Raw genomic sequence first — 72,089 nt, 5'->3', positions numbered from 1 at the left:
AATAAAAAATAATAATAATGTAAATTTTGGCGTTCTTAATGACTACATTTCGTACCAAAGGCCTCAAGCCCACGGCGCTGTATTTTAGCTCACACCCCTCCAGCCGTGACTATCGGTGCCAGCGCACTCTCTAGAAATCCCAGAAACTTGTGCACACCAGTCTGATACGAACAACAAGCGAGCATAGATCGCCAGTAGTTTGGTTCGGCCGTCGCCCCTACTTGTTACCGGAACGATCGCGGCAGAATCTATCTGGTGACGCGACTTTCGCGGGGGCGTGGCCGCAGACGCACGGAACTTTGAAATACTGGGGATTGGCTTCGTTTGCGATCGCAGGGCCGCACCGAGCAGAAACAAGGTGGCTCGTTGTGAAAAGTTGCCCGAGGCGTATCGGTAGGGAGTGGAAGGGGGGTGGGGGGGAGTGCGGGGAGAGAGCAAGAGGCGCAGCCAAGTTCGCCGAAGAGGACAATATCTGCTCCAGCCGTGTCCACCCTCGCTCGCCGTCTTGCCAATCTCTTCCGCCGCAAAACTGCGGTAAGAAAGAAACATGTTTCTCCGCCACTACAAAGGACCGACTAATCTCTCACGTCCGCTTTTGTTTTCCTTCTTAAAAACTTCGAAACATTTTCATACTTACTGGTTTTAACTTCTTCGCTTCCTACCGGAGAAACTAATTGATATCCACACTGTCAAAAAAAAAAAAAAAAAAAAAAAAAAAAAAAAAAAAAAAAAAAAAAAAAAAAAAATTGAGAAGAGGACTTTCTCCGGGAAGAAAAAAAATTTCTTTCGTCAAATTATTTGACACCATCAAAGATGTTTCCTAGTCGTGTCCACACAGTTGATAAGAACAACATCTCGATTATTACATGTATACGTACGTTGTTATTGGGTACAAACATACGTTATGCGGTAGTGGCACAGGTAACGGCAAGTAATCAATTGGTCTACCGTCACAAACCTGCGAGGTGCAGTTACGTGATACTATGCGGAGCCTCAGCGATGCAGACTGCATAATCAGCAATCGCTTTCTCCACTCCCTGTCACGGTCGCCATTCGCCAAGTACTAAAATATGTTTCTTTTCCATTCTGTTGTTTAACATTAAACTCCCAAATTATTTTACATTTTTGTATTCTAGTGGCATAAAACTACTTCATTTAATAGGCTAATGAATATATCTACGCTACTTCTCACAGTTTCTAATATTCGTATCAAGTCAACATCGGGTTTGAAACTCTTTTGTATACTCTTTCTTTATTTTTTCAGCGCCACATTTTTTTTCAGGTTGCACGTTTCAATATTTTTAATAACATAGATCATACAATACTGATAATTGTACACCTACATCCTGAGGAAAAAGTGCATTTGCAGATGAGAAATATCCGTACTCAAGATCTACTGAGTGACATGTAAGCGCTCTACACTTTCTGAGTTAAGTGGGAAAGGCAAACAGATACAGAACTGTAGTAGGCAACAGACTGTCTTTCCAATACCTTTATTTGAAAAATCTGATGGCGTAATTCTCTAAAAATCGAACTGCAATCTAGCCAAGGCCAATACATTTACTGAAAAAAATGAGTACGTTTTAGTTCAATCGTAGATCACCAGCGTGTAAAGAAGCAGCTAAGAGCGACGCTAATTTCGGCAGCAGTGACAGGGTGGTATTCGTCTCCAGCTTCAAACTCAGTATCATTTTCTGATAGCTGCAGTGTACTTTGGGAACTGATTTTCTGATGAGTCAGCCGTAGAAATGATTGAGAACAATTTTTTAGCTAACTAGACTGGAGCTATTATTACCTTGCACTAACTGAATGACCGAACGCCTTTGAGATTACCAGAAATTTTTTAAAAAAAGAGATAAGTAGCATTATACGTACGTAAGACTAGACGTAGGTGACTAACATTACTTTGTGGGGGCCGTGACAAGCTGAGATTCATCTAAAATCGAGTGCATGTTTTGTGGCTGTGCTGCATTTTGGAAAGTCTCAAATAATTTATCTTTCTAAAAAGTTAGCCGTTGAAATTCTGGGCAATTGGTTTTTAGTTAACACGAAGGTAACTGCCATGTTGCATGAACGTAATGTATGATTGGGTTTGCCAGAAAGAAATTATTAATTAAGCTACTCCATAACCGCTGAAAACGATCTTAAATTCTTCACCGTGACGAGAGAGTATACTGTTTCTTGTATAGTGTCAGAACTTCGGCCAGTAAAGTGGAACAGGGAACAGTCGGCCTTTGGCGACCGTGACGAGATTAAGTCAAACTGACGTTTCCTGGGAGATGCGACATACATTACGAAGTGACAGGTAACATGACTCAGATGACGAATCAGATACCCAGGATACTGGGTATACGGATGTCAGTGCATGTCGACTTACCAAATTGTTTCCCACTGCGTGCAGCGTGATGTCAGCGGCGGCTGCCTCAGAGTGTGGGTGGCAGCCCGAGGCCGAGGGCTCGCCGATCGGCGACCGCAGTAAACAAGGAATCTGCCGCAACTCGACGCCCTCTCCCTCCCTCCCTCCTTCCCTCCCTCCCTCCCTGACTCAATCAGCGGCCAATAGAGCGACTGGCCGCGGGCACTCCACATAACATACAGCACGCAGTCTGCCCCGCGGCCAATAAACCTCTGATGGATACGAGACGCCCACAGATAAGGGAGACGCCGGGCGTCTCTTTAATGCCGCCGACATCCATTGTCTCCCGGCGGATATCCTTTGCGAGGAGACTCCGAAATTGATAGTTTCATCAGGAAAGAGCGTGGGCGATATCTCAATAAACCGTAGATTACACGTTGGAGTATTAGTGACAACAGCGACCACACAAATATCGGGAAAAGCGAAATAACAGACAGGTCCGCTAAATTGTGGTGACAGTAACACAGCCGAAAAGAATGCAATACTGCAAAGGACAAGGTTATTTTATCAGCAAGCGATGAGGCAGGGGCTTCGTCATTGTAGGATACGCATGATAACGAATTCAGACTAAATGGAGAGTGCCCAGACAGTCGCCTGAGTACACTTCCCTTTGGCAGCGTGTGTTCTCGTGGGCAATCATAATGGTGCCAACGCATCCTGCGGTACACTTATCGAAGCATCTTGCATCGCGATTCGGAAAACTTGCAGGCTCTGGAGAATGAGTAAGTTCCTACACCGCCATTTCCGATACGTGTTCAATTGGCGAGAGGTCTGGTGGTCTTGCTGGCAGGTTCAGTTGCTGTACATCACGGAGAGCAGATGTATGTGGATGTGCGTTGTCGTGTTGAAAAAGCCCATCACCTTTCTCAGTTTTAATGTTTAGTGGTTTGATCGACTCCTGGGGCAAAGATAACTCTGTACTCCCATGTTAAAATGACTCGCTTTCTTCTGGAGTTAGGTTTTCTATGATTCTTCTGAAAAGAACACACATGATTTTCTTCTCTAGCCGTCACCTGACCCAAGCTTGAGCAATGTCCTTAATCACCTCATCACTGATGGGAAATTAAACACTAATCTTTCTCCCTCCCTCCCTCCCTTCTTCTTCGTTGTTTCATCCCATATTTTGGTATTTCATTTGTGCATATATGGGGTATGTTGACAGACTGGCGACCATGCCAGGCTAGAAACATAGAGCAATACACTCTGCTTACCCTTTCCTTTTCTTGTTCTTCAGTTTTTCTTCTGCATTTCCTTCTCAAGGATTGCCTCCATAGCCGAGTATTTAGTTTCGCTGATTTCGATGCAGAAAGGCATATGTTCGATTCCAGTTACCTCCTCAAACATTTTTTAAAGGTATGGTGGTGTGAGACAAGGCCCACTCAGCCTTGTAAGGCCAAATAAAGAGTTACTTTAACACAGAAGCAGCAGCGCCAAAGGAGTCATCTACTGGCAATAACGGTTGGAGGGATCAATGACATGCTGATTATTTTATGTCCCACATGAATAGATTACGCTCCATACTGCCTTGTAGGCAGGAGTCAGCCTGTCGGGAAAGATCTAAGGCATAACTTATGAGGAGTGTCTATGTTATGTTTATTTCCGTATTTAACATGTCGTATTCTATATCCTTCGTACACTCCACTCATTTCAATTGGATTCTGCGAGTTTGTTCATTTTATCAATAACTTTCCTTTCTCGCCTTGAGTGTTAGACTGATTCCCGCATTCCTCTAACAGCCTATTTTCATCGTCACTATTTTTCCAATTTTTCAGTAATACCGACTAAGTCACTTACGAGGGACCGTTCACGAAATTCACAGAAAATGTCAATTTTCAATTTATCTTTTATTTATTAGTAGATATCACGGAAAATAAGTTCGTAGTGTTTCAATTATAGAATTGTATCCGAAGTGACTGAAAAATCATTAAATGTGTGAAGCTACTTTCCTGCTATGCCCACCTGTTGAAGCAACACTTCAATACTAGCTCAGTGAATAGCGTTTCAGTGGATTACATGAACAAAGTGAGGCTTTCAGATTGAATCTTGGGTGTTGGCAGGCCCTCTTACAGGTTTCTAGCCGATTCTGAAATTCTAAAAAATACGCTCATGGCAAAATAATATTTAAAATGAGTCTCTAAATTCAATCATATGGAAATGATACCCTAAAACCACTTTTTAATCTGCTGTAGTTGTCAGAACTGCAACTCGTGATGCACTTCTCGTGTTTAATGATTGGAACGTAGGTAGGGAGGATCGAGGTATTAGGGAGAATGGACTTTAAGATGGGAAATTTCACTCAAGACATCTTGAGAAAAACAGATTTACAGCGCCTATCTGTAGCTGAAAAGTCAGTTGAAGACCTGGCAAAGGAAAGGAGACAGAAAACAAGAAACCAGAAGAGATGTTTTGAATGGAAAGGAGACCATGAGTACAAGTCTGGGGCTTTCTGAAGAGGTGACATAAGAAAAAAGCTTAGGCTGAATATAAATTTTGATTTTCTGAAACTTATGTTTTTTAAAGTTTATGTACCTTTCTTCTCAGTATCTATGAAGGCTATAATTACGAAATTTTGTCACTTATTCCCACAAACCGAATAAATGTTGTCTCAAGAGTAAATTTTGAAGTACTGGGTGTAAGCTGAGATATGGGGCAAAGTGGTTCGGATTTTGCATGAACTTTATGTTATACTTACAAATTATAAACATGACATTATTAAAAGTCCCCTATTCGATATATTCAGAAAATGTTACTGTATGAAAAGAAATTAAACACAGAAAATTTTGCAGACGTTTCTCGAGCAGTTTATGATGAAGGTATTTGAAAATAAATTTTTTTAATTCCATAAAAAACTTAAATATATACGTAATCCAAGGAACTTAACACAAAATGTTTTAATTTCTTGTAAATCACGGTACAGGATTTCATTGCTGTGTCTTCAAAATGGTTGATTTTTGTACATCTTTTAAATAGCATGTGTTTTTCATGAATGTCCCCCATTAAATGTTTTTTATCAACTTTATTGTAAAATGTTTCGACTGCCATCATTATCACATGCAATACTTAGAACTCCTTAAATAAAATATTAGAAGTTGCAGAAGAACGAGATGTTATCATTATTAGGAGTATATCGAAACGTGGCAATTGACAATTTTGGCGACCATGCCAGGACGCAAGCAACCGTGTAGAGCAATGCTGGGAATTAATCTGACTGCTGCTCTAACGGAGGCTGTGCAGATGGAGGGGCAAGGCGGACCATCTCGTGGCCGGAATTTACCGCCGCTGTCGGGGTAACGACCGCCGCTGGCGCCTCGCCGCCGATTGGGGTCCGAATTAGGGGTCGCGACCTGGCGGAGCGCCACAACGCCGCTGCCACCCTGCCCCCCAAATCCCGCTCTCCAGGACAGCCTGGGAGCGTCTAATAGGCGCGTGGAGCGCTGAATCATTTGCAGCCCTTACCGAAATCGACAATTGTCAGTAAAATAACAGCTTCCTACAGCTGGGCGCGACATTACGATTGTACTGATGACGACAAGCACTAAACACATCGGGGTGATGATTTTAATGGACTGTACTCGCTTGTCACTCACAGATGTTAGTTAGTCGCAAAATTTTAGTAAAGTAACAGACCAAAAATGCTTAAGTGACTGTTGCAGTAAGCGCGTAAACAACTTTCCCACTAGAGCGCGCCTCGCTAAGCGCAACAGCGCAGGCGCAGCGCTCGTCCGTCTCCGCACTACGAGATGGCGCTGTCTTAGAGGTGGACCAAATTCTGCTTCCGCCGATCCGCGTATTAATATGGAACGCAGCAAATGAGATTGCTGCTAATGTAGAACCTTTTCTCCTTGCGGATCACACTCGCGCAGTGATACATGGCTGCGCGAGGTATTATAACGAGTCTAAAGACCTCCGATTAGTCAGTCTGCATTGGTCTGCATTTCTCTGCAACAGTCTGTACGACTTCTACATTTGTCTGTACCAGTCTATAGTCAAGTTTCAGTCTGTGCCTAATAAGATTACCATATTCCTGTACATAGCCGTGAAGATAAATGTATAGACACTTTCGTCAAGTATCAGAGATATATGTGAGAATAAGATTAACGTACCAGTACCAAAGGAACTTCAGATTGTCAATTGTAAGTAGCATCCAGAACCAAGTTACGCAATTTTTATGCTTGTTATTATTTTAATAAATGTGTGTGAAAATTAATCAAGTTCTGTTTAAAGTTGGTCACTGTCAATCTGCTACTCTAAGCGTGCAAGTGGCATTTCTATCGTCTGACCTAACGGCAGAAGATAAACATGCCACGATAAGGCCACGAGACATATTGCTGACACTCACCTACTTCGTGTGTACCGAAGGACTTACAGCATGCACACCACAGTGACCTAATTGGTATTATTAAAAATGGAAAAATTGTAAGAGTGAAAATAGGCTGATAAAGAAGCACAAGAACGGATGTAGCAATGAAGGGGAGGAAGGAAAGTTAATGATGAAATAATGAACTGGTAAAATCCAACGGAAATGAATGGAATGTAGGAAGAGCATAGAATGCGAAAAGTTAGATAGAGAAATAAACGTAATAGCTTATTCCATGAAGTGAAGATGATGATGATGACAGTACTCATTACCCTGATAGACTTTTGGAACTATGGTTGAAGTGTTTCCACATTATTTTACAATACAATGCAGTGTATAGAGCAGTAGAATTTTATAGAAACTGACTCCTGCCGTGAAACTTGCTACTCTCTGTCCCAGACAAATTTGGCGACCCTGCCAGGACACAAGCACCTGTGTAACGCATTAGAGGGAGTTAATCTCAGCGCCAAAAGGCTGGCCGCTCTAACGGAGTCTGACGAGCGGCGGAGCAGATGGGACACAGTGGAGCCCTCGTCATCTCACGGATGTATGGAGCTTCCCAGTTACCGATTCAGCTTGCAAGTGTCGACCGTGATATCACGCCAGGTGGGGCCGGCCCGCGCCGCTGGAAATGAGCTTCTGTTCGCGCGGGGGAAGAAGAGGGGGGGGGGGGGAGGGGACGGGAAAAAAAGGTGCGTGTATGCGAGTGCGTGACTTGCGTAGGGCGCGGCGGGGTGCGTGGCCCCACGGCGGCGACGCCGGGCGCTGCTTTCGGCGCTTTTCATTAGCCGCCTCGCCTCGCCACGTCGCGACGCCGAGCGGCGCCCGGCCGCCTGTTTTGTTTACGCACACGTCCCCTGTACGTCCGCGCGCGGCGCGTGTGTCTGCGTGCGGGCGTTGTCTATGCGTGGCTGCGCCGTATCGCCGTCGCAGTCGCCATTGTGGACGCGCTAATTCGCCGCGACGGCGTCTAATCAGCAGCGGACGCACAAAGACGCCCGGCCGAACGCCGCCCACGCACTTGCTATTGCGACACACACACACACGCACGCACACACACACGGTGAGGGCTGTTTGTTTCTTGCTGTGCCCGCGCGCTCCGTACAGAAATGAAAACAATGGCCACGCCAGCCTGGGCCGGTCGCTTTCCATCCCGGCTCTCGTCGCAAATGTTTAATATTTTTCCTCCAGCCCACCTTCTCCCCCTCCCTTACCCACCCTGCCGTCGCCCCTCTCTCCTCTGTTCCACCGAGATTGGAACTTGATCGCTGAAGGCTGTCTCCGCCGCCAACCTCTCCCCGTACCGCTGCACGCGAGTGCTCGAGACAAAAATGTCGGCTTTCCCGCGTATTGTCCACTTCCCGGACGCCTTTTCACCTTTCGCAACCCATTGTCTCCCGGCGAGCCGTCAACATTCGAGAAGGACCCGCCAGCGCTTGAAAAGCGGGCTCACGATTGACGTATTGGCAGCCGCAGCCATCAGCCGTCTCTCCACAGCAGGTGTCAGCGATCGGCGCCCGTTTCAATTACCTGCCGCTCTGTCTTTTGTTTACCGCCATCTTTCACCCGCTCCCTTCCTCCTCAAACAGTCCCCGGCAAATACTGTTTGTCATGTCGCATCGGAACTCACCATTGTTTCTCGCCGGACGTCATCTAATGCTCCACATACACACACAGACACACACACACAGACACACACACACACACACACACACATTGTCACTTCTGCTTCCAAAGTTTGGCAGTAATCAGTAGCTTCAGACCTACAACAGATGCGCAGGGGACCCCTCACTTGGTGCATAAATTGCTACACGTCACTATCTCACCATACTGTTGATTAACTGCTGTTTACGAATCTTTTGTCCGCACTGCAGATAGGCCGTTACAAACCTCCGTGATTCGCAGTAGAGACTGTTCATACCCGTAACGAGGTCGGGGATTATTTTCGTGACTCGCTAAATAAAAAGCGCAGCACCACCATAAGCAGCAATTCCTCATTACTTCCTCCTCCATGCAAGTGCACTTACATCTGTACACTGTGTGAAACATTACGGTGCGTAGCGGAGAGTTTATGCTATTTCTTATCGTCCCTTCCCCATACGTCTCCCTCACATTTGCAAATTATATATCCTCCCATTTGAGAAGTACTCGTATACTCGTATATTATTTGCGAACTGTATATACTGCACCGATCCATGTTATTGTTTCTGTTTTAGCTGCACTGCGGATTTCGTAGGATTCCACAATACGTCAAGTTAATCTGATTGGTTTCATTCTTTTAATATGCCCATTCGTACCTTCCACTTTTGATACGAATAAAGATTGGTTACTTTTATATTTTATTTATTTTTCTTTACATTGTATGTTTCTTCTTACGTTTAATTTGAACCAGGGCTTTTGTATTTATCTTGTAATCCCCTCCCCTAATTTTCCTCTCTCATTTGTGAATGGTACGTGTTATACAGACTCCATATATATTCCTTGCTGTGACATGACTGCCAGTCAGTGACGAGCACTCGGTAGTCTGTCTGGTAAGCGGGCACGTCTGGGTGTGTGTCGTTAGGGACCCAGAATTACGAACAGTATTTGAGAATCGGTAGAGAGACCGTTTCTAAGCCACTTTCTTCGTGAGGGAATTACTTTCCCTAACATTTCCTCAATATACCCTGCCCGCTTTCCCTGGAACACGTCTAATGTGGCTGTTCCACTTTAGGTAGTTCTGGATTGTAGTCGAAAGACATTTTAGGGTTGTTGCAGTTTTCAGTGAAACATAAAGGGTGCCCAGAAACAGTCTGAAAATTTGTAAGCGTGCTGCAGGGCAGGCTGTGCTGAGAAATAATTGTAAAGAAAAAAAAATTATACGTTGCGCCATTTCCGAGTTAATTAGCATTGAAGTTAGCCAACGTGACTGTTGCCCGTGCAAATTCAAGCGGCCAGCCAGATAAAATTAGTGGTAGTTATTCTCATAGCGTAGATGAAAGCGCACAGGACCGCTCTGTCTTTGGCTCGGGTTCGATCCTTGCTACCGTCCCATGTTCAATTTTTGTATCGCTCTCTTGTTCGGTTTTAGGAAACCAAACGTGAAGCGCATTTGGCGACACCGACTCTGGTGGGCCGGTAGAATTTGCGTTGCGCAACAGCCTGATTGCATAACTTCGATGCTGAGTAACTCGGAAAAGGCGCCACGCATCGAATTTTCTTCTTAACACTCATTCTCAGCACAACCCACCGTGAAACGTCGCTACAACCTTTTCAGATTGTTGCTCACCACCCTGTATAACTATAGCGGAACCGAACGCTAGTAGACCTTTCCACATATCGATTAGCAAACGTTGCGTTCGTCTATGTTGAGGGCCAGCTGCAAATCCTTGCACCAAGCACAGGCCGTCAGCAGGTCTTGATGATTTTCTTACACTGCACTTCTGTTAATTGGTGAGTCTCAAATACGAAATACAATGTACATGTATCAACTCCAACCAGAAGAAATAAAGGTAGATTATAATGTTTTTTTTATCTCTGGTTTTTGGATGTTTCCTACTGCTACAGCACAAGTGACTTCTCGTGGTAAGAAAACGATTTAAGGAAGAAGTAAGTCACAGATTTGCCCGACGTTAACTATTGTCCGTCCTTACTTCATAAAGCTGGTGCATTTCGAGAGACACCGACATGCGAAGGACCGTGTGCAAGGAACTGGATAGTACAAACTCTTCAGTAAGGTCAAAAATGAGCGGGCGTGAAAAATTCTTTCGCAGAAAAAAATGTTTCGCTTTTAACTCCGTATTGAGGACAACGCTTTGTAAATATTTCGTCTGGAGAAATAATTACGGGGATTCCAAAGATGTTTCTTTTGATGTTTCACAGCGTGCGGGTGGAGAATATGAAAGAGAGGCACATATTAACGAGTTCTTTTCCTCACCTTCCGACTACAAAACCGAACCACGGACAAAGTAAGGGCTGTGGCATGCAGACTTTAATTAACACTAGAGTGTCATTGCAAGGTACAACTTTTTTCAGAACCCAGCTGTTCTATATTATTTTCAGATATATTGTTTGGTGTCAGAAATCAAACAGTACTCTACAGTAAAGACGCCGAAAATTTTTCTTGTAGCAAACACACCTCAGCAAAATTTTTTGAAGAATCTCGTAATGAGCTCGAGAGGTTGAGACAGACAAATTAAAACTGAACTCTTCCAGCTGCTATTGATTTTGAATGGGAAATATGGTTACTGACTATGTGCAGTAATTGGAGACGAGAGACAACAACCTTTAAGAACAATGTCTGCCCACTTTACGACAACGTACAGAATTCGAACCACAAATTCAGAGCCATGCTCAGTATTACAGCAAAGGAATACCACCATTACTTCTGACGAAACATCTTTCTGCTAATTCCACGGCGAATGTTTAGTTAGTGGATTAAACTTCTGTGTCGCACATTGTCAGGCATTATAGTCAAATCGGAAAATTACCACGTTGAACAAAGTCCAACATTTGAGCGGAAATGGTTAAGGACAGCTAGAGTTATACGACCCGTTGATACCGAAGCTATTAGAAGCGTGCGTAGATACGTTCAGATAATTAGCAATGTTGGCGAGAACAACTTAACCTGGTAGGTTTGCTAACCCGCCGAACAGTACTGGCAGCTGGGATGCCGTCCTGCAGGGACACGGCCGAGCCGTGACATTTGCTGCTCCCCTCCTAAGCCTTTCTTATCCAGTGACCTATTTGCTCGTGGTCTTCGACGGAAGTTGGCAACACTGACCAGTATCGATACCTTGCTATACTTCCTAAACGGAATCAACGGGAAACCGAAAGGTGAAAAGGAAATGTCTGTGGCCGCAAAAGAGATTGTGGCTTCTGTATTATTCACTTCTTATTACGTTTAGAACAAGAGGTTAAAATAATTCTGGTACATTTAATAGTTATGAATCAGAGTTCAAAACTACGCCAGATTTTATTATGATATTGAGAGAATTACGAAAGGCGTAACTTTCCTGTAAGAAGTGCTACAGTAATGAAATGTCACCAGCCAGTATGGCTATATCCATTGTGTACAATCATTTATCATGAAACTGTAATCAGGAAAACGAAACAGGAAATGTGGTAACTTCAAATGACGACATCGTAAACTATTAAGGTATGTATATACCGCTAGCTGCCAAAGACGGCATTGCCAGGTATTCATTTTGCCAAATCTGTAATAAAATTTAAAATAAAAAATGAGGTGTGTTTGTAGTGTAATACACTGGACAGTGCCTGTATGCTGCCCGCAGCAGCTTCGTGTGTCTGCAACGCGATTTTGTACACGTCTCTGTGGCAACGTCTCTATGGCAACGTCTCTTCATAGCTCTATAGATCGCGATTGTCAACGCTTACGGCCGTTTACGCTTCGCACTTCAAAGCTGTCAAAAGCGCTGCCACGTGTCAGGAATCTCCTTAAATTGTCTCGACTGTAGAGGTAAGTAGTAAGAAAAAGAGGTATGAAAACTTCATGCGTGTTCATGCATTTTTCGCGCATCTCTGTGTTTATGACGTATCTTCTGAAGTATGTGCTGTACCATGATATAACAGTGTAGCTGCATTTCGATGTATTTGTGGATACTCTCTGCGAAATTTATTGCGAATATAGTTAGTAGCACAGAAGAATTTAAACATTGTATACGATACGGCAGTTTTTCAGGCATCTCCTTGTTTATGTGGTCGTATCTCCTGAACCATGATATCAGGCAGGATTGTTATCAGGCAGTAAGGGATATGGTTACCAGTTTTGCTTGAAATCGGTCATTTGGTTTAGAACGAGACGTGAAACGACACACACACACACACATTTTTATAATATGTGTAGCTATTACTAAGAATGGGTAGCAGATACGAGACTGATGTTTGTAGACAAATTTCAATTGAAGAACTGATTATTCTCCATCGACGCCATAGTCTTTGGAGACCGCACGGCTTTTACCCGCCTTTTCCTATTGCTTACTCGTGATTTCCCGAAAATGTCGAACATCTTTCACCTTTTTACTTCTTCGAAGGATTTTTCTAGGTCGACAAATTTGAAGAAGTACTCATACTTCCTAAGTATTGCAGCCATTACCAAATGAAACTTCAGAAATGCCTCTGGTGCCTTTACGTACTCTAAAGCCAAACCGATCGTTGTCTAACAGATTCTCAGTTTTTTCTTCTATCCCTTCTTCCTTGGCCTACACAAATCCGACAGTCTGCTCCGTCTCAAATGACCTAGCCGTCGACAGTACGTTAAAGCGTAATCTTCATTACTTCGTCTCCTTTTGCCACATAATCCTGTATACACGAAATGTCTGCCCATAATCCCGTACACACGACATATCTGCCGGTGAAGCAGATCACTTTGGGCTGAATACAGTCTTCCCCAGAAACGTTGTCTCACAGCACTTGTGAAAGATGAGTTTGTGTCAGATAACCAACTACGCACGCCTGTCCATCCGAAGGTGAAAATGTGACAAAAGCGTGCGAGCCTCCATGGGGAAGGAGGAAAGAGCGCGTGGAGGACAAGAAAAAGAATGAGGGGGCGCAGGGAGAAGATGGGTAACAGAGTGGACGAGGTAGTTATTAATTCGCGGATGGCGAGGCGGTAACTCATTTAGACCGAGTGGAAGAGAGGGGTTGGTCTGTGTCCAGAAGAGTGGGAGGGGGGTGGGGGTGGGTACAGTGCTGGGGGTGGAGGTGCATCTGCGTCATGCCCGCCTGGGGCCGTGCGACGGCCACTCCACGTGGCGAGCACTGATTGACAATCGCCTGTCTCCATCCATTATCATCGGCTGCCCCTGCCCCGTCAACTGCGTCTCCAGACAAGGCACCCCCTGCCACTCACCCTCCTCCCGCTCCCTCCCGGCAGTTTTTTAAATTGAGCTCCAGCAGCGCTCGTTTATTTCCACTTTTCTCTGAGGCGGGAGCAGTCTCATGCGGCCATAGAGACTTACTTTACTCTTTTTGTGTGGACAATATCCGTCGGGATTAAATTAAATGAAGGTATCGCCAGAGGGTTAAAGAATTTTCCTTAGAATGATGATAATTTAAAAAAAAGATAGAGAGCCGGAGTTTTCCTTAAATATTTCGTATCCTCATTAGCAAAATTTGATCCTGTTATTCACATTTTGCAGTTCTTTGTTGTCATACAACAGCTACTAAATTAATGTATTTCCTGCTCGTGTCTTTTGACTGACTTGATGTTGCCCGGCACAAATTCCTCTCCTGTGCCAACCTCTTCATCTCTGACCAATGCCTATGCCCGATATTTATTATATGGCTGTACAATGCAAGAGGTGTCTTTTCCTACAGTTCTTATATTCTACAGCCCCCTCTTGTAGGCTCCAGTGGAATTTATTTCTTGCTGTATTAACATTTATTCTGTCATTCCTTTCATCTTGCCCTTTCTCGTTGTTCACGTTTTGCACGTGTTCCTCACCTCACCGATTTATGGGGAAAGCTCCATTAAACGTCGGTTCTACTGGTCTAGCTGTAATGCCTGGGTACCGAAAGGTCGCGGGATCGGTCGGATTCCGGTTGGACCACAGACATTCTCAGCGTGCGTTAAGTGTAGGCTTTACCTCTCAACGATGTGAGGAGTCAGCAGGAGGGACGACTCGTGGCTCGGATTCCTCGTTAAACTGTAGGCCCCCTTTCTCCGATTAGACAACGGGACTAGGATAGGGACAAGCAAGAGGTCCATACAAAGACTTGTACTCTGCCACAGACCCACACGAAATCGTTATTATTATTAATCCGTTATTAATTTCCGTTGTCTTTCTGTATCACCAGATCTCAAATGCTTCGATTATCTTCGCTTCCACTTTCCACAGACACCATGAATCACTTCCATACAGTAGTGTACTCCAGAAGTAGTTAACAGAATTCCGATAGAACTTTTACTTTCACCATGAACTCTCTCTTACGTCCTCTTTGTCCCGTTCGTCATTCGTTATTTTGCTACCAAGGCATCAGAATTACACCATTTCGTCCACCGCAATTTTTATGTACATTTCGTCATTAACCTCATTTTCGATGCTCTTCACTACTTCCGTCTTTCTTTACTTTCAATCCGTACTGCTCTTAACCCACTCGCATATAGTTACAAAAGTTACACCCAACTATGGCCTTAGTTTCTGAGCCTCGTTTTTCAAGCGACTTCTTTTTGCATAGATTTCCTTACAAAATATTATTATTATTATTATTCTAAGCGTTTACTTTACTGGTAGTTAGTTTGAAGAAAAAGTTTCGTACCTGCTAGACAAAATAAAATTACAATCTTCTCTTCAAACACTAAGGAACTTTCCGAGTGATTGTTTTTCTGGATTTTATCAGATATGTCATGACGCAGACACGCGAGTATTTTTACCATTTGTTGGGACAATCGAGAGGGCAGTTAAATTATTCACCTTGTTTGCATTCAGAAATTGCGCGGTCCCTCACTTGAGCGGCCGATCACAACGCGAGGTCCCGTAACTCGCCTTGCATACCGATTAGCGGGGGACCATTGAGCAGTCTTCCCTCAGCGCATGTCTCGCGACGTTAAACAAAGGCCACGCCGCTTCCCTATCAAAAGCCACCCAGCAGAGAACCCAAACGACAAAGCTCTGCAGCGGCCGTAACGAGGAAGGACTCTTCCCACACCGCCTAACTAATGTCCAGTGACGACGAATGCAGAAAAAGCATAAACATTGAACTCTTAATTGGAGGGAGATCAATTCGGTTCCCGCTACGAGCAAATAAGATACATATGTCCCGTGGGATCCTCCACTTCAGAGCTATAATTTTTTGATTGTATTTCTTTGAAGGTGCTTAATCTCAAGTGCTCCCGGCTCCCACCAGACGGCAGTCACCTGACGAAGAATGACCATACCGCTCATTTTCGAAATCACAAGTCTTAACTCCTGTTTGATGCAGTCTGAACACCAAGAAAAACTTACTCAAAGATGCGGCCGCGAGAAAACTACGATGGTTTCTCCACCCTGTTAAGCAGCACAGTCATCACGACGTCTCTGCTTCTTCGAGATATATCACAAAATACTGAAGCTTGAATACTGTGAATCCCCTGAACTAACATGAGCCATACCGAAGTGAAGCTTCCAACAAATGGTACGCAGAGGGAACGCAATTTCATTATTTTTTTTATTTTTTATTTATTTTTGTCATCTTTCTGCCTGGAATTCCTCTCTTCGTCTCAGAGTAGCACTTGCGTCAAGCATCCTCAGTTATTAGTTGGATACATTCCAGTCTTGTCTTCCCAAGCCGTTTTGACCCTCTACGGATCCTTCTGGTACTATGGAAGCTATTCCCTCGTGTCTTAACAAATGTCCTAGCACCGTGCCCCTTCTTTTTGTCTGTAACTTCCGCGTTTTCCTCCACTCGCCAATTGTTAAAAGAACTTCCACTTTCTCGTCTCATCGGTCCACCTAGTTTTCAATATTGTTTCGTATCACCAGATGTCAAAAAGTCCGATTCTCTTCTTTTCCACTTTTTCCCACAGTGCATGACTGATATTGGTACATTTCAATGCTCCTAACGCTATACCCTCATAAATTTGTTCCTTAATTCTTGTATTAACCTATTGAAGCAATTATTAAAATTTTTATTGGAACTGCCTCAGCTGCAGTTAATCACACGTTTAAAAATCACGTTTAAAAATAATCTTCAGCTCTGATTAATCACGACTTGTGGAAATCAAAATTGTTTAAAAAGAATATAGCCATAAGACTTTTTAGTGAATTTCGACTTTTCACAGTACTTCTTTAAACAGATCTGGAGGTGATTCTGATCAAGTGTGACGAGTAGCAACTGAGATCATTATAATAAATATTTTAAAAAATTATACAGTTGCCGCATCTCTCATATGTAATCAGTTATAAATATTACTCCAGGTTTTGTTTTACTCGAACGATATACTTTTTGTAAAGATATCTGGAAATTCTTGAAATGTCAAGTACAGTGAAATAATACTGGTTAATTTTCACAAACGTGCCTGGTCAATGATCCGAAAAAAGTCAAAATGGCTGGAATCGGTAATTACAATGTACTCTGAGGCAAGTGATTTTCTCATGGCCTAACAGTGTGCGTAGAGAACGTATATAAACGTTACGTCTTTCGTGCACCTTCGTACGACTGTTTTGTGTTTGATGGACCTGTGTTACCATCCCCTTGAGGGCATTAGTTGCTGTACTATCGATGAGACAGCCAGTGGCTGAGGCGTTTGGACACCCCTGCCCGCAGATGCAGCCAGGCAGGGACGCAGGCGGGACACGACCTCTGTGGTCGTGATCCCCGAAGAGAAACCGTGCTCTGGGATGCGCACGCACGGCCCCGTTACATACTGTACTCTGCGGTCGCTACCGTTGCCTGGAGTCGAACAGCGGACTGCAGAGTTCGTCACTCTTTCATCTCACTGTTGCTCCATTTATTCACATTGTATAGGAGAAAGGAGTGAGGTGTTAGGGACAAGTAACGAGAGCCTTAATCCAGATACTTTCCCCACAAGCTTCTATACAGTGTATGGCGGAGGGTACTTTGTGCCAATGTCGGCATATTTGTATGTGGAGGTAGCTATATACAGTTTTATACCTTACCAGATGGAGCACTCTTTTACCTTATTCTTGTAATCGCAGCGTGCAACTGGGGCATCGTAACGGCTTGCCCAGTACCAATTAAGAAAGGAAATCGGTTTCCCGCATTAGTCTGCGACCATCGTGGATACTCAGTGATAAAAAATGTGTAGATCATTTAATACATTTCTTTATTTAAAAAGACGCATTGGATGTTGTCATCATCAGGTCAAAACTTAGAAATTGTAAAATATCGTTCATTGTAAGTGCCTATGCCTAAGATTTGAATTAGTTATAGGTATTTTTGGTACTGACACTGAGCGATGGTTTATAACTTTTAGATGACAATAGCTGTAACCGAAACGTCGTTATAAACAGTGACAGCGCTGCGTCACTGTTCATTAGGCATTCACGGCTTCCGTCATACCCGGGAACAACCAAATTTGACAGGCTGGAGCAACACATCAGCTATGCTGCAAATGACAGCCACACAAACTTCATAAAAAAAAATGGCCCTGAGCACTATGGGACTTAGCTGTTGAGGTCATTAGTCCTCTATAACTTAGAACTACTTAAACCTAACTAACCTAAGGACATCACACACATCCATGCCTGAGGCAGGATTCGAACCTGCGACCGTAGCGGTCGTGCGGTTCCACACTGTAGCGCCTAGAACCGCTCGGCCACTCCGGCCGGCCAAACTTCATCGATCCATGTTTGGACGTTAAAGAGGTATCAGTGTGTGCTCAAGACAGAACCATGTTTCAGTAATAATGTGTGTCTGTTATAGGCACAAATGAAAGGATCTTGTAGAAGACAAAGAAAAAGGAAGAAATCCTATTAAACGTCCGTGTTTTCCCCAATACAATGTATGCAGAAATGCAGTCATCCCGACAGTGTAGTACTGTTGACGTCCAAATATTTGGATTATGTTCCTTATGGTGTTGGAATGCGTATGTGGTACGTCCATGCTGCTACACATGTACACTTTCATGAGGCTGTTCGCTAATACGTAGCACGAATCTTAAACAAATAGATCGCTTGTATCTCGACAATATCATGGCCTGCCAGGTCCCCCGACCTGAAACATTTGGACTTTCTTTGTGCGGAGTTATTTGAAAGCTTTGTTGCATTCAAGGCCTCTTAAGAGTGTCGATGAACTCGGGAGATGCATTGTGTACTGTTGTTTGTGCATTCAGAGCACGGCAGGGATCTTTGAACGTGTGCGATGAGGAGACGTTCTCATGAACGGTAGCCCTACGAACACTTACTGTAATGAGTCTGTCCTCAAGTGCTTGTCTGCTGTTTGGATCCTAGGGGACTCTCTTATAAGATTTCGTTTGTAACTGTAATAGTCAAACACCCAGCAAGGCATTAGCTACACTATGTGATCAAAAGTATCCGGACACTTGGCTGAAAATGACTTACAAGGTTATGGCGCCCTCCATCGGTAATGCTGGAATTCAATACGGTGATAGCTCACCCTTACCCTTGATGACAGCTTCCACTCTCGCAGGCATATGTTCAATCAGGTGCTGGAAGATTTCTTGGGGAATGGCAGCCCATTCTTCACTGAGTGCTGCAGTGAGGAGAGTTATCGAGTCGGTCGGTGAGGCCTGGCACGAAGTCGGCGTTCCAAAACATCCCAAAAGTGTTCTATAGCATTTAGGTCGTAGCTCTGTGCAGGCCAGTCCATTACAGGGATGTTATTGTCGTGAAACCACTCCGCCACAGGCCGTGTATTATGAACAGGTACTCGATCGTGTTTAAAGATGCAGTCGCCATCCCCGAATTGCTCTTCAACAGTGGAAAGCAAGAAGGTGCTTAAAATATCAATGTAGGCCTGTGCTGTGATAGTACCAAGCAAAAACAGCAGGGTTGCAAGCCCCCTCCAAGAAAAACACGACCACAGCGTAACACGAACGCCTCCGAATTTTACTGTTGGCACTACACACGCTGGCAGACGACGTTCACCGGGCATTCGCCATACCCACACCCTTCCATCGGATCGCCACATTGCGTACCGTGATTTATCACTCCACACAACATTTTTCTATTGTTCAATCGTCCAATGTTTACACTCCTTACACCAAGCGAGGTGTCGTTTGAAGTTCACCGGCGTGATGTGTGGCTTATGAGCAGCTACTCGACTATGAAATCCAAGTTTTCTCACCTCTCGCCTAACTGTCATAGTACTTGCATGGATGCTGATGCAGTTCGGAATTCCTGTGTGATAGTCTGGATAGATGTCTGCCTATTACACTGTAACCTCCCAACAGAAAAATTAAATAATAACCTCCCAACAGTAAAAAAATATGATTATATAATTCACATTCAGCGTAACTTCCCAATAAATAAACTGCGTAACCTATCAATAATAAAATGTGACTAATCTCTTAATAAAAAAATTGTGGCTCACTTATTACAACCTTTCAATAATTGACTGTGAATTTAAACTGGTAAATTTTGGAAGTCAGCAGTGCTGCGTCATGGCCCTGAAAGATCATTCTGAATAAATAGAAAATTCTTACCTCAATAAGGTCGCCGGATAACGCGTATATATCTGCTCCTATAAGAATTTTTTCTCGCACAGCTCAGTGCAATGCTGGCCGATAGATTTGTCATGTATAAAAAGAAACAACTAATTTTTCTTTACAATAATCAGGATGACCAAGGATTGGAGCAATTAGTAAAATCTTTAAATTGAGTTGAATGATTGTCAAAAGTTAATTTTTATAAGAAAAATTATTATTGATAGATTTCTTTTTAAAAGCATTTACATGGGACTTGATATAACAATACTACACATGCGCGAGGCTGCTTTTATACTACAACGCTCAGGCAACGCCATCGCTCCCACGACCGGCCCAGCTAACTCCACACACGACTGCTAGCTACTACTACTACGACTGCTACACAGTGTTGCTCTCTGGTCTGAGATACTCTTACAGCTTACCTATCGCAGGCAGCGCTTGAGCAATCCATCGAAATTACATCTGCTCGAGTGCGCTACACATTATGACCCTCTTCAACTGTCGTCGGTCTCTATTAGTCAACAGACGAGGTCGACCTGTACGCTTTTGTGCTGTACGTGTCCCTTCTCGTTTCACTTCACTATCATATCGGAAACAGTGGATCTAGGGATAGAAGTGTGGAAATCTCGCATACAGACGTATGGCACAACTGACACCCAGTCACCTGACTACGTTCGAAGTCCGTGAGTTCCGCGGAGCGCCCAATTCTGCTCTCTCACCATAATGACTACTGAGGTCGCCGATATGGAGTACCTGGTAGTAGGTGGCAGCACAATGCACACCAAAGTGTGTTTTTTGGGGTGTCCGGATACTTTTAATCTCATAGTGTATGTGTCGTATCGGCCGCCGCACAGCAGCCGTCAACTCGGCGCGGCGTGCTACAACACGCGCGGCACACAGCGAGTACCGCTGGCGCCGCACACGATGTCAACAACTGGCGCCAGTGAACGCGTCGTCGCGGGGTTAGCGGCAGCGTACACACCACTATCGATACGGATTACCCTGGCGGCGCTGCCCTTGCCACCAGAGTGAGCAACCGTATAAGGGCGCCATCGACCAACACTCTGATTGGCCGGAACTGCGGATTTAAGCGAGCTCCCTGAACCCGTTTAACCAGTTCAATCTTCGCCGATGACTGTGTTACTACCCGGCTGCTGGAGTCACGACGACCGAGCCGTACTGTTGCCTCCCTGGCTGGAAACTTGCGACGCGTCGGTATCGACTGGTTGGCAGTGGTTTGGACTTGTATTCTCTACTAGTAACTCTGATTGCTCCTTGGCGCTACAGCCAGCGAAGTGTTGTGTAGTCGAACTTAAGTTTTGTTTCGAGTGACAGAAGGTCAAATAAATTTGGTTATCACGGAATATTTGTTGTGTTATAGTGCGGAGATACAGTATGTTAAGTAGACTGGCTTGACTTTCCATTGATTTATACTGGTGTTGGTGGCACTCGTGATGCCTGATGACGGCGTCTCCGCTACTGCCGAATCGTTGCATTGTTTCGATGGTTATGGTTCGGGCGAGAGTCCTTGCTTCCGCGCTGTATGTTGGCCGAGGCGCGAGCGTTGTAAGTGGGGCAGCTGGCCCGCAGCTGTGAAGCACACACACACACACACACACACACTCAGCGTTTTTGTCGCTGCCGAACCTCACACCCCCGGCTACCCCACACCCCTCTCCTCTCTCGCAACCCCTGCTCATTGTCCGCCCAAACGAACGCAGTTACCGCCGCTGCTGCACCCACCCCCGCAGCGGACGGCGTCTCTCGCCTACGCGCTCCCTGCGCGTACACGCACAAGCACACGCCCCACGCTGGACAATGGACCGCGCGGGCAGCTGGGAAGGTGTGGCGCGCATTGTCCGGCAAGCACGCGCGAGGTCGATAGTCCAGAGCTGGAAAAAAAAAGCTGTAAGGCACGGACCCCTTCCTCCGGAAAAACTGTCCGCTCCTAATAAGAGGAGCAGTGTTTTAAGCTTCCTTTCTTCTGGTGCCGCCTCACGGGACACGCGCCGAGGGTGGACCGGCGGCCAAAGTAGATGAACACGGGGCTGTGACTCATCCTTATTGAGTCCTGAGGGAGGACGCCGGAGTCTTTATTACAAAAGACGGGCCCGCTGTCCGCAGGGCACCCCTCTCGGACCGGATTTAAATTTCATTAGCTTCGGACACGACCCGCGCACGCGTCCCGTGGGTCGGTTGGATGGGATGCGATGGTCACCCCGCACCCTCTTCGCAGCGCCTCTTCGGTTCTTACCCCGGTCGCCTCTGTCGGTCCGGCGACGTCTTACGGACATCACATGCGCGGTAATTGGCACCACTGGAGCCCTCGCCCTACATTAACACGGAGACGCAAGTTGCGGGAAGTTTCGGCCAGTTCCAGAATCCCCCTAAAAAGGTATACCGCTTCACGCACTTCAGGGAGATTCGCAGGTGCTGCCACGCAGCTTGTAAATGTTTAACCCTTGCGTTAGCAGTACATCTCCATAACACGCATTACAAACTGAGGGTACCGTGTACGCACCCTAAAAAAATATCTAACAAATTAAAGTTTGTTGGTTGTTGTTATAACAACAACATTCTTTTTAAAGAGGTACTGATGCAGAACCTGAAAATATCGTTTAGCACATTCTTCTCAATATCAAAGCGCTTTCAATGACGTGTATTACCAACTGTGCATGAGCAACACAAAAAGCAGATATCATTAATTGTTGTTGACTTTTACTCACCACATTCATATTAAAGAAGCATTGATGTCCATTTAAGGTCCTGAAACTAAACATATTGAACATGATATTCACTGGGAAAAGTGCTATCAATTATTGAGAGCTGCATATTAAAAGATTTCCGGAACCTGGTAGATAAATCCGTTAAAAACAATAAAAAATTTCACAATTTTAAAATGTGAAAAACTGACCCGATTACGATATTTTCTAAAGGTGGCCACAAAATACCTCTTACCCTCTTTATGTTGTGAGGGTTAAACAACATGTTCAAAAGGTTAAACTGCAACTTAAATAAAAGAAAAACACTTTTATTGATCATTACGGGTGGTGTTTTTTAAGTCAGAACCGCGTTGAAATAAAAATAAAACAAGTAGACTTTTCTTAGCCGTTTTATTTCTGCATGAAAGGCTGCAGTCTAGCCTACTTTTCCGCGTAATTCCCACCAATATTAAGGCACTTACCGTATCGAACAAGCAGCCTTTGAGTACCAGCATCGTAGAAATCTGGCGCCTGACTAGGCGGCAGCTGCATCAGGCACACTTGTAGACACTTGATGCAACTCATCACGTTACGTAGAAATCATAACGCACCTTTTCTCCCTCACTTTTTCATCAACTTTCAGCGCCAAGTCGTCAGCAATAACTGATGGTCTTCTAGTTCGTTCCTCATCGTGCACATTCGTACGACTATCTTCACAAGCTCTCAGGCCCTTCCGTATCATTCATTCGCTCGTAATGTTCTCCACACACTTCACTTATCTGGCTACGAATTTCAGTCGCATTCACGGCTTTAGCACTAAGATCTCAGCGGGATTCTCAAGCAGAGAAGGCATTTCTAATACAAACAAACGTAAACATGCCGAATATTCGTGGGAATGATCTAGAAAAGTAGACACGCAAAAAATAGCTAACAAAAATCTACTTGTTTTATTTTTATTTCAGAACTGCACTTAAGCAAAGAAACATGCCTCGTAGTTTCACCACATAGAGACGTTCATCAGAGCCATAAAAAAATGTACTGTACTTAACGGAGGTAATATTACGTCTTTCACAGCTAGAGGACGGGATTTTGAAAGTAACACTCAGATTACTTTTTAATAATCAAGAATTGGCTATATTAACTACACTGACGTCATAAATCGAAAGCTTCATATAGCACATTACAAAAAATTTTGTAGCATTGTTACTTCACATCATGTTCATGTTTAAATAGCGTCATGTTCGCCAAGATGACTTTTAAAGATATTGGTATATGCCCAACCCCTACTTCGTGCAGACATTATGGGAACTTGTGACCAATGCATGTGACGCAATGTGAATGGAGCCGGGTGTATTTGAAAGAGTGCGTGATTCAGTGTGACGAAGGGCTGAAGGACGTATTAGAATCATGCAGCACTGCCTATAGTGTCTGTTTCTACGTAAGTATTTTTATTGTAAGGAATTCGTGCTCTGCGGTGTCTCGTTACGTAATCGCGTTTCCTTTGATTTCTTACCCATTGTATCGGTACTGCACTGAAAACAGCAAGTAGTAGCGGAAATGTCAAACGTACACGCTGTGTGTGTGTGTGTGTGTGTGTGTGTATCTTGTTTGTAAATAGACTTGTTCCATGCACTCAACTGTGAGAGAAAAATACTAATGCAGAGGAGGAAAAAAGGGGTGGAAAAGAGAAAATAAGACTGAACTTTCTGATCTGAGACTTGAGAAGGAGCGGTCTGTTCAAGTTGATAAAAAACTTTCTAAAGCAAATATCGCATAACTATTTCTTTATTTTCAACAACTGGTATCCACAAAAATTTGCTGTGATGTTCAGGTCTTCAGAAATGTTTGTTACAAAATGTGTTGATTGTGAGTTGGAACCTGTAGTCGTATTAGTGGATAAAGTGATACATTTTATCTACTAATATGACAACTTGGCACGATATTCCAACTCACAGTGAACACGTTTTGTAACAAGTATTTTTGAAGATCTCAGATGACAGCATAGTCTGCTGAAATCGGTTATTGAAAATGAATAAATATTTATGCGAAATTGCTTTTAGAATATTTTTTACTGATAAAATATGGACTTTGTAGGGGAATGAGGTAAACAAACAAAGCACTGCCAAATTACGAGAACTTATTAAGTAATAAAAACAGGCTACTGATATAAACCGACAAACGTGCGTGTACACAGAATTTCAAATATTGTTGAGATTGGCCGATAAATCTCTGTACTTGTAACTATAGAACAGCTGAGGATGGGAATGCCGTGGCGAAACATGTCGAGTCAAACAATTATTGGAAACAGAAAGTGACTGAAGCAAAACATACATGGATGTTTATGCACTGTATAGAACGACTGCCTTTCTTAACCGATTACAGAGCAACGTGGCTAAATATAAGTGTGGCGGGATAAATCCGGACCGGTGGATATAACAGATGTATCAGACACGAGAGGCAGATGGGACTGTCTACCTGATTCTTGGCTTTGATCTTCCCGTCCGAGTGACCTACAATCATGGAAGAAGGGCGGACTGACGACCAAGTTCGGCGAGTGGCCGAGCGGCTGGGGGCGGAGGTGAGGGGGAGGTGTGAGGCCGAGGGTAGTTTGTGAACTGCGGAAAGCGCCACAAACACCCCAAAACGGTGACCCCTGCGACGGGCGTGAAACCGCCCACTTAACTACGGGGGTGCGAGGGTGTGTATAGCGAGTGCGGAAGAGGGGAGGTGTATGTGTGCGTCTCTGCGTGGGAGGGGAGGGGCGGCCTCAGCTGCCGAACCCCTTCCTCACACACACACACACACACACACACACACACACAAGTGGGTCGGCTGCCCATCGGCAGCAGCAAGGAGCCCCTCATACGCACTGTGTAAACATACAACTCAAAAGGCAGAGATCTGCAGAAGCGATGAGTTTGTGTTTGTCCACTTGAACACGTCCTAACCTGTCAAGATTTTGAGCGAAACAGCCTGCTACCACCTTTATGCGCGCCTGTCTTGATGTCTCAAGTCCTGAACACTGTAGCTCCTTTCCTTTTTCATCGAAAATTTCACCAATATTACAGTTATCGTTTAGACAGTCAGCTCGCACCTTTCTTTTAAATATTCCCATAGCACAGATAAAAGAAAAGAGAGATTAAATTATATAATCCACAATATCACCATATATCTTAACAATCGCCAAACTTAAAAAAACACTTTTTTCAAAAGAAAAGCGTGCCACATATTCTCAGAGGAAGTAGTGTCGTTCAAAACTAGAACGAAAGGTCCCATAATTGTACCTCAGCAAACACCTGTTGAGATATAGGCTGTTTTACTTGTGACCATCATTTAGAAGCAATCACAAGAGATGGCGTAGTAAATTTACCACAATATTCACGTGTGTGCAGATGCAAAACCTCGACAAATCATGTCGGTGAGGCACCGGCATCGCTTCAGTATCATTTTATGGGTGGGAGTTGTGGCATACTCTTGGGGCTATACATTTTACCGGTCACATTTACAGGTGCCGTGCAATGAATATTCAGCGCTATGGGAGAACAATACCCATGCAGAAAAACAAGGACTGCGGTTTTTACGCGACGGGGTACCACCCTCCATGGGTCGTGCAGATTTAGCTCACCGCAGCGTTTCATGGAGAATGGCTTGATCGAGGAGGTACGGTAGCATTACTTCCACAATGACAGGATTTGAATCCGTTAAGTTTATGGCTAGAGGGCATAAAGGCTTAGCGAAAAGATATTTCTGCCATTTGGCTGTATATAAACTGTTTTCTCACTCTCTAGATTTCTATCTCAGGCTATTTGGTCTGTTACAAAGTCAAAAAATCATCTGACTTGAGTGAAACGCAAGTCATCGTAGTAAAATACGGCGTATGTCCAACACAGTGACAATGAGCAGACGTTACAGGAGCAGGTCATTGACGCATGTGACGTAGTCGGTGTAGAGTCAAGTGTACTTGAAGGAGTGAGTGTGATTCACTGCGAAGGAGGGCTGAATGATATGTCAGAATGCGAGTGGCATCCACATACAGCGCTGCATATAGTGTTCACCCGTACATAACAGACCGGTGGGAATTAATGGACAGTATGGGCCATATCTCAACAGGAGCTCGTTTCCGAACATATCATCATCGGAACTTTTGTCCTATCTGTGGCCAGTACTAGCTACTGTGATAATGCTGTACTCGAATGTCATACTTTTTACAGCACCCAGTCCTAGTGTTTAACTACTGTTACCGGTAAAGTTTGTCACATTAAGACCGGAATGTGTGTAGCACCACGTATACACACCCTGTCTCTGTTTTCCAAAACTCTTTCTTCTTTATTTTTCTTTCTTTCGCACTACCGTTGATCCGCGCCGCTGTGGCAACCAACTCCTTGTGTCCGACTAGGCGTGTGCTGAACGTCGCACACGCACTGGCAGCAGCGGGGGTGGGCGGAGGTTTCGTAAAACCAACAGAGCGCGAGCAAACAGTTTTCCCGGCCGAGGGGGCGCGTTTTCAAGGGGGTGGTTGCGGAGAACGGGCGGCGGGGGTGTGGTGGAAGAAACCCTCTTAAGTGACCCGGCGAAACTTTGTGCCGTTATGCCGGGGGTTGGTCAAGACGCCAGCCGCGCCAGCGCCGTGTTAAAAGGCCGCCGGGGGTGGACAACCCGGCGGGTAGGGGGATGCGGGGGTAGCGGAGCGGGACGGAGGAAGGAAGGAAGCTGCTTTTAAAGCGTGACGTCAGAACTTTGAGGTCATCTTACTGCGGGCAGATCTGACAAGAGCCTGTTTGCAGGGAGACCCTTTTGTGTCGCCAACTTCTTCCCCCTTTCTTTCTTACTTACCCCCACCTACATCATCCCCCGGGTTGTCTCCATTTTCCGTGCCTCACTTTCCTTCCAGCTGTTCTCTCGGACGGCTCTTTTGCTGTTCTCAAGTTCTGCCGCAGAGGTTCCTTTGTCTACAAAAGATACGCCGCACATTTCGATACGTTTCCCTCCAGTAACAATTCGCAATCCGCCTGCCCGTAGGATGGGAATATCTTTACTCTCTGGCCGCAAACTTCCCCGGCGGAAACGTCTTCCTCTCCAGAAATCTCGTTGGTCATCTGACTGATTTGAGAGCTGGCTGAAGACCTCCTGGCTTCTGTTGGTTGTGCTGCACAAGCCATAGTAAAGATGTATGGTAGAGGGTACTTAAAACTCTCCTGACTCGTGAATGATATGAGGGAAGAGAGGTAGTCGGTACACTCCTATCATGGTCAATACGCGAACGTACAGCCACAGATTGTTTGATATTCGTTTTATTGGCCTGCTCCGTTCATCATAACAAGCTTTCTCATGTTTGTCTAAATCATAGTTCGTAACACCAGCTAAAACTCGCTTTCCTACAACGGCAACATGGCGGTTTCAAGCACGACTCGTACCATCGTCAGCAGAAAGAGGTGGATTTGGAACTCTTTGTAATTAATTTTTTTAACAACAGTGCAAAGGGGGTGGTGTGTGACATCAGTGGACTATTCTTTCTGGGGTTGGTGAAGGACCTAGTTTATGCGACTCCGCTCGATTTTCGTACAGACCTGGTCGCTAGAATTATTACAGCCACGGAAGTGTACGACAAACACCTTGGGCGTGTAGACAGTCAGTGCTTCTCTGTACACTCTGTCGTGATCATGATTGTATCTAATATGAAAAATATCTGCATTTTTTTACTTGCTGCTCTATACACTGACAGAACAGACCTAAGACACTGTTACGAAAGTGTACGTGTTCGCTGAGTATTGTTTTGTTGTGAGTTATTTGTTTTGGTTATCGCATACTATAGTCTTATTCACTGTTGTGAAGATACTTTCACAGAGACAAGGGTGACAGCGGTAACAAACCGAAAAAATCACAATTACGTTATTACTTTGTAACAAGCCCACGGTGACCACAGGTCCTTTGTAACAAAATACTCCGAGTCATGAATTATATATCACACACACACACGCAGAGCCGGAGAAACTTTTGGAGGTTGTTCTAGCACGCGTTCCGAGTATGCAGGCATAAGGGACCTATGGTCTCAGGCATTGGGAGTTTGTAAATAATTTTATAATACCTTATTCCGAAAGTAGTTTATCAAATAATCTAGCACTGTAGTCGTTTATTGATTTTAAGTGACTGAAATGGACTGTAGATGCCTATTTGACAACTTTCGTAACAAGGTATGAGGATTCTTCAGTCGAAACAAGTAAACTGTATACTCCACGAAAGAAGATCGTGACTGTTGTGATCTTTATGGTCTTTTATTCCCATCTCGTTAAGATAGGCAGGCTGTTTTAGGACTTTGTCATTTTTAGGCCAATATCCCAACAGGATCGGTATGCAGCAGAAGGGATCCGAATCGGTAATCCCTGGGACGGAATTTCCAGTTCTGACATTCACCTGATGAGGAAGGAGATCCCATAACTTAGTCGGAACTGTGCTCTTGAAACTATTTCATTTTATATCTGGGAAAAAGTTGTCAGTTCTGTTAAATCTTCTCGGTGTCCAGACCGTGACATTTCGGAGGGGCATACTGCCGCACACGCCATTTCCTGCATTTACGTACGCGAATGACACCCTCCAGATAACATGACTGCCAGTAGAAGCTGGAAGTAGAAGCTGCGTCCCCCTAAGTTCCGACAGAGTGTCGTATCCTGGCGAAGAAGACGATGTTAATCTTCGAAAACTAGAGTCTAACCCGACATGACTGATGAAGAAGACTGTGCTCATCTTTGAAAGCTCGACTTTCAACCCCGATATGCTCATCTTACACAAGGACACCGCCGTGAAAGTTACATTTAGGCGCGCGAATTTCTTCAGCGTTGTAACCCAACCAAATACTACACTTCGTTGCGTGTACCCACGTGTGAACAATCTACAAACCAAGCACTCCAGAAATCGAAAGCGAGAGGAATTACGACTGCAAGATGGACAAAGGGACAGCCAACGACCCTGGAAGCGGTAGAGGGCGAGTGCGCATGCGCGCCGCCCTGGACCCACCCCCGCCGCCTCGGCCAGTGGTCAGCGCCCGGCCACCTGTTGATGGGGGTGGCCACCCCCGCAGTCCGCGCGTGTCCATGTGTGAGGCAATCGGGGGAGGGCCTGTGTCCGCCTGTGCACACTGGCCACTGGTCACTCTCCACCTGCCGTCTCTAGCTCGCCATTGGTCGAATAAGCTGTCGCGCGGGAGGGGGACGGCTTTAGAGCTTTCCGGGAAACGGCGGCTCTGTCCGCCACGGGATTACCGTGCGACGCGTTTGCAGCATACTAGTACGGGCTGCGAACAGTGCCTTCTGGCAAGGAGAGTTGTCACTGTACTCTACTTACTAAACACCCAACACGAACAGCGTGTACTGGAGACCGTGTCGTGCTATTTAAGGTTTTATAAAGGTTAGCTCCAGAATGTTTTCTCGTGGTAGCCTCAAACGCATGGTGAGTTCCAATCTATTTTGACACCACTTTTTCGTTTTTAACGTTTTATGCAATTTAGTTTCGTATTTATAACTTTATAGCGCAATATGAATGTCTACTGGTATTGAGTTTCTTTTAAATTACAAAACATCATAATCACCTTTGACAGTTAAAATTGCTTATAAAGACAAGTATTAGAATTTCATATGTCAGTAATTCTGAAGTGGAATTCAGCGAAAATTTCGTGCTTCACCTTCTTGTTTTTCGTGGCCATATCCGAAATCTTCACGGCGTCAGCAAGTTATTGCGGATTTGCCAGTGGTAGTGGCAAAGGGTGATCCGATGCCGTTCCTTGTTGAAATAAGGAATACCCGGAGCCTTACTTTTCATAAAATGTATTAATTACGCTACCAGTTTCGACACTACGTTAGTGTAATCTTTAGGCCCGTAATGTAGTGCCGAAACTGGTCGGGTGAATAATACATTTTATAAAAAAAACGGCTGTTGATATTCCTTATTTATATAAGCTAATGGCCAGCCGTAGTCCTACATCCACTTCAGTGATGGATCATTTAGGATGCCCTCCCTTCTGTTCAAAAAATGTTCAAATGTGTGTGAAGTCTTATGGGACTTAACTGCTAAGGTCATCAGTCCCTAAACTTACACACTACTTAACCTAAATTATCCTAAGGACAAACACACACACCCATGCCTCCCTTCTGTCCCCAACCCTTACGCCTCTAGGGCAGAATTCGTGTACCTCAATATGTCCACGTCTAGCGTTATCCATGCGAAAGTGTGAGAACGTTTCCTAAACGTTTGCGAATCGTGTAACTGAGGTGAGACGTGGAAACCAGCTCGGTGTTCACCAAGTCGGATGCGGAAAACCATCTAAAAACACATTCAGGCCTGCCAGCACACCGGCGCCCGTCGGCAACCCTCCAGGCGAATACGATACGGGGCCGTCGCGCACGCCTGTCCCTTGAGGGTAATTTCGTGATTCAGCATATTTTTAAGGTTTTGTTAAGTGCTGAAATACTTTTCGCTGCATTTCAGTCTAAAATGGATGTTGTTGTTGTGGTGCAGCCATCTATGTTGTTCTATCTTGTACAATCCTCTACCTCTCCGAATAACTGTCCTTTAGAGCCTGTTTACTGTATTTCGTTGTTGCTCTCCCTCTACAATTTTTACCAGCCCTCTCCCCCTCCCCCCCCCCCCCAAACCAGCCCACAATACGCTCCAGTACAAGGAAGTTGATCCCTTAATGTCTCAGAATACGAATAGACGCCCTCTTCTGCCACTAATTTTTTTCCTCCCCACTTCTCTTGATTGCTTCCTCGTTAGTTGCATGATGTACTTTCTGATCTTCAGCATTCTTCTCTAGCACCACGTTTCAAAAGCTTCTATTCTGTTCTGAAATGTTTATCGTCCACAATTCGCTTCCATCCACGTTTCACTTCCATATATGGCTACCTCCAAAGAAATACTTTCAGAGAAGACGTCCTAAGACTTAAATCTATACTCGATGTTAACAAATTCCTCTTCTTCAAAAACACTTACCTTATCATTGTTGTTCTGCATTTTAGAACCTTTCTTCTTCGGCCATAGTCAGTTATTCTATTGCACAAATAGCAAACCTCATCCATTGCTTTCAGTGTCTCGTTTCCTGATGCTAATTACCTCCTTTGTTTCGCTTTTGTTGATGTTCGTCGTATAGCCTCCTTTCAAGACACTGTCCATTCTATTCAACTAATCTCTTTTTTTTTTTTTTTAAGGTGTGGCTTAAAGTCACTTAGGATTCTGGAACGCTTCATGCATTCTTTGTGGTCAGTGCACTTATTCTTCACCTGAAGTGTGACTTTTTGTGCGAGCCAGCTTAACTACAGAGCTACAAGCATATATTCTGAAAGATTTTATTTCTTTTCCCAGGACGTAACACCTTCACCAAATTTTTCTTTGGCTTCCTTTACTGCTTGCTGAGTATATAGAGTGAATAACATCAGAAACGCTGTCTCACTCCCTTCTCAAACACTGCTTGTCTCTCATCCCTCTCAACTACCGTCAGTTTCCAGTACGCGGTAGACAAATTCTTGCTCCCTGTATTTTACCTCTGCTATCTTCAGAACATTGCTTTCTGTAAGAAACTGGATAAACAATGAGACCGTAGCAGTCTGTAGTACAAATAAGCCAGCTGGTGTGGACGAGTGGTTCTAGGCGCTTCAGTCTGGAACCGTGCGACCGCTACGGTCGCAGGTTCGAATCCTGCCTCGGACATGGATGTGTGTGATGTCCTTGGGTTACTTAGGTTTAAGTATTTCTAAGTTCTAGGGGACTGATGACCTCCGATATTTAGTCCCATAGTGCTTAGAGCCATTTCTGAGTATAAATAAATAATTTTGCAGAGGAAGCCAGGCCAGAAAGGTTGCCAATAAAATTAATTTTTTTCTATGACTGTCACTCTCAAATGGTCTAGCCATTAACGATTTTACTGTCGTAATGCTGCGCCACCGGCTCCCGGCACGGACTGCCCCTATTCAGACGGCACTTCCGCTGTTTCTCCCGTACAGCAGACGCCGAGTCGCCGCCCGGACAGGACACGCTGACATGCGGCGGCTGCGCCAAGGCGTTCGCGCTCGCCGACATCGTGCGCTTCATCCAGCACAAGGTGCTCTCCTGCGCCGCCGCCCCCGCCGCCTCTGCCGCCTCCACCACCGCCCCCGGCACGCCCTGCAACAACAACAACAACAACAGCGGCGCCGCCGCCAAGGACGACTACGACAGCGACGGCGGCAGCACCGGTGAGTGTCGCTTAGCACCTGTAACTGTGTCTAGAGCACCCTCCGCCAATCATTAACAGGCCTAGTTAAGGGTAAACACCTACGCAGTGCGAGCCCTCGTACAATGGTTGGGTGGGAGGTTTTGCGTCTGGAGGCCAAAGACCTCGTGCACTTTTTCCACACACAATCCCATTTCAGAATATGCTTAAGACGTAGTTTCCATTTCAAATAAAAGGACGTACCAGACTTAGTCCTTTTCAAAACGGTGTGCTTATTTGTAGACATACTACCCTCAAAATCACACAAATATTCAAAGTACGTATTTTCCGATGTAATCTTCTTTCAGTTCAAGGCTCCTATTTGCACTTATTTGAAGACAGAGCGCCTGTTTAATAATGTATTACGACACGATTGCACAAATACATAAACAAGGTATTCACTTTATCGGTCTCTGAAAGCATCTGAGTAATCCACCAGAAACCCTCGTAAAATGTATAACAAATACAGGTGCGCACCTGGAACTTCGTAATGACCTAAAATATTTCAATGTACATCGTATTGTCACATGCTAAAAGAGGACTAAATTTAAAATATCATCCTTTGCTGTCGTATTGTGGTTAGGCGTGAGAAGGCTATGGAAAAAGGGGGAATGGGGCGGGAGAGGTGACGAGGGAGAGGCAAAAGTGAAAGGATTTCATCCTCTCTGTATCTACTAACGTTTGCCGTAACCCTGAAACTTGAAAAGCGGAGCCAAGATTGCAAATAATTAATCTTACAAAAAATTTTAGAAGTTTTAAATAATTTATCTTAAATATTTTAAGAAGTACGTGAAAAGAATTAAAATTTATGCCATACCCTATAATTATGAAAATGTCTGTACATTTTTTATGCATGATCTAACATTTAAAACAAAAACTATGGAAAAATTATGCACTAAAATATAAGTGCTTATATTAAACGTTGTTTTTTGTTTACTGTTATTTCATCCCCCCTAGACCCATGTGGGTCGTCTATTCAATCACCTCTTCAGCCAGTTGACATGTACGACTAACTGAAATTACAAAACAGAAACGTAATGGTAAGATATTTCTTTGTGTTTCGTTAAAACAATATTATTAAAAAGATGAAACAATTTTAAAACGTATAAACAAAGATATAAATAGTCACTAATCCACAAAATAAGCATTTAATCAGACTAAAACTGCAAGGACGTGCGCTGAGATAGGTAGTCTGTTGCTGAAGGGCAAAGGTTGCCCACTGAGGAGGGTAGAAATGTGGTAGTGTTGAGGACGGAGGACTGGTGCGTGGTATCGATACGGCAGAAGCGGCTCTTGGGAGACAAGAAGCGAGAAGTACGTAGAGTTAGAATTTGAAGGAATGAAGGGTGTAAGAGGAAACATGCAAAGGGAAGGAAAAGGTTCATGTTACGCCCTTATATGTGAATGAATAATTCAATTACGGAACCATAATCAAGCACATTTTACATTAAAATAAGTTGTTGTTGTTGTTGTTGTTGTGGTCTTCAGTCCTGAGACTGGTTTGATGCAGCTCTCCATGCTGATCTATTCTGTGCAAGCTTCATCATCTCCCAGTACCTACTGCAACAAAAATTGCAGCAAGAGGAAGACATAACTTAAAACCATATGTAAAAGTTACTTAAATGATAAAATGATAGCAATTTGCTATTAAAATTGCGTGCATGAAGTTATGATAAAACAGACTTACATTAGGACGGCATTCTCCTCTACTGGGCTTTGCCACAATCACCTGTTACCAGTGAAACGTCCCCTTAGAAAAATTATAAATGACTGTGCTTAAACTGACACACAATATTTTTAGCGCAACGCAATCTGACTTTCAAAAATCCCTACGAAAGAATGGCCCTGACTAACAATAATCTATACCTTTCACGAATCACTTTCCTCACAAAAATCTTCGTTACTCAAACTACTGCAATACAGCGTGCGCCAATACTGCCAGCTGAATAAAAGATTCTAACTACTGAAGGCACTAACTACTGATAGGCATAGTTAGCAAATGAAAGATTTTGATAGAGAACAAATAATGTTTCTACCTTAATAGTGTTCAAAAGTCATAATATATGTAACAGTTCATGACATCCAGTCTTACAAATTTACTGTCTCTGATGGACACACGTCCAGATCATCCGCTCTCAAAACTCCGCCATCTCTCTCCCCACATCCACCACTGCTGGCGGCCCACCTCCAACTGCGCAACGCTACGCGCTGTAAACGGCCAACTGCCCAACACTACAATAGAAAATTCCAACAATGCAAACCAGCCACAGACTGCACACAGCACAGTCATTGTTTTTCATACAGAGCTCTACGTGGCGTTACCAACATAAAGAACCTAAACAGCCTACTTACACCAGAACTACACGGAACATTGCGGATGCAATTCAGGCCAAAACTACAAACCGAGAGATGTGTCCCTACAGTGGTACTGCAACGCAGTGTTGAAACTTCCCGGCAGACTGAACTGTGTGCCTCACTGTAACTCGAACCTGGGACCTTTATCTTTCGCAGGCAAGAGCTCTACAGACTGAGCTAACCAAGAACGACTCACAGCCCGTCATCAAAGCTTCCCTTCGCCCGGTACCCCGTCATGCACCATCGAAAAGATACAGGTCCCAAGTTCGAGTCCCAATCCGACACATTTAATCTGTCACCGAGATTCAAATCGGCGCACACTTAGATTCAGGGTGAGAAATCATTCTGGAAAGACAGTACTGTGTCGAAACGCTTAGAGCACCTCGGCCCGGTCGTGGCGTGTGGCACGTTGTAGAGAAGACGCCCCGGTGTCCGCAGGTGGGGTGGTGAGCTCTCGCCGGCCCAGCATTTCGGCGCCCATCACGACGCGGAAGGCGCGCCCGCCTCCCGCCGCCTCCCCGTCCGCCCCCGGGGGCGGCGAGGCCTCTCCGCTGCCGCTGCTGCCGATGCTGTCGCCGCCGCCGCCCAGCTCGACGCCCAAGCGTCGCGGCGCCGACAGCGACGACGAGGAATCGCTGGCTGACGCGAAGCCGCCGCGCGGGCTCGTCAAGCTCGAGGACGCCGCCTCCTCGCCCGAGGACGCCGCCTCCGGCGTCAAGCGCTGCAAGACCGACGTCGCCGACGCCGAGTCCAACACCACCAACTCAGGTAGGTGTCCTGTTCCAGGCTGTCTCTTTTACGACGTACTGTGCTGAACCTGAGGGAGTGTCGCAGTATACACTGTGCCGAAGCTCAGGGAAGGTCCCAGCATATACTGTGTCAAACCTACTACTGTCTCTTTCATGACCTACTGTGCTGAACCTGAGGGAGTGTCGCAGTATACACTGTGCCGAAGCTCAGGGAAGGTCCCAGTGTATACTGTGTCAAACCTACTACTGTCTCTTTCACGACCTACTGTGCTGAACCTGAGGGAGTGTCGCAGTATACACTGTGCCGAAGCTCAGGGAAGGTCCCAGTATATACTGTGGTAGACCTGCTACTGTCTCTTTCACAACCTATTGTGCTGAACCTGAGGGAGTGTCGCAGTATACACTGTGCCGAAGCTCAGGGAAGGTCCCAGTGTATACTGTGTCAAACCTACTACTGTCTCTTTCACGACCTACTGTGCTGAACCTGAGGGAGTGTCGCAGTATACACTGTGCCGAAGCTCAGGGAAGGTCCCAGTATATACTGTGGTAGACCTTCTACTGTCTCTTTCACAACCTATTGTGCTGAACCTGAGGGAGTGTCGCAGTATACACTGTGCCGAAGCTCAGGGAAGGTCCCAGTATATACTGTGTCCAACCTACTACTGCCTCTTTCACGATGTACTGTGCTGAACCTGAGGGAGTGTCGCAGTATACACTGTGCCGAAGCTCAGGGAAGGTCCCAGTATATACTGTGTCAAACCTACTACTGTCTCTTTCACAACCTATTGTGCTGAACCTGAGGGAGTGTCGCAGTATACACTGTGCCGAAACTCAGGGAAGGTCCCAGTATATACTGTGTCAAACCTACTACTGTACATAACATACAAGGTCCCAATCTCTGCTGTGCAACACATATGGGAAGGTTCCAGCACCTGGAGAAAAGGTCCCAGTATCCATGGGCAGAGACGTAACTCTCTGTCCGAATAGGCTTCAGAAGATCCAACAGTACCGACGGCCGTGTCATCCTCAAGCGAGGCGTCACAAGTTGGGGATATGGAGTGGCATGTGGTCAGCACACCGCTCTCACGGCCGTTGCCAGTATTCGTGACCAGAGCTGCTAATTCTCAGTCAAGTAGTTCGTCAATTGGACTCACAAGGGCTGAGTGCACCCCTCTTGCCGGCCGGAGTGGCCGTGCGGTTCTAGGCGCTACAGTCTGGAGCCGAGCGACCGCTACGGTCGCAGGTTCGAATCCTGCCTCGGGCATGGTTGTGTGTGATGTCCTTAGGTTAGTTAGGTTTAATTAGTTCTAAGTTCTAGGCGACTGATGACCTCAGAAGATAAGTCGCATAGTGCTCAGAGCCATTTGTGCCATAGCCACCCCACTTAACAACAGTGCTCTGTAGCCCGGGCAATCACCCATCCAAGTGCCAGCCAAGCCCGAAAGCGCGTAACTTAGGTGACATGACGGGAATCGGTGTTACCACTGCGGACAGGCCGTTGGCCGTGGTGAGAGACGGAAGGGAATGTAAAATCTTTTTCACTCCAGTTGCTGACAAGTACAACAACCAAGACTTTTTGAAAGGACTAAGCGGTTTGTTCTTGAAAAAAGAGGAAGTTTCTTACATGTTACCAAAGCATAAAGAAGAATATGGGCAGTGAGCCATGAAAATTAACTTTACAAGAACTCAATACTTGGTTGTCAAAGGTATAGGAAGAGATCTTGTTATGAATGATGGATCTGCAATAAATAGGGACGTTCATATAACATACGGTAGAAGCAACGAGGAAATAAAGCACGGAATAGGAGGGGAAAATTACGCAGTTACACTCCAATACGCGCGATAAAACTACGATTGAAAATTTGAAAAGGAGGAGCTACGAAAATATAGTTGAGGACAATGCTCAGTATGGGGATGGACTATGGGAAGTCTCTAGGGTCAATGAAAAGAAATTAAAGGCACTGGAGTTCTGGAAACGATGCTGTAAAGTAACAAGAAATAAATAAGAAATGAACCATTACGCGTACAGATGGGAGATGCAAAGAATATCGACTTCTTCGAAGAACGTCAGAGGAAAGATGACCTTCTAACGTATGGTACTGGAGACCTCCACGAACGAAAAAGAGGAAGACCCCGGTTACACACAAAAGAAGTTCAAATGTGTGTGAATTCTAAGGGACCAAACTGCTGAGGTCATCGATCCCTAGACTGACACACTACTTAAACTAACTTGTACTAAGAGCAAAACACACACACACCCATGCCCGAGGGAGGACTCGAACCTCCGGCGGGAGGGGCCGCGCAGTTCGTGACATGACGCCTGAAACCGCACGGCCACTCCGCGTGACAGACCGGTTACACTGGCGTGCACTGTAGGACAGAGTCATGCAAGAAGAGGACTGGCAGGACAGAAGGAGAGGGAAACTTGGATGCGAGAGACTCCGCATGCTGTCGAAAACTCGTAGAAAGAAGAAGAAGAATAAGAGGAACTAGGGGAATGCCCCAATACCTACATTAGGGGACCTAAAGGAATGTCACAGTACCTGCCGTGTGTAACCCAAGGAAAGGCCACAGAGATTGTGTGATTTCTATCTTGTGGATCACTAGCAGAGATCTTCCGACTGTCAATGTCAGCTTTCGAAATCGGAACCAGTTGCTGTATTTTCTTCAAATAGCATGATTGTTCTTGCGAGGCTGAAAGCACCACCTTCCATTGCTCCCACTAAATAAAAACTTTTCTCGCAGAACCAGGAATCGACCATGGTTTCTCTATTGCACAGCAGCTCGATACGTGGACCACTAATCGGTTACTTTAAGAGTCTCCTGGCCTCCCTCACAGCACTTGCATCAGCTCGACACTCCATCATCTTCTACGACGTCAGCTATTACACTCTTTCCAGCTAATTCTCCTCGTGAAATTTATCCTCGGCTGTACTATATAATTAAGTCCAAAAGGAAAAGCCTTTTGAGCAAATGAACACTTACCTCGAATCCTGTTCATTCGTATAAAAAATAAAATCACAGTTCATGCATTCCAGAAGTAAAATTAGTAATATGAGTAATGAAGTAATGCGATGCTAATTTCTCCTTCCTGATGAAACGGCTACAAGATTCGGCGCGACTCCAGTAATCAAAACTTTCGTTAGCACGGTCGAATTGAGGCAGACTATGACACTTCTCCTCAGGTATAAAATAAATCTCTGTTCGTGGAGTGTTACGTGAAATTAAGTTTTGAAGGGTAACAATGACAGAGGTTGTTGCATTGCCGCAGTTCGTCTTTGTGCTACAGTGGAATTATAGAATTATGAAAAATGTTAGTGACACAGAAAGTTTTGGTTATCCTCAAACATAATTACACGTGTAAAGCAGACACGCACGCAGACGCACGCACTTATCCAGATGCCGGACCGCATTCTGCCTCTCGCATTTCTTAAGAAACAGTCTGGAACACTCGCCGGGCTTAATTGCTGGGACAGCAGTTCTCATTTCGCTGCCTCGCATGTGTGTGCTTTTTTTTATTTTTTCTACGCCGTCTGTTTCGCTGCTCCTGCTACGCATTAAGTGGTCAAGAAATGAGCTGACCTTTGGGCTGCTATTCCAGCGCTTTCGGTCGCACACGTCCCTTCACTTTGGAAATTCCCAGAATCTACCTCTGGGCAGCAATGGCGCCTATCGTCCTACTCGGGAAGGAGAACACGGTAACTTACACCGGAAGTGTTCCAGCTGTGGAAGTCCGTGAGGTGCGGCATGGGAGGACAGTGGTACATGCAGGTCAAAGAATTCCTCGCCGATGACAGTAGCTGCAGCTGATTCAACAGTGTTAGTGACACGTCGGATTAGAAACATCCTGGCAGACCAGCGCTCTCTGCCGTATCAGGACTCGAACCTGGAATCTTTATCAACCGGGTGTCAGTCTCTACCTATCAAAGCACGGCTCACAACCCGTCACCACAGCTTTATTTCCTCCAGAACTTCTTCCTTCCTGGGAGAAAGGGTATTGCGGGAGAAACGGCTTAGCCACAGCGTACGTGATTATTTCCAGAACTAATTTTCACTCACCAGTGGAGCGTGCGTTGTTTTGAAACTTTCTGGCTGATCAAGAAGAGCTGTGAGGGCGGATAGTGACTGCTTCTAGGATAACTCAGTCGGTAGAGCGCTTTGCCGCAATGGCGAAAGGTCTCAGGTTCGAGACCCGATCCGGCAAGAAGTTTCATATCAGTGCAAACTGCGCTGCAGATGAAAATTCGTTCTGTAAATAGGTTGGATTTACTAAGTCATAATGTCATGCACGAAAGCAACCAACAAAATTCGTCGTTCTGCAACACTGTCAAGCCACATTAACGACCCCGCCCGGATAGCCGCGCGGTCTAACGCGCTGCTTCCCGAGCGGGAAGGCGTGCCGGTCCCTGGCACGAATCCGCCTGGTGGATTAGCGTCGAGTTCCGGTGTGCCGGCCAGTCTGTGGATGGTTTTTAAGGCGGTTTTCTATCCATCTCAGCGAATGCGGGCTGGTTCTCCTTATTCTGCCTCAATTACACTACGTCGGCGACTGGTGCACAAACACTGTCTCCACGTACGTTTGCACCATAATTACTCTACCACGAAAACATTTGGGTTGGGCTTACACTCGTCTGGAATGAGACGTTCCTGGAGGGGCACTGGAGGCAGAACAGCATAATAACCCTGGGTTCGGTGTGGGGCGGCTGTGGAGTGGGTGGACTGCTGTGGCCTGTTGTGGCATTGTGAACCACAGAGGACTACGGCCCAGACGAAGCCTCTCCATCTTTTCTAGGTCCCCGGTTTAAATACACACATTAACATGACCAGCACCATGTTCAACGTCAACGTGCAATAGCCACTCACAGACGGCAGTTGGCACCACTAATAGCGGAAGGTAAATAAAGCGTATTGGGTGGATGCGGACAACAGTGCATTGTTGTAGTGTTCTGGAAACGGAGCGATTTATCTGCTGTCCAGAAGAGCATGGTCATTGGCCTTCGGGTGAAGGGTGGAAGCGTTTCCGGAACGGGTGAGCTTGTAAACTGATCGCGCGCTGCCGCGGTTGAAGTGTACCGAGCATGGCAAAATGGCGCTATCGAAAACGGCGCCGAGACACAACGGGCCATCGATGAAGGGGTGAACGTCGGCTGCACAGACGTCTGTGGGTGAGTAGACGTGCAACTGACTGCCCAGATGAACCAAGGGACTGCCAACAGCGTCTCCTGGACGATTGTTCGGCGAACATTGCTGCATGTTTCCCCCCCCCCCCCCCCCCCCCCCCCCCCATCACCCACCTTGTCAGGCGCATGATTATTGTACCGACGCCAGTCGCTGTTTATGGCCAACGAAGGCTGTTGTTTGTATACCAGAACTGGACGTCCACTGGGTGCTGGCAGTAGGCCTTTACAGGTGAATCACTTTTGTGGACCCTAGAACAATCGTCGAAAGCGTCCATGCCGGAGGAGGGAGTGTTATGATGGAGAATGTTTTCGTGGTATTTCTTGGTGATTTCGTCTTTCTGGAAGGCAAAATATCCATCTCTATAATGGTATGTCCCAGGAGGACATTGCAATGCTCGTAGTGTACATGTGTGGTTCGAAGAGGACCAGGATGAGTCCACCGTACACCCTTGCCCACCAGGCTCCCCGGATTTAAATCCAATCGAGAACCTGTGGGACCAACCTCGATCGGGCTGCTCGCGCCACGGATCCACAACGGTGAAACCTGTCACAATCGGCCTCGGCACTGGAGTCAGCACGGATCCACATCTTCCAGAACCTCATTCAACCTCATTCAGCGGACAGCCCTGCAAAAAGTGGCTATCCAGACTTCTGCCAGGTGGTCACATTAATGTGACTAGAAAGTGTAGAAGATGAAACAAACCATCCTGTAATTCTGTTTCTGTTCCAAGCCAGCAGTGGTAACACTGGTTAAGCGCTGTCGGGCTGGGCTAGCACTTGGATGGGTGACCATCCGGTCTGCCGAGTGCTGTTGGCAAGCGAAGTGCACTCACCCTTTGTGAGGCAAACTGAGGAGCTACTTGATCGAGAAGTATCGGCTCCTATCTCGTAAACGCATACGGCTGGGAGAGCGGTGCTGACCACATGCCCCGCGCCCCCCAGTATCTGCATCCAGTGACCGCCTGTGGGCTGAGGATGACACGGTGGCCGGTCGGTACCGTTGGGGCTCCCTAGGCCTGTTCAGACGGAGGAGTTTATGTTCAAACACAGTCTCTAAAATTTCAATTTAGGAACCACTACAACTCCCAAGGAGATGCTTTTATACTGTGTTAAATCGCGATTAAAATTGTTCCGTAGCTTCCAAAGCTCTGGTGAAGAATTGCTGACCCCTATCTGTACACCGATTTAATGAAACCGTTGAGACGGAGTTTATTGTCCATTTTTTCTATTACTTCGTTACGTAGCCGATATGAAGCTTTAACTGCGGGTTGACCGAAGCGTCCGATCCCACCCGTCGGCTTTGACCCGTGACGTAAGGCTGTTGTGGTGTGTGACGTCATGACGGCGCGGAATTTAGTTTGTGAGAGTGGCGTGTTTGTAGGTGTCGTTTTGATGCGATCGGTAGTGCTCACTGGTGGTGTCTTAGGTGATGTTTTTGGTTTAGTTTGCAAGTGTGGGGTCGTGTGTGTATTTTGGTAAATTGCTTTTTTTATGTCTTTGGTAGGTATGGATATGACTGACAGCGTCAACAGTTTTCGGTTGTCGGCTATGATGGGGGACAGTGCGTTGTCTCTAATACAATTTCTTCAACTATTCGGATTTTTGGATGAAGTCATGAAGTGTTCAGTATGTCTTGAAGAAATAAGGCTTACTTAAAGTTCCGGCGTCTCAGACCATGGACGGCTGTATGTGGAGATATTGTAAGGATAACAGGTCAAGGGAAGTGTTCGATCGCAATTTATGGGATCGGGAGCTGCTATTAAGTTGTATAGCTCAAGGGAAGTATCCGATTCCAGATGACATTGTGTTTAGTGGTATTTGGGGAGTTTTGTGAAGTCGGTTTTTTTCGTCGTTTTGCGTGGTTTTGTATGGGGGTGGGTATCTAAATTATTTATATTTAGTTTGTCCTCACCCAAAAAAAACCTATTTCCCGCGCTTGTCCAGTTAGTGTCTTTAGGCTTTTTGTGGAACGTGTGTGTGTTTGTTTTTCGATGTATTTCCGTTCTCATAATGTGTACGTAACGACTTTATATGCGCCATATTGGAATCGTGGTTTATGGTCGTTTCCGCCATATTTGTGACGTCATGAGTCAGAGCAGACGGGCGGGATCGGACGCTTCCGTATTTCCTTAACTGCTATAATGCACGTTGAGAACATAAGCTGATGACGTCTACAAATCACTGCACATCGAAATCTCGAACTGCATTTGTCACCGAGAGGGCCGGGAGTTCATCTCCCGGCGCGACCACTCGTGAGAATCGGCTCTCTTCGCGCTGTACCAGATTGGCAGAGGCGGTGAGTCACGAATTAGCTGGCCATTACCGATTCTAATCGCGTCGCCGGCTCTTAAGGGCACTCGCCCTGACATCCACTGTGCGTCCGCGTCCAGCTGCCCGTCTGCCTCACTGACCCAATTTGCATGCGGCTCTCTCTTCCCCCAACCCCCGTGTCCCCTGCTTGACCAGACGGACAGCTCCGGGATTTAATCTGAGAAGATGGGGTTGCGTGACGGGGACCCCACCCCTGCTCTGCGCTCGGATAACCGCGAGGGGAGCCCGGACCGTCTGGCAGCGCTCACTTCCCCACGGCTCAGTTTCGGGACCTCTGCTGTGTCCGGTGTGGACACTGCCCGATCAGTGAGAACTTCGCCCTGGCCGCGTCTCCTAACTATGTATATTGTTGTTGTTGTTGTTGTTGTTGTTGTGGTCAGTCCTTGTTAGTCTACCCTGTGGTCGCTGCGGCCGAGCGGTTGTAGGCGCTTCAGTCCGGAACCGCGCTGCTGCTACAGTCGCAGATTCGAATCCTGCCTCGGGCACGGATGTGTGTGATGTCCTTAGGTTAATTCGGGTTAAGTAGTTCGAAGTCTAGGAGGCTGATGACCTCAGATGTTAAGTCCCATGGTGGTTAGAGCTATTTTCTACCCTGTGTAATTACTTAAATGATATTAGTTTCTTGCGCTGTTACTGTTGAGATTAAATAATCCTTTTATTTCATATTGTTGACTGATTCCGATGTGTAGCCGTTCTCAATTGTCTGCAATATATATCAGATACAATTAGAATACAAACCATAAACAACCATTGATTATATAGTCGAGAATTTAGGTAGTACAACCCGTAAAATGTACATACTTGGATTTTGGTCTGCCTATTTGTCTACGCAACACAATTTTAAAATCAGAGCGTGGTCGGTCTGGTATACAATAAAAAAAAGTCATAAGTATACAGAAGATACAATAAATGAAATATATAGCATAACTACTACTAGGCCGCCCCAGCTTTCCAAGGGTAATAATAAATAAACACGGCCTGACGGTTTATCTCGAGAAGCCTCGTCGATAAATTATGTACACGAACTTTCCTCGCAAATCAGTCATCAGTAACTGCGAACAATATCAAAATCCCTTCAAATTACCTCGAACATGCACGCAGGAATTAATCTACTGGCCTTTAGAATTACAGGCATAACACCAGGTGAAACTTCGTGGCAGAGTAAAACTGTGTGCCGAATCGACAACTCGAAATCGGGACATTTGCCTTTCGCTGGCAAGTGTTCTACCGACTGAGCTACCCAAGCACGACTCACGACCCGTCCTCACAGCTTCATTTCTGCCACTACCTCGTCTCCTACGCTCTCCTGCGAAACTTGCAGAACTAGCACTCCAGGAAGAAAGGATATTGCGGAGACATGGCAAACTTAGCAGAAGAGCTTCTGTGAAGTTTGGAAGGTAGGAGACGAGGTACTGGCAAACTTGAAGCTGTGAGGACAGGTCGTGAGTCGTGCTTGGATAGCTCAGATGGTAGAGCACTTACCAGCGCAAGTCAAAGTCCCGATTGCGAGTCTCGGTCCGGCACACAGTTTTAATCTGTCAGAAAGTTTGGAATCAGAGCACACTCCACTGCAGAGTGAAAATTTCATTCTGTAGAACACCAGGTGCTTCAAAAACCATCATTGCATAGCACTGTCGCAAATGAAACGGAGTACTCAACAGCGATGTCTTGTGGCTTCTTACTCAGAGGTAAGCCTCAGCGGAAGGATATGCTCTGCGTATAACCTTTGTTAACCATACACCTGACATCTGAGTGGCAGGAAAGGATAGAGAGAATACTGTTTCTTTGTAATGTGTGCAAGGTACCCTCCTTTATGTACACTTACGTTACGAAGTATGTGAGACAAACAAAATGATGGTGAAAGTGATGATTAGAAGAAAAATGGAGTAACGAGTTGTTATAATAAGAACTGGAGAAGGCGTGATTGTGGGGAAAGTAAAAGAATCAGCAATTTCTCGCGAGCTGTGTTAATATAAAGTTCGAGTTTCCGGCCGACTTTTCGTCGCGAAAGGGACACATTTTGATGAGATTCACTGTTTAGCCTTTATTGTAGCCGAACTCAGATTTTCGTAAAAACAGCAAGATAACATTTTTGTCTGGATGATCATCTTCTGCAATAGCTGTCATCAGTCAAGTCTTATTTGTTTTTCATTTTCCTCACTTAAGCGTACTACACCAACACTAAATTCGTTTCGTTTCTATTGATAAAGTATCATACTGCTGGCTACTGTTTATTCCTCCACTTTACATCTTTGAATCGGCCGCCTTTACCCTCGTTGGTACTAGAGAGTGTAGTCGGAAAAGCTTCACCCTTGGTATTTCTTTCTTCCGCTTTTATGAACTCGGTTTTTATTCTTCTGGATTAGCGTTCTTTGCATTTTACTTTCAATTTTCTGCATATGAGGTTTATTGCTCTTTACTCCACTCTTCTAAAACTTCACCCGAGTTTGTTTAATAAACAGAGTTTCGGGTTTATAAGCGGTACTGTTTGGATTTGTCGCCCACAGAGCGACAACAGTCATAGGTTAGCTCGGGGCTTCCATCGTCCTTTCGCATCTTCTGTCCACTCAGCAAAATAACTCCGCGACTACTTGTACGGCTTTCACCGTCGTGAAAGCTGAAGAATTACAGAAGTGTAATTACGCGGTAGATGGAATTATGCGAGGAAAGAGGTACACAGGAAACGCTTACGTAAGGAGGGACAGATTAGTTGGACATTTGCTATGGCGGCCAGGAACTTAATCCCTAGGTATTTAGTCCAATCGACAACTTTTAAATTTGTGAATCTATGGTGTAACCGAAAGTTAACGGAATTTTTTTTAGACCTCAGTTGGAGGACCTCACACTTTTTATCGTACAGGGTCGACTGCCACTAAACAGTAAGAGACGGCATCATCTGCAAGCAAAATATTAGGATTGCTCCGATTGTCTTTAAAATCGTTTATACAGGGTGAATCAAAACTGCAGTCTCCAGCGACTTTGGACGGTTCCTTGCATACCAACAGCACAAATATTTGCGTAACGAAATTTTTCCGCGCGCATATGTAGAACAGAAAATGGCCATTGGCGGCAGGGCATTTTGCAACGTTGTTGTCAGTCAATGTGCTGCCGAGCTAGTGCAAGCGACCTACAGTTTAACATGCAATGCGGACCCCGTATTGTTCCTGGCGACTGCTCACATTGTTGGGAGGTGATGGCTAGGTTACAACAAAGAGTGATTTTTTCGAACACGTTGAGTTACCGTGCTCGCTCCGCCTGACCAGCAGACCCACCATGTATGTAGATGGCTTATCTATCGGTTTTGATGAGTGTGTATCAAGATATGCTACGTATATGTCTGTATCTTTGTGTTGACTTGGAGGCTTAAACTATGGATACCACCAATGGACTACTGACCTTAATATGTGACATAAATTTTAACCTGATATCTCTACTCGTTCCTGAGAAAAAAGGGGGATCTTAACGGTTTGACAGACAGACGGATGAAAAACAAATTTTTTCTCGATGGGTTTTTTCCGATTGAGGTATGGATCCCTAACAACGATCACACTCTTATTTCAATGTTATTAAAATAATTACTCATATTTTGTGTAAGACCTGTTTTAATTTTTGTACAACGAAATCAGATAACTTATGACACAGTCTAAAATTAGAAAAAAATACATATAGGCCCGGAATCAAACTCCCGAGTTGGAGTACGTTAGCGCAAAACATTACCCCTCGCACTTACCGGGTTAAAAAGCTACACGATCCATACATATTATAAAAATGTTTGTGTGTGTGTTCCACATCTACTCCTAAACCACTGGACCGATTCAACCAAACCTGGTACGCATATCCTTTACTGTTTAGTGTTAGGCAGCAACCACTGTGGGGATAAGAACAACCTACCTTTTAGTTCAGCCGATACATCATCATAAACAATGAGATGCGTGAAAATCTGCAGCGTTATGCATGATGTTAAAAATTTATTGGTTCTTTTCTACTGAACACATTCGCAGTACATTTTCTGGACAGCATCCATATATGCCGTTGAATGTACCTACAAAAATATACCGCTGTGCATCACGCACGAATTTTTTTCGATACTTCACTACAAACAGAGTCAATTATGTGTTTTCGTTCCTGGGAAAATGAATACCGGGACAACACCGGTTTTGTCGGTTTTGTCAGCTGCAACTGCATGGATAATCCGAAAATCACCTTTAAGTGCCTGGCAAAGAGTTCGCTGAACCACCTACACAGTAATTGTTTATTATCGTACAGCGCGCAGTGATAATGAACACCTATATCTTTCCATGCGGGCTCTGATTTACTATGACGATCGTTTCTCCGTATGTAGGACGGCGTCAACAAATATTTTCGCGTTCTGAGGAGAAAGCTTGTGACTGAACCAGAGCATTCCAGCGCAACGAAAAACGCCTTTCGTTTAATGATGTCCGCTTCAAATCCTGTATCATTTCAGTGACACTCTCTCCCCATTTCGCGATAATACAAAACGTGCTGCCCTTCATTGAACTTTTTCGATGTACTCCGTCAGTCCTATATTGTAAGGATCCCACACCCCGCAGGAGTATTCTAAAAGAGAACGGACAAGCGTAGAGCGGGCAGTCTCTTTTGAAGATCTGTTACATTTTCTATGTGTCCTGCCAATAAAACGCAGTCTTTGGTTAGCCTCCCCCACAACATTTTCTATGTGTTTCTTGCAATTTAAGTTGTTCGTAATTGTAATACCTAGGTATTTAGTTGAATTTACAGCCTTTAGATTTGACTGTTTTATCGTGAAACCGAAGTTTAAAAAAATGGTTCAAATGGCTCTGAGCACTATGGGACTTAACTTCTGAGGTCATCAGTCCCCTAGAACTTAGAACTACTTAAATCTAACTAACCTAAGGACATCACACACACCCGAGTCTGAGGCAGAATTCGAACCTGCGACCGTAGCGGTCGCGCGGTTCCAGACTGTAGCGCCTAGAACCTCTCGGCCACCCCGGCCGGCAAACCAAAGATTAACGGATTCCTTTTAGCACTGATGTGTACGACCTCACACTTTTTGTTATTTAGGGTCAGTTGCCCACGTTATACAGATGTCTTTTCTAAATCGTTCTGGAATTTATTTGTATGGAATAAAGATGGTGGTCGTACGGTGATGCCAAACAGCCTTTTCTTGACGTCCAATTTGTACTGAATACAGTATATGCACGGGCTGAAGATTTGGTGCAGGCACTTTTGTACTATTGGTAAGCAAGGAATAACGCTTGGTCTCCGACTACGCGAAATTTTGCTCACCTCGTATACATTAAGAACACCAGAGAGCCTTTACGCATCCTTGGGAAGCCGCCCGATATAGCTTCGGTCACTAGACGACTAGACGTCAATTACAGCGAACCTGTTGTAAACAGGAGCAACCTCCACCTTTTTCTATTCTCGCGGGACTGGCAGATGGTCTGGGGGGGGGGGGGGGGGGGACTCGAAGAACAGGTTGTTGACGTTACGTCTGGGGAGAGGTGTTTGGGGTCCAGTCGGAGGCTTGGCGGAGAGGTGGGCAGGTGGCTGCGTGGAGCTGAAGGCCTTCCTCCTTCAGGTGGTACAGTGTCCAGCCAGCCCGGGGTGCGGAAGAAAATCCAGCCTGAATAGCGGACCCTGCCCGCTTGACCAGTCGCGCTGAATGAGCGATGGGCGGTGACGATCTTTTAAGTGCGCGGCGCGTTGCGGCCCTCCACCTGTTGGCTCGCGACCATTAGCCCAACTCGTCCACTCACTCACCTCTACCCTCTCCTTCTTCAACTTCTCCTCCTCATCACCCACCTTGTCCAGTCCGGCCAGTTACTCGCATCCGGCCCGCGAGGTTTAAAGCCAGCACTTAACCCCGCCGGGGTCTTTTATGTCTTTATAAAACCTGCGCCACTCCCGGTCGATGCGACGCGCGCCGCGGTCGTTTTCTGTGCAGACGCTGCAACGCCCGTACCGGCCCCGGAATGCAGGCGTATACAGATTGTTGTACTTTGTAGCAGCAGGCACAAATCACCGGTTTACGGTAACGTCTCGCATCGTCGTAGGAATGACAACTCAGGATACACGGGAATGTTTTGCTTGTAAGCATTTTTTTAAATCACCAGACTACACACTGTTCTTCATCACTTCATGTCCTGTGCTAATCTTTTAACTTGCTAGTACCTGCTGTAACTAACAGCCTTTTAACATAACTCTACAAGTTGCAATCCGAACCTTTATCTTGCCTTATGGAGTTTCCTTTCTACTAACCTTCCCATTTCTAAATAGCTCCGCACATTTGCCAACATCGAAATCTGGTACTGCACTCACTTGACGTAGCCGTTAGAAGAATTTATTCGCCAGTGAGGGAACGAATAACAAAAAATAAAAGTCTTCGATACCACTTTGGCAACTTGCAGCCATAACATCACACTTTAACCTAACCTAGACCTCGGGCTACACTACAGATCACCACTTCACCACGTCCAAGGTTTCGTATTCACATTCGTTGGCCTCAGCATCTCGCAACCAATTTGTCACCTTTCAACCGGACCTAAGGCTGTGCCATAAATGGTGTAACAAAGAACTTACAGGAAAAATTTCTCACATGCAGAGGAAGAAAATATGTTAAACTGGCCTGGGTCCGCAAATTCTTTACTTTGGTGTCAGAGCTCATTTTCTACTTCTCTTCATAATCACATTACTCACGGGCAACACTTTTCTACGTGAAATGTAAAAAATTTCCACCGCTAGCAGAGATATATGCATCAATACGCCGTCGCACTAAATCTCTGAAGCACTGATATATTCATGGAGAATCACGCAACCAACGAAGATTTTCTGTCAACGTTTTGGCTGGCATTGTTGGTATACTGTTTTACGGCCTTATTTCTTCCACCCGGGCTGAATAGAAAAATTTACCAAGCTTTCTTAGAGAATACTCTGCCTGTAACATCCCTTTGCACATGCGACAAAACGTGTACTTTATGTACGACGGAGCTTTTCCTAATTTCAGTGTTAATGTTCGTAGGCTTCTAAAGGACAGATCTCGTCACGGATAGATAGGTAGAGGTGGACAAATTCCTTACCTCCACTCTCTTCAGACCTAAGCACAACACTTTTAGTTGGAGGGACATTTGAAAGCTCTTGTGTAGCAAAAGCGTGTACGAAATATACAGGATGTTCGCGCCCGTATTGTGGAAGACTGTGAAACAATATTCTCCAGGGAAACATCACCACGTCAGGGATTGAGTACGACAGTGGGTTTATGCATGTATCCTTGCAAACGGAGGTCATTTTGAACATCTCAAAGTGGTTCAAATGGCTCTGAGCACTATGGGACTTCACTTCTTTGGTCATCAGTCCCCTATAACTTAGAACTACTTAAACCTAACTAACCTAAGGACATCACACACATCCATGCCCGAGGCAGGATTCGAACCTGCGACCGCAGCGGTCGCGCGGATCCAGACTGAAGCGCCTCGAACCGCTCGGCCACTCCGGCCCGCTGAACATCTCATTTTGGAAAGGGTTTCACACTTTAACCAGGAGGGTAGGTTGAAGACGTCATGTTAGGAAATGCTTGATGTCATGCTGGTACGTTTTGTTTGTGTGTATCCCGTGATTAACGCGATTATGAACAGAACTAGAAAATGAGGTCTAACATGGAAATAGAGCTTTTCCGGACCTATGTCCATACATTTTGTTTCCTAAAAGTGTGGCCATACGTGTATACTAGCCGTCACCATAACCCGAATTCCGAAAAAAAATAGAGACAAAAAAAATTATCAGTGTTTCGTTCTATTCCTGTTTGCCTTGCATTACGTCATACAGTGAGGTGACAAAAGATATGGGATACCTCCTAACATCGTGCAGTACCTCCTTTCGCCCGGTGTAGTGCTGCGACTCGACGTGGCATATATTCAACAAGTCGCTGGCAGTCCCCTGCGGAAATATTGTGCCACGCTGCCTCTATAGCCGTTCATAACTGCGAAAGTGCTGCCGGTGCGGAAGATTATGCACGAAATGTTCGATTGGATTCATGTCGGCCTATCCGTGTGGCCAAATCATTCGCCCGACTTGTCCAGAATGACCCTCAAACCAGTCGTGAATAATTGTGGCCCGGTGACATGGCACACCGCCTTCCATAAAAATTCCATCGTTTTTTTGGGAACATGAATGGGTGCAAATTATCTCCAAGTAGCCGAACACAACCATTCCCAATGAACGGTTCAGCAGGACCGATGGACTCAGTCCATTTCATGTAAGCGCGGCCCACACCATTATGGAGCTACCACCAGCTTGTGCCCTGTTGAAAACTTGCACCGTGGCTTCCTTGGGCCTGCACCACACACTAAGCTCACCCTCAGCTCTTATCAACTGAAATTGGGACTCATCTGACGGCCCTTTCTTAATGGATAAGTTGATCGCACGTCCCACATTTATTTCCATGGTTATTTAACGCAGTATTTTTTGTCGGTCAGAAATGACAACTCTGGAGAAACCCTGATTCTTTCATTGATTAAGTGTAGATCGCCGGCCACTGCTTTGTCCGTAGTGAGAGGTAACGCGTGAAATTTAGTATTCTCGATGCACTCCCACGCTGTGGATTTCGGAATGTTGAGTTCCCTAACGATTTCTGAATTGGAACGTCTCATGAGTGTAGCTCCAACTACCATTCAGCGTTTAAAGTCCGTTATTGCCGCCATACAGGTATAACCACGTCGGTAACCTTTTCCCTTGAATAACCCGAGTATGGGCCGAGTACAACTGAGGGCTACGCCAATGCACTGCTCTTTCATACATTATGAACGTGATACTACCGCGCCGGCCGCGGTGGTCTAGCGGTTCTAGGCGCTCAGTCCGGAACCGCGCGACTGCTACGGTCGCAGGTTCGAATCCTGCCTCGGGCATGGATGCGTGTGATGTCCTTAGGTTAGTTAGGTTTAAGTAGTTCTAAGTTCTAGGGGACTGATGACCACAGATGTTAAGTCCCATAGTGCTCAGAGCCATTTTGATACTACCGCCATCTGTATAAGTTCGTATCGCTATCCCATGACTTTTGTCACCTCAGTGTCATTATGTCAAAGACAGAGGCCGATTTTCGGTACAGGTAGATTCAGTCGACTCCACACCATTGCACGAGTATGTAAAAGATGAAAATTTTAGTGCACGAAATGGCCTTTGGTAATGGTTTAAGACGTATAGGGTGAAACCCAAATGGTGCAAAGAAGCACCAAAATTTTATCAGCAGGGCAGAGAGTGTAGTGTAACTCCGAGGAATTACTTGCTTCCCGCGCCGGATGGGTATCTGTAGAGACGCGAAGCAAAGCTGGCGACGGGCCGCGAGAAAGGGTAGCGTGTGTCTGTGTCCGAAGCCTCTGGGGAGAGCCGCGAGCCGAGGAAAGACGGCGGGGCGGCCGCGTCTGCAGAGGTTACGGCGCCGGATTTGGGCCGCGCCTTATGTTCCTGACGACGGCGCGGCACTAAGGCGCCGAAACGCCGCCGACGTTACCCGCCGGGGACAGCGGCTCGGCTGCAGGAGGAAGCTACTGGCTCGTGGTCTCCGTGGCCACCTCTGCACTACCCGTTGCGTTGACGTCACCAATAAGACTGGAAGAACATTTTATGCCTTCCTGTTCTTTTAACAATGCTCGCCTATTTACCAAAATGCGAAAGACGTCTCTTTCTCTGCCTGTATATCTCTCTGTACAGCGCAGCGGTCGGCCGCACATTCCTCTAAAAGCCTCCTGAACGCCATTTGGCCCTGACGTGTTGGTATTTGACAAATGTCATTACCCGCTAAGGAACTCAGGTTCATACATAGAAAATTTGTGTGTGTGTGTGTGTGTATGAGAGAGAGAGAGAAAGAGAGAGAGAGAGAGAGAGAGAGAGAGCGAGAAAGGAGAGAGAGGGAGGGGGATAGAGAGAGGGAGGATTCCAGCACAGCTCTGGGACACCTGTTGACAGTTGAAAGACGTGAGGTATACCTCTCGTCTGTGTTACCATGTTTACCGTAATAGTATCTACGGCACTCAGAAAGTTTTTTAGATCTTATGATGAAGCTTCTATGGCTGTTAATGTGACTGCACCTGTATAACGCGTTACACAAATTACGTAATGTACTGGATTCACTCACGTCTGGAGATGGTCACAGCCTCCGAAATTAATTACACAAATAGTAAAGTATTTGTGATCCATAGTTGAATTTGTACCAAAACAAATATTTGCTGGATCGCTGTGAAACCTTACTGCAAATATATAGCAACTCGTGTAATAACTGTATGGTATCCGATTATGGTCAGCTAATCGTAACTAGCACTTGTTGTTGTGGTCTTCAGTCCTGAGACTGGTTTGATGCAGCTCTCCATGCTATTCTTTGTTGTGCAAACTTCTTCATCTCCCAGTACCTACTGCAACCTACATCCTTTTGAATCTGCTCAGTGTATTCATCTCTTGGTCTCCCTCTACGATTTTTACCCTCCACGCTGCCCTCCAGTACCAAATTTGTGATCCTTTGATGCCTCAGAACATGTCCTACCAACCGATCCCTTCTTCTAGTCAAGTTGGCCACAAGCTCCTCTTCTCCCCAATTCTATTCAATACCTCCTAATTAGTTATGTGATCTCCCCATCTAATCTTTAGTATTCTTCTGTAGCACCACATTTCGGAAGCTTCTATTCTCTTCTTGTCTAAACTATTTATCGTCCATGTTTCACTTCCATACATGGCTACACTCCATACAAATACTTTCAGAAACGATTTTCTTACACTTAAATCTATACTCGATGTTAACAAATTTCTCTTCTTCAGAAACGCTTTCCTTGCATTGCATTTCCAGTCTACAATTTATATCCTCTCTTCTTCGACCATCATCAGTTATTTTGCTCCCCAAATAGCAAAACTCCTTTAACTAGTACTTATCACAGGTTTAATTCATTATCAGCTCTTGATATTTCTTCGACTCTTTTTCAAATACTTTCTATGGTACACTAGCTCACAATATGGTGGCGCGATTTTACCACTTCTCGTGTTCCGCGTGTAATTTTGGTTGGGTTGGGTCCACGACAAGAATATGGGCAGTAGCATGTAGCGGCAGAAAGGAAGCAGTGCCTTGTAAGTTTGACACTGACGGCGTTGTAGCTGAGGCGACCAAATACGTCCTGCGGATGCAGCGGCCTCAAACCCACCCCCGCAGGTTGGCTCGAGAGGAGGAGGACCGTAAAAATAAGGCGGCGGTGGCGGCGGGGGCGTGAAGGCGAGTAACGGCCAGCCCTGCGGGGGCGGGCCAAGATGGCGCCAGCGCGGCGGAGGCAGTGGGGGCGGCGGTTTTTACGACTGCGGCGCCAGGTGCGGTCCCGCGGGGGGCTGTAAAGGACGCCTGTCCCTCACCTGCACGGCTTAACGGCGCGCCGGCCTCTTCCCTCTCTCCTGAAGATGCCGCCGACGCCGAAACGCACTCGGTTTGTCCGCGCTGAGCTGCGACGCATGCTCGTTCCCTGCTTATTAATAGTGGCCGAGCAACTCGTTCCTAGCAGTTCCGAAGCGAAGAAAGGTAGGAAGACTGAAGTTTAGCGTCCCTTCGGAACACTGGTTTATAGCCTTGTCCCTCTGCCCTGAAGACGCTGCCGATGCCGAAACGCACTTGGGTGCTCATTCCCTGCTTATTAGTTTAGCAAAGTAACGCGTTTTTAGCAGTTCTGAAGTGAAGAAATGTAGTATGACTGCACTTCAGTGCCTCGTCAAAATGGTGAAACAGCTATAATCCTGCTGATGGCCGAAACAGGAGTAGAAACCAAACGGAGACGTACCTACAAATCATGTGTTGTACTGGAAGCATGAATGGGTCAGGGCTGATGCAACGACGAGGCATGATGAGCCTGTTGCCGTGTGGAGGGCAGGGAGAGTTCCCGGCGTGGCAGACACGTGGGGCATTAGTCACCACGTGGGAGCGCTGTCCGTGCTTGCGAGTGCAGCGTCCGATATGCAAATCCAGCGCACTGCGGGTCTTGTGGGGGGCACCGGGTGTCGCTGGACCCCACGTCTTCCCCCTCCCCTCCCCCCCCACCCTCTCCACCTACCTGCAGAGTCGTGGTCCATGCTTTGCTGTCGGACGCTCTGTACGCCCAGAGGTCAGCTCTGTGTGACAGCTGGGTGTGGTAGAGCCGCCCTATTGCAGGTAGCGGTAGTGGACACTGTACAGGTAACAGTTCACAGAAGACGAACAAATCTGGCTTCTTCACAAGCTTCAGGTGCATAGTTCCTTGGCCGACATCCGTCTCGTTCACTTTGGACTTTCCTGTGTACCATTTTTTCTAAAGTTCAGATCCATTTTGTTCTCCATAGTCTGTTTCATTTATTTGAGCAAGAGGAACTTGTATTATAAATCAATACGATCTTTCAAAGCTAATCTACCCTGCATAAGTCTCTTCATCTCTGTGTCACTACTGCAATCTATATCTACTTCTACACACACTCTCCGCAAGCAACGTATGGTGCATCTGCGTTAAGTCATGTTACATGCAGCGTTCTTACAATGTAATAGAAATATGTTATGAACAATGATCTGAATGACACTTCGGTGACTATACGTTTAGTCCTTGTTCTATGTTTGCATTGCTGCCGCTACTACTGACGCCTGCCTCGCTAGTACTGTCTGCGGCATCTCTTGTTGCCTGCGCTCGTTTCTGACTTCGTCCTAATGTCACTGCAGGTTCTCTTTATGCAACGGTATAGATATTCTTTCCGCACAGATGTTGAGATCGGTCCTCGAGGTCACAGAGCAGAAGCGTGCGTACTGGGGAGCCTCTCTCTCCACTGTAAAGGCGGCAACCTAGCAGCCATAAAACCAAAAGTGTCTTCCCCGCCATGGTTCACCATGTTGAAGTTGAGTGTTAGCCACCCACCTGTACCAGTTGAAAACATCGCTTCTGGACACTGCGATCAGGACACAATGGCGGTGCTGGATTGGATCCACGTCGTGCTGGCGTGAACCAAGTAGTCGGCCGCAAAAGCAGTCTTGCATAAAACATTTGGTTGGGTCGTGTTACTCCCTACATAGAAGTGCAAGTGCTTTACTTCACTGGTTAGGTATTATTCGCTCGCCGGTATTCATCTTTGACCCATCAGTTTTGGTGCTCTTGTCCTCCCACTGAACTAAACCGGCTCTAAATCTGAGAGGTCTGTCTGTGTTTTTATTTTACATTGAGAACGCTATCGTCCTATCGCTCAGTTTTATGGCGGCACGGATGTCATTCTCCTCTCGAATGGGCCCGGTTCGAAACCTGGGTCGTAATTTTCCTTATTTCTATTTATACAAAGAACTTACCTTTGCACTTCAGACTCGTATCATTTTCTGTTGTGAAAACTGCACTGACGTTAACTTGACATGGTTGTGACTACTGACACCTGTCTGGTGTTCACCTTCCAGTGTTTTTATTTTACATTAAAAAATAATGGTCTTACATCTGTTTTATTGCTCTACTGCGGAAATTGCAATTAACATGGTACTTCTGTAACTACTGTTGGCCGTGAAATGTGTATTATTATAGGGCAACTATCCAAGGAGTTCCACCCAATAATATCCAAACAGCAGACTCTGTACACAATTTATTAAATTGCCAATACTAAACTCTTTTAAATAACAACAAATTCATGTAACTTACAAAACTTAACAAATGGTTAAAGAGTGAGCTTTAAAAACAATAACGGCGGCTTGCCACCATAAAATCAAGAACCTTTTACAATAGTGCTTTTAGAGTTTACCCAAAAGACAAAATCAAATAATAAGTTAACTTGGCATTACAATTTAAAACTTATAAAAAACTTTGAGAAAGATAATGGCGCTTGGCACCATAAAATGAAAGAAGCGCAACATACAACCAATAAATATAATAACAAAGTAATAATTTGATACAACGAAAGAGAGAGGGCAACTCCCAACGCAATCACAGAAGAGCGAGCTCTCAACACTTGGGAGCCTTCCCCCTGGAAACGGCCCCCGAAATAGACCGCTGAGAGCTCCCCGACATGCCTCCCACAACTGCCCATCACTTACGCACCTTGGTTATGTTCTGTAACACACGACAGATAATATCAACACAAGATAAAATTCAGAAATACAGTATAACATCCCGACAGCACATGGTAACCACGGCGCCGTGAACTCGGGCGCTCTTAATAAGTGCCGGAAGCCAACACACAAAAATCTCAGACAATTCTCGCTTCCTAACACGAAACAATAAAAGCCAAGCGCACATGAATAGTCAAACCACAGTCTTAGAAGTGCCTTAACGACACCAAACGCGACTATTCCACCAAGCTAATAATAACACAGTAAAAAAATACAGAACATACCACTAAATGCTGTTACACAACCAAATTGACGAGATCGTGATGTTCAGGTCCCAGAAGGCCACATATACCAAGCAGCAGTAATTCACTATGTGTATACTGTACAAAACCTCCCTTCTTAGGCAGACTTTACCTAACTCCGGGCAGGACTCCAGTTGAGCAAATAAATTAGTACCAACAAATATCGTAATTAGCCACACACACAGCAAAAAGTTCCGACAACACCGTCCCACATCAGAAAAGTTCAGCTTCCAGGGGAAAATCTGAAGAGCCAACCGAGCCCACACCCTAACCTGGCAGACGACTCCAAAATTCAGCAACTACTTGTCTCCGGGTCAGAGTATCACAGGACCCCACCGGACCTTCACATCAGACAGGTAGGAAGAGCAAGTACACCGACTCCAAATAATCACCACCGCATGGCCAGCACAGCGGCGAGTCGCCTCCACCCCAGACCACTCTGCTCACATTGCGAGGCACAATGACCTTATCGCTAGTCTCTAGCAGGTCAGGCAGAGCGAACTTCACGTTCCGTGCAATACCCGGAAAACCAACTGCCCTCTCGCTTTCCGCCGGCCACCGCAAACACACGCCAGCGACGTCATAGCAAATAGCCACCGGAGCGCCACCCGCACCAGGACAGCGAACTATAATCGTTTACAGGGCGCGCTCTGAACAAGATCACAGGATAGCAGCGCGCGCCATATCAGGCTGTCTGGCCTTCTCTGCCCAAACCAAAAAACAAATAAATGGAAAAAACTCACGGGGGCTAATGTACTGAGGGACGACAGAGTGGCGATTCGAAACTGAGGTATACGAGTTAAGCTCGTAGCTGTGGCATTCCGGAGAGGCTGTATATGCGGCCCTCGGCGGTGGCCGGCGAGCAGTAAAGCGACGGGGCGCTGCTGGAGAAGCGACTCGCCTGTCCGCCGTTTAATTGCGTCCGAGCGACCGCCAGTGAATCCGGGAGAGGATTTTACGGCCGCGAGTAGGAGACGCGGTGACCGCGGAAACAGGTCGCGGCAGGGCAGACGGAAGCGGCGGCGGCGGCGGCGGCAGCGGCCTGTGGCCGAGCCCGAGGGCGCCCGCATGCGGACCCGCCGAAACGCCGCCAGGGCAGGTGGACGCCGCGCCGCGCCGCGCCGCTCCGCCCGGATGTCGCGGCATAGGGGCGCTCTCGTTACGGCTGGCCCAGCACCTGTCTGCCGCATTGCCTCGCGCCCACGCCCCTGCCACGCGAATCTCATTTACTGGAGGACGGTGTCCTCACCTCACCGACTGCTCTGTGTCGTCCGTCAGTTCGATACGTGGCCCCAAAGGCCAACTGAGTTACCTGTCGGTGAGTCTACAGTCGATATCTAGGACGATTGCTGTGATGATTTTTATACTGAACTGGTGCAACTACTGTGAAATAAAGCACGAATATACGCGTCAAGGCGAGTAAATTAAGTATGTCCACGTTCTCCTCATAATGTCCTGTCACGGTCGCCAAATATGTTAAATAACACACGGATGGTGTGGAATAGTTTTCTCATATGAATGCTGGCATGACTCACAATATTACCAGCTGAGTAACGGAACTATTCTGCCCCCTGCACATAAAGTACGAATATGTACGAGCTTCAGATACATCTAGCAAATAATTTAGTCTACAATCGATATCTAGGACGATTGCTGTGATGACTTTTATACTGAACTGGTGCAACTACTATGTAATAAAGCATCAATATACACGTCAAGGCGAGTAAATTATGTATCTTCACGTTTTCCTCATAATGTCCTGTCACAGTCGCCAAATATGTTAAATAACACTCGGATGATGTGGAATAGTTTTCTCATATGAATTCTGGTATGACTCTCACAATATTACCAGCTGAGTAACGGAACTGTACTGCCCACTACCACATAAAGTACGAATATACACGGGCTTCAGTTATATCTAGCAAATATTTGAGTCTACAGTCGATATCTAGGACGATTGCTGTGATGATTTTTATATTGAACTGGTGCAACTACTGTGAAATTAAGCACGAATATACACGTCAAAGCGAGTAAATTATGTATCTCCACGTTCTCCTCATAATGTCCTGTCACGGGCGCCAAATATGTTAAATAACACACGGATGGTGTGGAATAGTTTTCTCATATGAATGCTGGCATGCGTCTCACAATATTACCAGCTGAGTAACGGAACTATTCTGCCCACTATCACATAAAGTACGAATATAGCGAGCTTCAGATACATCTGGCAAATAATTGAGGACGTAGGTTGCAAATGCTGTTCTGAGATGAAAAGGCTGGCACAAGACAGGAATCTGTGGTGCGCTGCCTCAAACCAGTCAGAAGACTTATGTCTCCAAAGATGTATATACAGGGTGTTACAAAAAGGTACGGCCAAACTTTCAGGAAACATTCCTCACACACAAATAAAGAAAAGATGTTATGTGGACATGTGTCCGGAAACCCTTAATTTCCATGTTAGAGCTCATTTCAGTTTGTTCTTCCACCTACGCTCAATGGAGCACGTTATCATGATTTCATACGGCATACTCTACCTGTGCTGCTAGAACATGTGCCTTTACAAGTACGACACAACATGTGGTTCATGGACAGTGCAGCTCCTGCACATTTCAGTCGAAGTGTTCGTACGCTTCTCAACAACAGCTTCGGTGACCGATGGATTGGTAGATGCGGACCAATTCCATGGCCTCCACGCTCTCCTGACCTCAACCCTCTTGACTTTAATTTATGGGAGCATTTGAAAGCTCTTGTCTACGCAACCCCGGTACCAAATGTCGAGACTCTTCGTGCTCGTATTGTGGACGGCTGTGATACAATACGCCATTCTCCAGGGCTGCATCAGCGCATCAGGGATTCCATGCGACGGAGGGTGGATGGGTGTATCCTCGCTAACGGAGGACATTTTGAACATTTCCTGTAACAAAATGTTTGACGTCACGCTCGTACGTTCTGTTGCTGTGTGTTTCCATTCCATGATTAATGTGATTTGAAGAGACGTAATAAAATGAGCTCTATCATGGAAAGTAGGCGTTTCCGGACACATGTCCACATAACATATTGCCTTTCTTTGTGTGTGAGGAATGTTTCCTGAAACTTTGGCCGTACGTTTTTGTAACACCCTGTATGTATAAGTACGCTCTAAGGAAGGCAAAATAAAAGTCTCCACATTCTTCTCGAAAAAGTCCTATCGCGGTCGCCAAAAATGTTAAACAGTACTTTAATGGCCTGGAATAGTCCACATACGAATGCTGAGATGGTTCCAGTAACATTGCAAAATCAACTGCAGCTCCTGCTATCTAACAAAATAAGAAATACACATTCAGGAAAATAGATTAAGTAAGTATATGATTTACACGACTTGCTCACGTGATCTAATGTTGTAGTCTACAGTATTAGAAGCAAAGATCTCTTGGTGTGAAATGGTTTATTCCATGATTAGTTTCGACAGTAACTGGTTTTCGACTACAGATTGTCAGATTTCCCCGAAATATAACTATATATCAGCACATCAGTCTCGGCGACATACTAAGAAAATGCTCCAATTACAATAATACAGCTTCACACTTGTTTGTAAAATATATAAAACCTGCTAAATAAAACATCCACAGCACCGATAAGGAGAACAAGAGCAGAAACAGGTTCGTCAGTAATAATGATGCATCAACAACTCACGAAGTCTGACTATGGATATCACGAACTGCCAATATTCTGCATCCCGGTAGGTATCCATGAAGCAGTGGCCGCGTTCAAGAAATTGAATATATAATGCTCCATCTGTCAATGAAACAGGAAGAAATATTAGTCTAATCGCAACAGAAATGCGCTCCACCATGCACCTCACAGCTGATTCGTAGCAAATAGCTGTAGATGTTGACATAAACTGTCTGGGAGTTATAGTACGTGCGAAATAAAATGAAATTATGAATGTTGTCTTACTATGTTCAACGATACCAAACATTATTCTTCTCCTGTGAAACTCCAAAATTTCCTCGAATGTCTCCTTAGGTGGCATTGCTGCTTATTACTTATGACTGGCTGCAAAATGTCTGTTCGGTGGAAGGTGTCCGGGTAGGAAACGCCAACGTCGCTGTATGGAAATGTAGTGCTGATACCGCTTTTTCTCAGCTGTTAAAGCTCCAATTACTCAGTTCTCTCCAGTTAGAGAGAAACCCCTAAACATGTCATGGAACTAGTTGATATGCAGAACATCCTTCACTTCATTCCAACAGCACGAACTCTTAATACTGCACAAACTGACGATGAAATTCAGCGCAGAACTCAAGCTTTTTGTGGCTACCTGCGTCTCGCCTGGACTGGAATATGGCACGGTGAAAGCAGAAAGCGGCCGTCCCGCCGTACATCCACCAGCAGCGAGCGTGGTTTTCCCTGCTTTTCCTATCAACAGAAGCAGTAGCGAGGTCGCGACGTGTTCTCGGAAACCAGTCCGGTCCAGCCAAGCGTCCACCTGTTGGACATCACTGTTTTTGTTGTTCGTTCCGCCTCAGGGTTCATATCTAGGGAGCTGGCCAGATTTTCCATTTAATATTTTACGAAACGATTTTCTACTTTAAATTTTGAAATCATATCACATTCTAACGAGTAAATTAATCTAGTGCTCGTCCGTTTTACGAACTCGAAAAAAATACAGACTATGGTGCTTTACTGGAACAGAGAGGTGAGCTTTACTTGTGTCTTCATTCAATATGCGAATGGAACAGGAAAGAAAATCTTTAATACAGATAAGAGGTACGGCTGGAGTGTGGTGTTCGACAATTCCACCGCCCTCCCCAACCCCCCGACGGCATTAAACCTTATTTGTAGTGACAGACAGATCTGTAGCGTATCTCAAGGTCTAGATTGGGTTGACAGGTGGTAATTTGATTGTGAGATGGCGAAGGCAATGAATTTCAGTGTGAAATAAAAGTTTTCATAATAAAAAAATGGTTCAAATGGCTCTGAGCACTATGGGACTTAACATCTGAGGTCATCACTCCCCTAGAACTACTTAAACCTAACTAACCTAAGGACACCACACACATCCATGCCCGAGGCACGATTCGAACCTGCGACCGTAGCGGTCGTGCGGTTCCAGACTGAAGCGCCTAGAACCGCTCGGCCATTCCGGCCGGCTTTTCATAATAGATTGACCTGTAATGTAGCCTAGTGTTTACGTCGGGCCATACATAAATGCGCTTTGCGAAATTTGCTGCGCTTTTTATTATAAAAACTGAAGTTGCAAGGTAAATTTAGAAAACTTAGATAATGAACAAGTCTTAGATCAGTATTTTGACGCATATTTTGTACATAGATTGTTGTTGTTGTTGTTGTTGTTGTTGTTGTTGTGGTCTTCAGTCCTGAGACCGGTTTGATGCAGTTCTCCATGCTACTCTATTCTGTGCAGGCTGCTTCATCTCCCAGTACGTACTGCAGCCTACATCCCTCTGAATCTGCTTAGTGTATTCATCTCTAGGTCTCCCTCTACGATTTTTCACCCTCCACGCGGCCATCCAGTACTAAATTGGTGATCCCTTGATGCCTCAGAACATGTCCTACCCACCGATCCCTTCTTCAAGTCAAGTTGTGCCACAAACTCCTCTTCTCCCCAATTCTATTCAATACCTCCTCATTAGTTATGTGATCTACCCATCTAATCTTCAGCATTCTTCTGTAGCACCACATTTCGAAAGCTTCTATTCTCTTCTTGTCCAAACTATTTACCGTCCATGTTTCACTTCCAAGCATGACTACACTCCATACAAATACTTTCAGAAACAACTTCCTGACACTTAAATCTATACTCGATGTTAACAAATCTCTCTTCTTCGGAAAAGCTTTCCTTGCCATTGCCAGTGGTTAGAGTTACAATGTATGTAAACTAATAAAACTGCAAGGGAAGGCGTGGAGTTGGTTATCTACGCATCAATTCCACATAGTACCCTCCACCATGCACCGCACCGTGGCTTTGAAGTACGCACGTGGGTGTAGACTGACCGCAGAGGCTGGTGTTAAGATATCACCGGCGAGAGGAGCAGCCACTGTGGGCCTGGAGTCAGAGCGAGCAGCTGGTCCGTACCTGCCGGAGTTGCGTAGGCCCCAGCACGGAGCCCCGAGGTGCCAGGACCAGACGCAGAGGCGGGACCTGCACGTGGCGCGCACGCGACCAGATGCGCCGCCGCTGCCTTTTCCTTCCCCTCCCCCGCCCCCCTTTTCTTTCTTTCTTTCTTTCTTCTTCTGCTGTGCTGCAGCTGAGCCGGGACGACTTTGCATGCTAATGACAGCGCCGGTGGGAGAGATATGAAGAGCGCACGCGAGCGGCCGTGAAAAGGGCGCGGGCACAGTGCGATTGTCGCTCAGCCAGCCAGCCAGCAACCGCGGCGTCGCTTTTTGTGGTGCCGGCGTCTTGTCTCTGGCCGGCCGGCCCTTTGTGTCTTCCCCCTGATCCCAGTGCGGTCGCGTGTGTGTCGGATTAAGAGGTGCCGCGTAACGACACACACGCCGAAGCCTCCCGTAGGCAGCCGAGTAACATCTCACTCCTACCGACCCGACGACGCAGCTGTCACCCCGCCAAGCAGTGGATGGAGTACTAAACTCTACTAATAAGTTCAGAGGCACGAATAAAAATCACTACTACGTTTCTAAAGGCTATGCCTCCGTACGTTTTATTCTGTTTTCAGTATCTTTGAGGTATTACATGTCATTGCCTACAGGAAAATTAAAGAGACCTTTGGAGAAAGGAGAACCTCTTGCATGAATATCAAGAGCTTTGATGGAAACCCAATTCTAAGCAAAGAAGGGAAAGCAGAAAGGTGGAAGGAGTATATAGAGGGTCTATACAAAGGCGATGTACTTGAGGACAATATTATGGAAATGGAAGAGGATGAAGATGAAATGGGAGATATGATACTACGTGAAGAGTTTGACAGAGCACTGAAAGACCTGAGTCGACACAAGGCCCCCAGAGTAGACACCATTCCATTAGAACTACTGACAGCCTTGGGAGAGCCAGTCATGACAAAACTTTACCATCTGGTGAGCAAGATGTATGAAACAGGCGAAATACCCTCAGACTTTGAGAAGAATATAATAATTCCAGTCCCAAGGAAAGCAGGTGTTGACAGATGGGAAAATTAGCGAACTATCAGTTTAATAAGTCACAGCTGCTAAATACTAACACGAATTCTTTACAGACGAATGGAAAAACTGATAGAAGCCGACCTCGGGGAAGATCAGTTTGGATTCCGTAGAAATGTTGTAACACGAGAGGCAATACTGACCCTACGACTTATCTTAGAAGAAAGATTAAGGAAAGGCAAACCTACGTTTATAGCATTTGCAGACTTAGAGAAAGTTTTTGACAACGTTGACTGGAATAATCTCTTTCAAATTCTGAAGGTTGCTGGGGTAAAATACAGAGAGCGAAAGGCTATTTACAATTTTTACAGAAAGCAGATGGCAGTTATAAGAGTCGAGGGGTATGAAAGGGAGGCAGTGGTTGGGAAGGGAGTGAGACAGGGTTGTAGCCTATCCCCGATGTTATTCAATCTGTATATTAAGCAAGCAATAAAGGAAACAAATGAAAAGTTCGGAGTGGATATTAAAATCCACGGAGAAGAAATAAAAAACTCGAGGTTCGCCGATGACATTGTAATTCTGTCAGAGACAGCAAAGGACTTGGAAGAGCAGTTGAACGGAATGGGCAGTGTCTTGAAAGGAGGGTATAAGATGAACACCAAAAAAGCAAAACGAGGATAATGGAATGTAGTCGAATTAAGTCGGGTGATGCTGGGGGAATTAGATTAGGAAATGAGACACTTAAAGTAGTAAGGGAGTTTTGTTATTTGGGGAGCAAAATAACTGATGATGGTCGAAGTATAGAGAATGTAAAATGTAGACTGGCAATGGCAAGGAAAGCGTTTCAGAAGAAGAAAAATTTGTTAACATCGAGTATAGATGTAAATGTCAGGAAGTCGTTTCTGAAAGTATTTGTATGGATTGTAGCCATGTATGGAAGTGAAACGTGGACGATAAATAGTTTAGACAAGAAGAGAATAGAAGCTTTCGAAATGTGGTGCTACAGAAGAATGCTTAAGATTAGATGGGTAGATCACATAACTAATGAGGAGGTATTGAATAGAACTGGGGAGAAGTGGAGCTTGTGGCACAACTTGACTAGAAGAAGGGATCGGTTAGTAGGACATGTTCTGAGACATCGAGGGATGACCAATTTAGTATTGGAGGGCAGCGTGGAGGGTAAAAATCGTAGAGGGAGACCAAGAGCTGAATACACTATGCAGATTCAGAAGGATGTAGGCTGTAGTAGGTACTCGGAGATGAAGAAGCTTGCACAGGATAGAGCAGTATGGAGAGCTGCATCAAACCAGTCTCAGGACTGAAGACCACAACAACACCAACATGCTTCCGAACTTTTTATTCTGTTTTCAGTATCTTTGAGGTATTACATGTCAAGCATATTACTCAATCGACTTTCCCGTTTCGCTGGCCTGTGCCGCTACTGGTCTCCGAACTGTCCGTGTAGAATGGTGGTGTGTAATGAAACAGTGACGCTGAGTGAGAAACAGCGTGATGAAATCGAATTCCTAATCCCAGAAAACGTGTCTCCAACTGAAATCCGTAGAAACGGAAAGCTGAGTACGTAGATGATTCTACCGATATCAGTAATGTGCGGCGTTGGGTTGTTCGTGCCCGTAACGAAGGGAACGGTGGTGCTAACCGTGTGGCAGAGCTCGGAGTGGGCGATTGCTTACGTCAACCGTCGAAATCGGATTGATTAACTCATCAGAGAATATCGTTGGATAACACAGACACAGATAATTGTGAACACCGTGGATGTCTCTAATGCTCACTCCTGACATAAACAGAGAGACTGGACATATGGCAACAATTTCTTCAGTTTTGTTTTGAGGCTGAGGGTGATGGGTTCCTTAACAACATTATGACAGGTGACGAATTCTCGGTTCACCAGGTTGGCTCCGAAAACAAGAGAGCATCCGAAACTTAAAGAGTAACTTTGAGGACTTCACTCTGGTAGCGATGAAGCAGTGCAAGTAGATATGAGATATATGGCTCCGTCAGCCAAGCCAGACATTCTACAGTGACGGTATCAACAAACTGGCCTCACGTTGGGAGAAATGTGTTCGTCGCCAGGTTGTGACTACGTTGAGAAATAAATATGCAGAAATGAAGGCTAGAGATGTAGACTGCTAACAAATTTTGTTTTTCTTTAAAAAAAAAAAAAAGACAGCAGTGAGAGATGTCACAAAAAAAATCAGAGACATTATTTTCCAGAATTCACTCGTAGTTTTACACATGCACAAGGCTTGTAGGCTGTGTCCGTGTATGTTTAACCGTTTCACCACTAATTGCTTCTGGGGTGAAATACATTAGTTTGCTTATTTTAATTAACAATGTGAATAAATATTTCCCTCCATTTCGGTTTACGACAGGAGGACGGTTGGAACATACGTGTCCCATTGGGGGACCTGTACGTCTCAGTGTTACTGAAATGAATGTTGCTGTACTTTCATTTGTCCTATATATTTTCAGAAAATCATTTCGATCGTGTGTGTGATTCCAGACATTTGACATTTCGCAAGGTTATTGCAAATCACACACTATTCATTATTAAACGTAAACTGGAGTGCATCATGTGTCAGTCACATCGATCCTCTTGCGTGTGACACAGTTTTCCCACAACGCAGTTTGACACATGGTACATAGCAGTAACATGTAATAAAATTACACTGGTTCTCTGATAACTTATCGTGCGACACTTACGTCTTGTAAACGTTAAACTATAAACAAAAGCACAACGTAAGCTTCAATAAACATTAAGTTTTCTTGTATTAACAACACGTTTAAGAGGCATCTGGCGGCAATTCCGGTGTCTGTCTCAGCTACATTACTCGAAGGAAAACAAAGATTTGGAATATCCAGTTTATGAAAGTGGATCATGGAGTGTGGGCAAACAGTAAACGAAGAGAATCAAAAAGTTTTTAAATGTGGTGGTACAGGAGGAGGGTGAAACTTTTAAGTATCTTTCTCCCATTACTCTTCTTTTAACAGATACGCCAGTCTGAGGTCTGACCTGTGTAAAATGTCGCAACCTGTTATGGTAATAAGAGAAAGCATTGTGTTGTGCAACTCCAGACAACTGACTCTTCCCACTCTTTGTGACACAATGGGGAATATACTACGGTCACGTTTAGATTTTTTTGTGGTGGAGTTGCTGAGACGCTGGCGACATTATTTCTCAAGTGTCTGCCGCTTGTGATCTATCCAGTCAGACAGGTCCTCCATTATATGGACTCTACGTCCATTCTTATTCCTACATGAAGTGTATCCCACACATTTCAACAGTATCTCCGTGTGGCCTGTAATGTACGTGACCTATTTTGTTGGCAAATTGCACCTCCCAAGGATCCTACCAGTTACACTGCCGCACTTCGAAAGGGGCGCTTGTAGTTACCACAGTACCCTCATTTAAGTCTTCCACATTCATAACAGAGTACCGTTTAGGAGGTGAAAACGTTTCGGCGACTACGACGGGACTTCATATGAGGACATATCTATCTTTCTTAACGAGTACATTCGTGTTTTATAAGATAACACTAACTGGTAGTAAATCCTAAGCTGTTCTCTTTTTACTGACTTACTAACCTCTTTCAAACCTAGCTTGCAGCTGGCTGCTCGTAATGCCAAGAAGCGCTTGGGCCTATTACGGAGCTGATGGGGTCTTTCTCTAGCCAGACGATCCCTCACCTCTGTCGCTGAGATCTGGCGTTCGGCGGCTGCAGCTGCCCTCAGCAACAGACGGTTGGCGGTGTCTAACGGTCCTGGCGGAGGGTGTTCAGCGCGGAGACGGATTCTCGCGGCTGCTGGACCTTTAAGACGAGCACTCGCTCTACACAGGTGCCTGCAGAGTCCGGAAGCGAAGCGGATGAAAAGGGGTGGCGCAGCTGCGGCGGCTCAAAGGGGTGCCTAACGGGATCGCGAGGGTGGAAGTAGTGGGAGGGGGTGCATCAACAGATGCTGCCGGCTGTTCGAGGCTCATTTCGTCGCCGGCTCAGGTAGACAGTCAGCTACTTCACACTGACCTCCAAGTAGACCTCTGCTGGTCCTCTGTTTGCACTAGCTAGCGAGTGGCAGATGAGGATCAGTTTGGCTTTAGCCATGATATACGCTGAGTCGACAAAAGTCGTTGTACACCTCCTAATATCGCCGTAGTGTGGCAACTCGGCGTGGCATGAACTTAACCAGTCGCTGGAAGTCCCATGCAGAAATGAACCGTGCTGGCTCGATAGCTGCTCATAACCACGACATGTTACCGGTCATGTCCCATAAATGTTCTATGGCATTAACGTCGGGCGATATGGACGGCAAAATCATTCTCTCCAATTGTCCAGAGTGCTCTTCAAACCAATGGTCAACAGTCAGCTCATGGCTCATTGTTACGAAGTCCATGAATGCCTGCAGATGGTTCCAAGTAGACGAACGTAGCCATTTACAGTCAACGATCGGTTGTTTTGGATCAGAGGACACTGTCCATTCCATGTAAACACAGTCCACACCGTTGTGGAGCCACCACCAGCTTGCACAGCGCGTTGTTGACAATTTGGGCACATGGCTTCATGGGATCTACACCATACTCCAACCCTGGCGTTACCTCTTACCAACTGAAATCGCGACTCTTCTAACCAAGCCCGGTTTCCCAGACTTCTAAGATCCAATCGATATGGTCACTAGTCCAGAAGAGGCGATGCAGGCGATGTTGTGCTGTTAGCAAAGGCACTCGCGTCGGTCGTCTGCTGCCGAAGGCCATTAACGCCAGATTTCACCATATTGTCCTAACGGATACGTTTGTTGTACGTCCCTCACTGATTTCTGCTGTTATTTTACGCAGTGTTGCTTGTCTGTTAGCACTTACAACTCCAAGCAAACAATGCTCCTCTAGGTAGAGGGTGAGAGGTAATGCCTGAAATCTGGTATTCTTAACACAGTCCTGACACTATGGATCTCGGAATATTGTATGTATTCCCTAACGGATTCCGAAGTAGACTCGCATGCGTCTAGCTCCAGCTATCATTCCATGTTCAAAGTCTTTTAACCTCCGTCGGGCTGCCACAATCACGTCGGAAACCTTTTCACATAAATTGCCTGTCTACAAATGACAGCTGCACCAATGCTGCACAGTCAGCTTCAGCAATGATGCATCTTGAGCACGCTGTACTGCTGCCACCTGTAAGTGTGCATATTGCTGTACCATGACTTTTATCACCTCAGTGTACTTAGTCAATGCTGTCACTGTCACTGCCTCACAACATCGACACTGTAGTCTGAAGATGGTTATTTAACGGATTCGGTAATTAGTTCCATTGCCGCTGCATCTACAGGTACCTGCTTTCACAATACTACGCACTGCAGTGGTGGACTGTATTCGAGGACGTCACACACAACAAAGCATCTCAGACGTACAATCGGTCGTTCCAGGGGTAGTTCCAAGTACAGACAAATGTTTAGAGTGCTCTGTCCATGCGACGCCCACTTCTACAGACGTTTCCGCCGGGACAGGGCTGGAGGTAGAGCCTACCCCGCGGCGTGAAACTCAACACCCCTTCCCCTTTCTTCTCCCTCCTCCCCAGTGCCTTTCCTCTCTTTTACGTCCGCTTCCCTTGTTCTCTGTCCTCTGAGTTTTAATTTAAGAAGTGTTTGCCGGCGGTGTCGGGTGGACACGGGCCTTCTCAGGCCCTCCCTTGGAACCGTAGACCACGTCCGCGTAAATTAAAAAAATCGCTTCCTTTTCGAGCTCCATCTCTCTATCTCTCTGTCTGTTTTCTCATCTACGGTATGCCTTCGGTCGCCTAACCGGGCGATCGCTCGCGTTTTCCATAGCTCACTAGCTTCGTCCAATTCTTCATGATGCACACAAAATTATTTCGGTATTTGCCTTCTTAAGATCACAAAGGTCCCTCCAAAATTCTGTTCGTGCTAATTTTTCTTTCATCTTTTCCATAGCAGTCGTCCAATCTAGTACAGGGACCACTTATTCCGGACTCGGCAAATGTTCTTTTTGTGAATTGAAGGTGAAGGTGGAGAAGGGAGAAATAAAATGAAAGGGAAGGAACTGATGATATCAGCTGCATTGGAACTGGATTTGGAACTGGCAGCGACGACCAGATACGTGTGCCACACCGGGACTCGAATCTGCGCTAACCACCCGCCACTGCGCCATCCGGATACAGTGTGTATCGCGAGAGCGCGGACTCTCACCCCCTCTCATGCCCACCTAGCAGCACTTGTCCGCAGCCCGAGTCTGTGTGCCCGCTGCTCGCTGATTTTAGATTCCCGCTGGGGTTTCGGACGATACCGTGCATCCGCACTGAAGGTTGTGGATTCCTTGCCCATCGAGGCGATTTTATTACTTCACTTTCCTGCCGGATGCCGTTCATGGCACATTTTTATTGTGGGCCCCCTGTCTCTGAATCGCGTAACCTTCATTCCGTATCTTACCGCATTTTAACTGTTTGTGCGTCGTATTCTCTGATGCAGCATTCTAGGGCAAGCCCCAGCATTTCCCAAAACGAGCAGGGAAAATCACCTAAAAACCACACTCAGACAGGTGGACGTTCCAACCCAAAGTCGATAATCCGCAAATCCTACCCGGTTCTTATCCACATCACTGTTTCGCAAGGTAGTGCTCTGATCATTACACTACACAAGCAGTTCAAAATTCCGTTCGTTAATATGAATTACTTTTGTAATTCAATTATTATATTCCGTGGATCCTGAGAGCCAAAACTGCTTTGTTGTAGAACGTATCAGTACATAGTGTCCAGAAGACTGATTCGAAAATACATAAGCAAACGTAACAAAAGACATAATAAAAAGGAAAAGAGTTGTCAGAGACTTACGAGCCAAAACTATTCTGAGCTGGAAAAAGTCAAGGGTTAGCGGAAAAGGGTAATGCGTCGACGGAGCTGTCATTTGTACTCAAGTCAGCTCCCGGGGTGACTGAGCGGTTCTAGGCGCTACAGTCTGGAGCCGCGCGACCGCTACGGTCGCAGGTTCGAATCATGCCTCGGGCATGGATGTGTGTGATGTCCTTAGGTTAGTTAGGTTTAAGTAGTTCTAAGTTCTAGGGGACTGATGACCTCAGCAGTTAACTCCCATAGTGCTCAGAGCCATTTGAGCCGTTTGAACCATTTTGTCATTAACGTGCTATAGCAGCAGACGACCAATGCGAGTGGCTTTTGCTAATATCTCGACAACG

The 72,089-nt window shown here is 45.7% G+C and overlaps 1 protein-coding gene across 1 annotated transcript; it reads left to right on the top strand.

Annotated features, from left to right (window-relative positions):
- Positions 1–29,521: 29,521 nt before the first annotated feature.
- On the top strand, positions 29,522–54,684 carry LOC124716726 (protein VASP homolog). Its single transcript, XM_047243269.1, has 4 exons — positions 29,522–29,675; positions 32,573–32,803; positions 35,614–35,943; positions 54,572–54,684. Exons 1-4 carry the CDS (start codon positions 29,522–29,524, stop codon positions 54,682–54,684), a joined length of 828 nt encoding a protein of 275 aa, XP_047099225.1.
- The last annotated feature ends 17,405 nt before the right edge of the window (positions 54,685–72,089 follow it).

The sequence above is a fragment of the Schistocerca piceifrons genome, chromosome 9, assembly GCF_021461385.2.
Source record: "Schistocerca piceifrons isolate TAMUIC-IGC-003096 chromosome 9, iqSchPice1.1, whole genome shotgun sequence".
Taxonomy (NCBI): Eukaryota; Metazoa; Arthropoda; class Insecta; order Orthoptera; family Acrididae; genus Schistocerca; species Schistocerca piceifrons.
The sequence above is the reverse complement of the archived record's forward strand: the minus strand, read 5'-3'. Positions and strand labels throughout refer to the sequence as shown.

What these genes read in the sequence shown, in the direction of transcription:
- LOC124716726 (XM_047243269.1), top strand. Translation starts at nt 29,522, where the DNA reads ATGGACAAAGGGACAGCCAACGACCCTGGAAGCGGTAGAGGGCGAGTG. An exon ending in CAGTCCGCGCGTGTCCATGT is followed by an intron (nt 29,676 to 32,572) that starts GTGAGGCAATCG and finishes TCTCCCGTACAG; the next exon opens with CAGACGCCGAGTCGCCGCCC. An exon ending in GTCCAACACCACCAACTCAG is followed by an intron (nt 35,944 to 54,571) that starts GTAGGTGTCCTG and finishes ACGGCGTTGTAG; the next exon opens with CTGAGGCGACCAAATACGTC.